This window comes from Mytilus edulis, chromosome 3 (genome assembly GCF_963676685.1).
Source record: "Mytilus edulis chromosome 3, xbMytEdul2.2, whole genome shotgun sequence".
NCBI classification, from domain to species: Eukaryota; Metazoa; Mollusca; class Bivalvia; order Mytilida; family Mytilidae; genus Mytilus; species Mytilus edulis.
This window is the reverse complement of record NC_092346.1, coordinates 38,539,092-38,611,180: the sequence shown is the minus strand read 5'-3', so window position 1 is coordinate 38,611,180 and position 72,089 is coordinate 38,539,092. Positions and strand designations below refer to the sequence as shown.

At 32.7% G+C, this 72,089-nt stretch overlaps 2 protein-coding genes and 2 long non-coding RNA genes across 11 annotated transcripts in view; 1 reads left to right on the top strand and 3 right to left on the bottom strand.

Moving 5' to 3' along the window:
- The first annotated feature begins 6,234 nt into the window (after positions 1–6,234).
- Positions 6,235–16,948, top strand: LOC139516413 (uncharacterized). Of its 6 annotated transcripts, none has more exons than XR_011662961.1 (6): positions 6,235–6,269; positions 9,350–9,517; positions 10,957–11,933; positions 13,254–13,330; positions 14,415–14,490; positions 15,204–16,948. It is a non-coding gene; the product is annotated as an uncharacterized lncRNA (long non-coding RNA). The 6 variants fall into 6 exon arrangements; XR_011662960.1 differs by lacking the exon at positions 6,235–6,269 and adding an exon at positions 6,298–7,661; XR_011662963.1 differs by lacking the exon at positions 6,235–6,269 and having other exon boundaries at positions 7,669–9,517; positions 10,957–11,152; positions 11,843–11,933.
- A 10,412-nt stretch (positions 16,949–27,360) lies between these two features.
- On the bottom strand, positions 27,361–39,356 carry LOC139516411 (uncharacterized). Of its 3 annotated transcripts, XR_011662957.1 has the most exons (6): positions 39,011–39,356; positions 35,164–35,223; positions 34,436–34,580; positions 31,887–31,962; positions 28,264–28,396; positions 27,361–27,508 (listed from the first exon to the last, which is right to left on the bottom strand). It is a non-coding gene; the product is annotated as an uncharacterized lncRNA (long non-coding RNA). The 3 variants fall into 3 exon arrangements; XR_011662956.1 differs by lacking the exon at positions 28,264–28,396 and having other exon boundaries at positions 39,011–39,345; XR_011662958.1 differs by lacking the exons at positions 28,264–28,396; positions 35,164–35,223 and having other exon boundaries at positions 39,011–39,347.
- Positions 39,357–44,791: 5,435 nt separating this feature from the next.
- Positions 44,792–57,793, bottom strand: LOC139516410 (uncharacterized). Its single transcript, XM_071306487.1, has 2 exons — positions 57,738–57,793; positions 44,792–46,806 (listed from the first exon to the last, which is right to left on the bottom strand). Exon 2 carries the CDS (start codon positions 46,801–46,803, stop codon positions 45,142–45,144), a length of 1,662 nt encoding a protein of 553 aa, XP_071162588.1. The 5' UTR covers positions 46,804–46,806; positions 57,738–57,793; the 3' UTR covers positions 44,792–45,141.
- A 12,463-nt stretch (positions 57,794–70,256) lies between these two features.
- LOC139516409 (perlucin-like protein) overlaps positions 70,257–72,089 on the bottom strand; it is a 3,876-nt gene continuing 2,043 nt past the window's right edge. The window contains exons 3-5 of the mRNA XM_071306486.1: positions 71,913–72,000; positions 70,931–71,132; positions 70,257–70,498 (exon numbers count right to left, since the gene is read on the bottom strand). Of these exons, the coding sequence (XP_071162587.1) occupies positions 70,399–70,498; positions 70,931–71,132; positions 71,913–72,000 (390 nt within the window). The 3' untranslated portion in view covers positions 70,257–70,398. The remainder of the gene's footprint in view (positions 70,499–70,930; positions 71,133–71,912; positions 72,001–72,089) is intronic.

Genomic DNA, 72,089 nt, shown 5'->3' with positions numbered 1-72,089 from the left:
TTCAAGAAAAGAGCAATAAAACTGCTAACATATCAGCATCCACTATGAAGAAGTTTTTATAACCATTTGGTTGCTCTTTGTAGAGTCTGTGCAAGTCTATCATACTGCCCAAACAGTGGTAATCGTGTTAGCCACTGCCTCATCTAGATTTCACGGCGCCCGTTGCTGTCTATACCTTCTTGTTCGTCTTCTATGCTCTCGTCAAGCTGCGTCACAGCTATTCATCCTCTCTCTGAGCTCTAACCATCTTGCCTACAATCCGACTGCTTTATTTCTATGTTGATATTTTAAATGTATCATTTTACTCAAACTTTCTACTGAATTTAACCAAATGAACAGAGAATGTGGTCATGGGACTCGGATAATGCCCCAGCTGGTATAAAACATTATAAAGGGTCATTACTCAAGAACAGCTACCCAAATTCGCACTTGAACTGTGTTTTATGGTAATAAGCATTGTGAATAAACATTTCATAAAATTTGGTTGTGGCAAAATATAATAAGGGAACGGAAACTAAAATAGTACGAACGCACGTACTAACGGACGGACGAGGGTAACACTTAATGCCTTCTCCGAAGCGGCGGGGAATAAACAGTTCGGACGATTTTATACTGAAATTTAGCATACCCGACCAACCCTCGACTATCCCTAAGACCCATATACAATCAGGTCTATATGGTCTGGTCAAGATCAGGCTGAGGTCGAGATTAGTTGGGGCAATATGCGTAATTGTTTCTCCATAGGCGGTAATGGTAACGTTTTCTTCTGTAGATCAGCCCATATCGTAAACTTGTAAATGTATGATGGCTTGTTTCGAAGCTGAGACATTTTCACATAATGTGGTTAAATTTTCGGGGTACGAAGTGTGATTCATTTTCCCGTAAATTAGCATACCCCGAAAATCCTTTCGTAATGCGGATCTTCATGGTAAAAGTCCCTTTTTTCACTAAATAATTTCTTTGAACATTTAATGCTTTGAATACATATAATAACTCCATAGTTTTAACACATTTATTCTAAGGTCATATACTTTCCAGATCAACACAAAAGGTTCAGCTCAGTCACGTTTCCCGTTGATTTGGTCTAGCTAGTAGAGTAAAGATCGTGTAGAGATCGTGAATTGATCGGAATTATCGAATAAGTATTCCTTTTGTTGTTGGGATGGAGTCGTGATGGAGTCTTTAAGGAGTCGTGAATGGTCGAGTTAAAGTCGTGTACAGTCGGATAACAGTCGGGTAGAAGTCGTAAACAGGCCAAACCATGAATTTGGTTGAGCTTGGTCGTGGAAATTTTGACAATCGGGATCATCTAGTTGATCTGATCGGCAATGTGGACCTTGCTTTAAATAGAATCTGCTTACCCTTCCAGCGCACTGAGACAATCATACTGATCTATTGAGTTAACTGTTTTTTTTTCTTCATTTTTTAACTTATTTTGTAATGTTACACTACAGTCCGAGGTTTGGTTAGGGTTAAGCACTTACATACATGTTAAACTCCGCCACGTGCACTGTATTTATGTGTCCCAATTCGAGAGCCTGTTGTTCAATGGTTGTTGTTGTTTCGTGGATGTCATATTTGTTTTTCCTAGATTGTTTATTTATGAATTAGACCATTAGTTTTCTTGTTTGAATTGTTTGAAGTGTTTCACATTTTCACGTGGTGACCTTTTGTAGCTGACCATACGATGCCTTGAAGACTGTACGGTTGCCTATAATTGCTTATATCCACTGGATTCAAACTCTGGTGGTTAGCTGTCTCATTGGCAATCACACCACATATAACTTTATTTCAATTTCTATGTGTTTTGTATACTATAACGTTTATGTTTTGAGCGCATACCCCTGAGCTCTGTCGGAATTCCGAGCAAAAGCCCATGACCCGCGATAGTAAATTAAAAGATGAACGCATCAGGGGCAGATCTAGCCATTTTCAAAAGGGAGGTTCTTACCAATAAGAAAGGGGGGTCCCAAAATCGTAATCTAACTGCCGATCAGATCAACTCGATGATCCCGCTTGTCCAAATTTCCACGACCAAGCATGACTAAAGATTTAATCGGGTCTGTTAACGACTTCAACCCGATTGCTATCAGACTACACGAACTTAACTCGACCATTCACGACTCCTTAATGACTCCATCACAACCCCAACTCGAGCACTAATTGAATACTTTTTCGATAATTCCGACCAATTCACGATCTCTATCCGATCTTTACTTGACTAGCTAGACCAAATCAACTATACTCGATCTTTGCCTGATTCTCGGCCAGACCAGATGGGTCCTACTAAAAAATCACCATGCAGTTGCGAAAATATTATAGTACAGCGGCGAAATCTGAAAAGACGCTTAGTTAAGGAGTTAATGCACCCAAAGAACACACACCTGGATTTTTTTTAAATGAAAGAATACATGTTAAACTTACATTTTAAACATGCCGTAAGAAAATCGTATGGTCGAATTTCTGTAAAAATGACTTTTTAGGGCGTAATTTAGTGTATAAGACAAAACTGACTGATACACTCAAATGTTATTGTTATTACGAATTACAATATTACGGCTATTTTTTAAGATGCAAATGTAAGAATATAATACTGACGATAAAAGTAGACAATAATTATTTTTAAAATATTTACCTTCAACATTTTTAAAACCGTTTTACTTTAGATTTTCACCGGTTTCCTTTAATAACAGGATAATAATAAAACCCTTCAGTTGTGTTTATTTGGCAAAAATATACACTTTGATATTTACTTTATACAAAACAACTTTCATTTGTAACATTTCTGATTCGATTTACAAGAAATTTTGAGTTAAGATAGGACACATCAATCCGTTACACCATTTATGTAATTCCGGAATTGCGGTCCGAGCCGTTTATTTCTATTTATTTCTCATTCGGATCAGTTCAATAACTGTGCAAGCCATTTGAATAGTTTAATTTTATTTCACATTAACATGTTTAAGTGTTAATATCTATCTTTACATTATTTTATAAGTGCTCTGATGTTAATTTCATTGTTTTTCTGGTATTTTGAACATCTAGAGAGGATATAAACTATAGGTGGCACGGTAGTATTTGCATTCCAGAATTTAGGTTGCTCTTTTGTGTACCCTACTTAGGTAAATGTATCTGAACAGTGTGATTGGACAAAAAATACAGTATCAACTGAACATACTTTCCCAAACTGAGGGATGAATCAGGTGTAGAAAAATATGAAATAATTTTATATACAGATGAAAATGAATTTTTGAGAATTTTTTTTAATTTTGTATTCACTGCACCATAAAATACCTAAAAGTACTAGTGGCCTTAGGTTTTTAAAAATAGCAAAAAAAGTAAACGGTCATGATACATATTCAAATTCATTTCTGAATAGTAAAATGAAAGTACTTCAGTTAAGTGTGAATGTAGATTTTTTTGCAGTGTTAGAAAGTGGTGAAAATTCTAAAAAGGCTATCATTATCCCTTATGGGCCAGGAAATACTACCGTGCCACCTGTAATGAATTTGAATATGTATCATGACCGTTTACTTTTTTTGCTATTTTTAGAAACCTAAGGCCACTAGTAATTTTAGGTCTTTTATGGTGCAGTGAATACAAAATTTTAAAAAATTCTCAAAAATTCATTTTCATCTGTATGTAAAATTATTTCATATTTTTCTACACCTGATTCATCCCTCAGTTTGGGAAAGTATGTTCAGTTGATACTGTATTTTTTGTCCAATCACACTGTTTAGATACATTTACCTAAGTAGGGTACACAAAAGAGCAACCTAAATTCTGGAATGCAAATACTACCGTGCCACCTATATTTTTTGTCATTGTTAACATTGTGTTAAAATAATCATGTAAAAATATTCCGGATCTGTTGTGAAACATTTCCGTAAAATGTCACAGTTAGGTAGTCCTTAAAAACTTGACCCAACAAGTGCCAATAGAGGGCAATCTTCCTTAGATTGGGGTAAATGTATTACTTGTCAGGCTATAAGCATGAAAAATGTTCAGGTAAAATACCGTAGATCTTGTTGTAAATCCTACACAAGCTAACAAAATCTTACTTGTTATAAACAAAAATTTATGGAAACGGTCGAGAAAATCGATAGCACTTGCATAATTTCACGTGCTACAAGCACATCTAGAATTACAACTTGATCAGATTGATATTCCTGCATTCTTTGCAAGACTGCACACAATGTGAAATTAATAAACTCATCATAAATACAAGGAATGAAATTTTGTAGTTGTGCAAGATGCGCGTTTCGTCTACAAAAGACTCATTAGTGACGCTCGAATACAACAAAAGTTAAAAGAGTCAAAATAAAGATCGAAGTTGAATAGCATTGAGGACCAAAAATTCCTAAAAGTTTTGCCGAATATTGCTAAGGTAATCTATTCATGAAGTAGAAAAGCCTTACTCTTTTAAGAAAAGTTTTGTAAACAGTTGATTTATAATTATGACCATATCAATGATAATCATGTCAGCACATAAGTCCTGTCGGGGAATCAAAACGACACCAGCAATGGCATCGGCCCGGGTCAGTGGTTGTTAATAACTCAACATAGATACCAGGAATGAAATTTTGTATTTGCACCAAACGCGTTATTCGTCTACAAATGACTCATCAGTGACGCTCGAATAAAAGTTAAAAAATAGAATTAAAAATATACAAAACGGGAAGTCCCAAATAAAATGGCAAAATCAAAAGCTCATATACACCAAACGAATGGATAACAACAGTCATACACCTTCTTAGTGTTCTCTTCTGTTGTCAATTCAATCAATGCCTCCCGACCTGACCAAATTTATTTGTTGGTTGATTAATGAAAAATCTTGACTTGCCGTTTCAAACCAAAACCAAACGACCGTTGAAAAAAAATGCTAGGATGCATGTCGCTTACAGGAAGGATTGTATTAATAAGTACTGATTTAATAACTTCATTTCGGCTTGCGTTACAATTATATCACGAATTAGGATCAAAACTATCAGTTAATACAGTACATGCCCACGAGTCCACTATAAATAAATATGTTTAAACTGATAGAGAACCGGTGAATGGCAAGGATACTTTTCATTCTATTGCTAGGGCTGTATTTTAACTGCAGACATTTATGACAGATTCAAGCTCTGTTGGACAGATAAAAGTTATACCAGGGCAGGAAAGACCAGTCGACGAGCGAAACATTTCTTTGGTGAACTGTGTACCATTTAATAATCCAAACAAGCGCCCTAAGTCTAGCCGTCGAAAGAAAGCCAATCGTGATATGCTATCCTGTTCCGAAATTTGTAAAGCTCCGTCATACTCAGTCTGGGTTTTGTTGTGACTTCTGTACAGAGAAGTTGTTAAATTTCCACTGGATGTTTTGGTATATGCAAAACATCAATGCAAAACGCAAGGAAAGAAACTTGTGAACAGTTCAATGACTTGTCCTACGTTTCTCTATTAGATATAAATGATTCGATAGACCTCATAACAAAGCTGTGTGGTCCGAAAGAAAAGCCCAAACGCTGCCATAACAATCTGAACAAGTTCCAGGTTGAATAAGCCACTTGTACAGATTCCAGCTAGGTCCGACTCCTTCCTTGTGAAGCATAGTTTAAACATCACATCTTTCGGTCTTCATTCCAATCCAAAGTCTTGATGAATACATATCGCCAAGTCGGCAATCGGATCGACTCTACAGTTTGTTCGGAAAGATAGAACATATGGTCTTGAACCGGTATTGTCTGAAAGCCAAATTGCATCAGACTTCTGTCAAAACTTAGTGTGCACGTGCAAAGGAAAATCATTTTGCAGAAAGGGTTGAATGTGCTTATCCTGTACTTAGCTTTGTCAATGTCAAGCATCTGACTTCTTACCTTATAAAACTTATTTTACCTTCAGTTATTATCCACTTTTTCTGTTATTCATATGTTTTTGTAAGTTTGCACCCCATCCTTTACTTTTTATCTTTTAATATAAGAAATGTATTAGGTTTTTTAGCCTTCTTATATAACTAACAAAGTAAGACCGTGAGACCGTGCGGTCTAACAAATTTCTGATAATATCGTTAACAAAAACTGAACAGTGCGATCAACCAATCACTATAACGTTAACATATAATACCATAGTGCTTTGAATTCTAGCAAGTACGGTCTAACAAAATCTTTTAGTACTGATAACAATTTTTTTTTAAATAAACCAATCGCTGATATTGATCCTCCTGACATCATTGCTATCTTCGCCATTCAGTTTGTTACAGAAGTTATTTTCAAAGATCTTATTTAGTAAGTTTATTTTTATAAGTCCATGAAACAAAACAGACATATCCAGATCATGATGACATTCAGATTGGTCATAGTAATCTACTGGTAATGATATTGAGGGTAATGAAATCCTTTTTATAAAATGTTAAACAACACAAGTTTTCCCGATGTACTCGGTTTTACATTAGTGTTGTTTGCAACGCCGTATCCTTCAATTTCATTAAAGACATCAAGTTGAACATAAATTTGAACGGTGTATGATGTGCTTGCAAACGTGATAAAACAACCGTACATAAACGCCAACGTGTATAGAGATTTTCACGGACTCCGGAAGGATTCCGATTTTGATTTGATTTTATATTTTTATTTGAGCTCTCTACGTTTGAGGTAGCAAAGGTATATATATGAATACGAAAACAATCAAAAAGTTTCTTTTTTTCTCTCTTTTGAAATAGTGTTATTATATACGCTGTTAAAATAAACAGGCAGATATTTAGTACCTTTTGCAAGATTGTCATATTTTTAAGAATTCTTGCATAAAAGTGTAAGCAGATTCAGTTCTAGAATTAATAAATTAAAGTATGCTACCGGGACTGCGGTTTGTCAAACTAAAATCACCATGGACCTGCTAGAGCACTATATTTTTCATTACTGTACAGAAGACGTTTAAGAGCTGTATCTTTTCTCTATAGAGCTAAGTATTTAGTGGCAATCTATTTCCGTCTTTGATTATGTATCTGGTTCACAGGCACTTGTTTCTATCCATGGGAAGACCTGTCAACGTATATTTATTCCGCCTAACAGAAGTTCCTCTAGAAACTTTATTATAAACAATGTCATAATACCTATTCCTGTTGGAACAAATATTCTATACTATTTATTCCGTTAGGAACATATACTGTAATACTAATATATATTCCTGTGGAAATAATCTTCCAGAATATTTATTCCTTTTGGAACTTATTTTATGATGAAGGAACTTACAATGTATATTCCGTGACATCTTCGCTAGCCAAGGGTTACGATCCACTCCCGCTCTCTTCTCTTCTAACCCTTGGCTATAGCGAAGATGATTCCGTTACAGACCCACTATCAACATAAATTTACGTAAATATACGTTGATTGTGGGTCTTCTCATGGATAGAAACAAGTGTCTGTGATCTGGTCTATAAAAAAATATTTTGCCACAGTTTTGTATTTAGTAACAATCTTTTCATGCATTAGATAATGTGTCTGTTTTTTTTAAATCACCAATCAAATAATATAAATAGATAGAGTTTGAAATAAATAACCAAAGACAGAATGAATAGATAAATATAATTATAATTTTTTTTATGCACCACAGGAACATATGTTCTTTGGCGGGACTAGACACAACCTAATTGTAGCTGATTTTATTGTCGTGCTATACATGTAGGTAATAAAGATACAATACAGTACCAGACATACATGTGTTAAAAAAAGTACTAACTTTTATCCTAATAATTTCCGATAATATCAATCAAATGTCATTCAAACTATAGTGATGCCAGGGTATCAAACTTATATTCTGTCACTTTAAATTCGTTATAACCACATTCATTTTATCACAGAATGCAAACAGGGTAATTAAAAAACAGCGCCGATTGCAGTCCAAATTCAAAAACATTATAAAACACTTTTATAAATCACACTTATTTTTGACATCCCTTTTATATGACAAAATATATTTACTTTATGATAAAACTTTAGAATTATGTGGTCAATGCATAGCCTCAGCAGTTTCAACGTTTTTTTCTGTAAGACGACACTAAAATCCATTAATCTCTCAAAGTCTCGCAGAGGTCAAAGATTTTGTTCAATTTTATACTGAAGAGCCTATCAGATTCATTTCCTGTTAACATGGTTAAAATATACTGTTTCAAGACCACTGCTTGTAGAAGTGGTCATTAACTTTTACTGTTGTCACATAACAAAATGCATAAACATGCAATTTTTTCACACAATTTTAAGTTTTTGAAGTTTTTTTACCATAAATTATTCTTCCATATACTTGTGCTATATAACTTCATTTTTTCTGTGTTAAAATCTACTTTTTTTATAGATTCAAAGTTCACTAATGGGTTATATAATTTGAATTGTGTACAGAAACACAAATATCAAAGCATTAAAAGCTTTCAGATAGAAAGTCAGCATGCCTCTTATGCATAAACATGGAAACTGCTTTAAAATGCTTATTTAGCCGCAAAATGACAAAATTTCTATCAAACAAAGATTTAAATTCTTTACTTTTATTGAGTTTGACAAATTGAAACCAGCAAACTATTCAGGGAAGTTGCCAAAGTACAGAATCTACATTTACTGATTTCATCTCTTAGGCCTGAGAACTGTTATTTCGTAGTGCATTTCTTTTAGACAATAGATTCAAATTAAAAAAATCTCACCAGTTCAATCTCAAAACGATTTTTACAGTGTAGTGTACTACTATTGGGACAAATAATAGCAAAATTTTAGAAACTTCTACCAGCTCTAACTCAAAATATTGACAATTCTGTGTTTAGGGGGTCTAAAATTCAGTTTGACAGCTTCAGACATACCAATTTTAGACCTTTTGTAACTGGACCAAATCACTACTTAACATAAAAACTCAACACCCAAATTTTTTTATCATGTAATTTCATCCCCTTTCTCGATATTACATGCATAAAATGTCAAAAAATGTCAAGAAATAAATTAGGAAAGGGTATGAAAAAAATTGGCAAGTAATACACTGTTCACACTAGGGAATATATATGTGGACAACCAAAATGGAAGAACGATAACTGTGTCCTCAGACCAATTGCTAAACCTCTTTTCTAGTTTCTAACTTTAATTTGTCTCAACAAATGTTATAAAACTTATACACTGCTTATACATGTAACAACAAAACACAGATTATGTTCAAATTTGACTGTCACTGTTACTGTTCTTGAGTTACATGCATTTATGCTTCATTATTATAAAATGGAAAAATTTTCTAATCTACATGTATGGTGGATCGGACAAACTTTTTTATACGGATTATATTTATTTAGATATGATTTAAAAACTTCAGAAAAGGTTGAGAAGCATTTTAATTTTAGGAGATTCCAACCTGAAGCAAGTTGTACCAATGGAAATGATGGAAGACCCAGTTAGAATACTGTGCATACCTGGGGCTACAATTAAAATCAAAGATGACCTATGCTGAAGTGGTGAGACTTCCTATGCATGTAACAGGAGACCAAACTTAGACCACCTTTGATATAAAGGTATGAAAATGATGTCTATTATTATAAGAATGAATGGAATATATTCCGGTTGAATGTCACTTTTTGTTTTTATATCCCCTAGTCCCTACAAACAAAGTTTTGGGATATACATAGAAATCCCTATATCATCCATCTGTATGTCCATAATTTTTGCAAGTGCAACCCCTCAGAACTGCTGAAATTGATGACATTACACAGCAAAAAACATTGGGTTTCTTATCAGCGAGGTGTATAGGCGAGTTAGGATAGTCGAGTTATTAAGGGCAAGTTATGACAGACGAGTAGCAAGAAACAAAAATATTATGTTTCTCTAATTTCTTATTAGAATTATATATACAGCAAGTCTTAAAACAGTTGTGGCGTCTGATTTTTTAAACAGAATTTGTAGATTTACTTTACATTTAATAAACAAAGTATAGATCTACCCAAGCTTAGTTATACATTACACAAGGAAGGGTCCCGGTATTTTGATTGCAGGATTTGAAAAAGTTATGTGATAATTATTTATAAGAGGCTATATGTTAGAAAGTAATGCACCCATAAAATTCTTTAATGAGAGTGACATTGTTCATTTTCTAAAACAAAACGGTATAAACTGTAGATACAAGACAAAATGTATACTTAAATCAAGCATAAGAAAATTAATCATGTAGACAAATAAAATATACTTGCAAATTGCCAGAACAAATATTGCCTCTACAGCTGCCCCAAAAAGCCCACTCTTAACGAAATTTGCAGCAGAAGAGATCTTTTACATATATATGTGCTATAGTTTTAGTTACTATCTCTCTTTACGTTTGAAATGACACTGACAGTGTTGTCTTATCCGGGCCTTTTATAGCTGACTATGCGGTATGGGCTTTGCTCATTGTTGAAGGCCGTACGGTGACCTATAGTTGTTAATGTCTCTGTCATTTTGGTCTTTTGTGGGTAGTTGTCTCATTGGCAATCATACCACATCGTCTTTTTTATATTGGCTATGAATTTAATGATAATGATGATAATTAAACTACAAGCCATCCGCAGTATTTCAAAAGGCTATCTGTTTCTGCAGAAAATAAACATACTTTGTGTAGAGATTACATTTTTATTACACGAATCAACAATACTGTATACAATTCTATAAGCAATCATCATTCAAAAATGTTTAAGAGATACACAAAAAAAATATGAAAATAGTTTTCCCCATTTTCAAGCATTTTGACTTTCGTAACTCGAAATAAAGATTTTTAATAAATATAAAAATAATAGTGCTGGATGAGGGATTTGTGTGAGTTGACTTGCAGTTCTAGTTTATTCAGGTTACACACGTTTCTTATTTGTAAATGCAGTTTTTATGTGAAGTGTAGATATCACATGAATGAATACTAATATCGTAATATATATCATATTTTTGTTATTGGTTAATAAAGTTCATTTTATTGGAATTTTGTTTCCAGTGTATAGAAATGAAGAAACCAACAGGAGCCCCTGCCATAAAGAGGAGTGTGTCTTCAGTTGAGATTGGTAGAAAAAAAGAAAAAAAAACAGTTTACCTACATAATTTTGCCATTAAACCTTAAAATGTGTATTTCTGAACCCCTTTATACTTTTTACTGGAAAATCCCTTACAACAATGCATGCTGTTATTGTTTTGTAAGTCTAGAAACATGGCCCTATTACAGAAGATGCATCTATTTTTCAAGAGGAATTATATGATATTGAAATTAGACAGATATGCAAGTTACATGTAAAAAGTAAAGTAACAAAAATATGGAACTCTGAGGAAAATTAAAAATGTAATAGCGAAATTAAAAGCTGAAATACATCAAGCAAAAAGAAAACAACTGTCATATTCCTGACTAAGTGCAGTCATTTCTTAGATTTAATCTGGTTTTATAGCTCGTTTTAGTAAACCAGTATTTAAAAATGATAAGATTGTAAGAAACAAAGCAATTGACCCAAATCATCATGCATGGTATCATTTTCAGATTTTTTACAAAGTTTATAATATTTATATGAAAAAAACAATAAACTGGTTAATTATATAGGATAAAATTGCATTATCTTTTGAAAGGAGATGTGTGTTAAATAACTGATAGCTTGTACAAAAACTCCTGTTCATAAATTACTTTTGGACACAACATATATATTTTACATCACATGATAATACATTGATATAATTTTGAAGTGGACTCACTTACACATGAGCCGGAAAAAAATAACTACCAACAAAATTACTTAATAATTGTACAACTACTGTAATCCCTTCTCTTTTAGTTCAAGACTGTTGAATGTTTTAGTACTTTCATCTCATATTTAATATATTGCATTTTTTTTTTATAGATATAGGGTATAGACGAGTGATCTAGTGTTTGAGTTCACCGTGGATGTGACTGTCATCCTAACAAACAAAGGTTTACATAGTATTTATCAGGTATTGTTGTATATATTTAATAACTTGTGCCGATGTATATAAATATATATATTGAACTGCATAAATATTAGATCTCTGCATTTCCATCCATTAATAGTGTTGCTTTCAAAATCATATAAAGAATATATTTAGACTCCATTACAATGTATCTTGAATGCATTTATTTAAATATATATGCAGTGTAATGCAAGAAATATTTCTTAATGTGAGAAATAGACAACAGGCTACTAACATGAAAAAATAGATTTGATTTTCTAAGGCTTGTCACATTTATTGAATGACTGACTTACAATAAAGAATGGAAAGGGGTAATGTGTCAAAGAGACAACAACTCGACCAAAGAGAAGAAAACAGCCCAAGGCCACCAATGGCTCTTCAATGTGCACTATTTTTTATTCTTATAAGCAAAAAATAAATAAGAATTTATGTTCTTATGCCTTCATTTATTTTTGTAAGCAACATTCAAACAGACAGAGATTCTACATTTGAGGTTAGTTATATACATTCAGAATTCATCGTGCACCATTTGAAAATATGGTAAATTACTTTAAGGATGTTTGCTACTCAGCTTTTCATAAAACTGGTAAATATTGATAGGTGATTAATAAAGGACAAAAGAGCAAAAAAACAATTAAAGGACTGTCTTGTTTGTGTTTTTGTTTTGTTTGAGATATATCATGAGATATAGGCTATTGAAAATTTGTTGGAAAAACTCTCTCTTGAATTTCGATATCTTAATCTGATATTGACAAGTCTTACTTTGCAAACACTATTACAAAATGCTAGGAAGCTAAAATTTTTACAAATGACTTCTTTCCGAATGTAAGATTTTGAAAAGAAAAATGAATGTTACATTTTTGTCTTCAAATGGATAGAACTATAGAGGAATTAAGAAATCTGGCAAAATTTAAAAACTTGACTAGCAAACATCTTTCATTAATATGGATTTAATTCTGCTGTATGGTGTTATTTATATTTGAACTTAAGGAAAATTGATATACACTAGAATACAGAGGTTCAAATTAAGGTTGGTTCTAGGTCCATCATGACCTTCCATTTGTGGGTTAAAAAAATCCCACCGGTAGTTTGTTATACCCAATGTACTTGTCTATATTTGCAGTTTAAGAAAAATACAAAAACGTTTGAACAAAAGTACGAAAATTTGGACCTTTATTTGCCTGACGTGAATTTGAACCTGTGGAAAAAAGGACATACAGTTTTCAACAAGCATTTAATTCTTTTGTTTTCAATACATTATATAAAAGTATTATGTAGAGTGGGTGGTTAGTTTCAATATGATTTGCTTTTTCTTTTTATTAGATACCGATTTAAGAAAATCCTGTTGAGGAAGAGGGGAGTTTCTGTGATGAGAATGATACACATACATAGAGCATTTGGTAGTGTATAATAATAAGTTAAAAAAAAATTTAATTGGATACAATAAATAACATGACTCCCAAAACGGTCATATATTCCTGACAAATGAAATTTGTCCAGACATTGTTCGTCTGGGATAAGTATGATACGGTCATCTACTTTTTAGCTTTCTTAAGAGACGGTCATTTTAAAATAATTCACCAAAAAATTTGGAAGTTCCTACATTTCAGCGGTTTATATCTAATTTCTTTTTTCAAAAAGATGAAAGTTATTCGAAATGTGTTAACAAATGTTTTATAAATATGATTTGAGGAAGATTTTTAAAAGGTCGTCAAAACCATGTTGTTTGATTTAGTGAGCATGTGCGCAGGTGGGAAATTTAATAATCTATCCATGCTCAGGCAGATATCAGTACACTGATGTTGCTCACTTCAAATGATGAACTGTCAGTTTAACACTTTACGTTAGAACATTGAATTTATTTCAAAGTAAAGTTTAATATCGTTTTTTTTTTAAATTGTCAATCATTGGTTTTATGATGGCCAACTGATTACCATGGTTGTCTTTTGTTACTAAGTCTTAAAATCCGTATATATGGTTATAAGACTCAAAATTTCCTGCTGGCTCAAAGATTTTTTGGAAGCCCTGATAAATAACAATATTTTCTAATACAAAATGTCACCATTTTCAATCTGACAACAGACTTTTATTTTAAATTAAGTTTGATGCATTATTTACATTTGAACATAAAAATTATGTTGATAGTTTGTTTTCTTTCAAGAAAAATGCTATTTCTGCATATACTGCCTCTTTGAAAGTCTTAATTTTGAGTATAATTTATCTATAAATTTATAAAAAAAATCTCAAACATGGTGATTGATGTTTGTAAAAAGTTCTTGTTATTGCAGTTCATCATTCACTTTTTATGTACTTTTAACTTGTTAAAGCAAACTTTAGTTTTGAAAAAAAGAATTTTACTGTTTTTTTCATTTATCTGAGTATGTCAATCAAGTTAAAGAGTGTGTATATATTGCAAATTAAAACTCTTTTTCTCTGTTCTGTATCTAATGATATAAAGATATATCTATGTGTATATTGTTTCAGAGTGTATTGAAGTTGTGAGTAGTATTTTAACCAAAAGAACATCTACCCTAACAACAGTGAAGATTAAAGCGATCAGGTACTGCTGTATGGTGATGTTGAAAGAAATTTAGGATTATTTGATCTGAAAAAAACACCTTTTAATATGAGACATATACATATTACAACTTCATTAAAATCCATTTAATTAAGGCATAGTTTCAATTCATCTTTTTAACATTTTTTCATGGAGATTTTATGTTTTATTGGCCAATGGAAAATCTGCTTAGTACTCTAGTGAAGTAAGGCAGACTGGACATGCTGCTCCAAACAGTTGCCATGATATAATCGTATCCTTATCCAACTTATTGAGTTTTTGGGGTGAATATAGGACTCACCCTGTCAGTCTGTCTGTCCATTAGAACAAAACACAAATTGTCCTATCAAATCAATGTAATTATCTGCCCTTGATTATAAAAGTGTTTTATTTTCTAATTAAATTTAAATACGTTTGATTACACTTAATGTTTTGAAAGTTGGATCTACCTTGCAAGCTAGAGATTTTCCAGTCCAGAATGAATTATACTTGGTAGAATATTTTTAAGCCAAAAAAAGTTTTTTTTGGCGACATGTCCAAACCAGAAGATTAGGAAAAGACACCATACCAACTTGAGTTTAATATATCATTTGGAAAGCCAGTCATCTTGTGGAAATGTAATAATAATAGTTTAAACTTTTTTTTTCTTTCATAATGTTTATTTCAATAATTAAACCAGATTTTGTGAATTTTACATGAAGGTAATTTTATTTTAGGTTTATCAAGACTTCTTAGTGCTTGCCATACAAGTGTCAAAGAGTGAAGGGCAAGAAAAATTTTAAAGAACAGAGAAGACTTGTTTTATTGCACTTAGTTTTGAGTTTTTGTTTTATTTTTTACCACTATGATAGAGTAATGTAAAATTCAGGAATTGTTTTTTTCTGATATATCTGTTTTGTAATTACTCCTTTTTAGATACATTTTAGACAGGTTTTTTTTTTATACCTTTTCCTACTGGAGTAGCATTGACAACTATTTGAAGTTTTTAGTAAGGTTACTTTCTTTGGGTTTTGTATTTCATAATATTTCATTATATTAAGGTGTCATACTTGAATACCTTGTAGTTATGAACTTCTTGCTTCTTTGATATGTGTAGTATTATTCTCCCCCCCCCCAAAAAAAAAATATATTTAGTTTTGTAAAAAAAAAAAATCCATAAGGTTGGTCAACAATGAATGGCTCTCTAAATAAAGATTAAATACGAATTTCAAAAGAAAAAAATATGTATGAAAACTCCATTCAAAAATACTTTGGAAAGTATCACACCAGTGATTCTTCTGGTATAATTCAGGTAAACTCTAAATCTCAGTTTTCATTGGGGACTTTCTTCATTGCATAGAGGATGCTTTATCATCTGATGTATTATATTCACAATATAATTGTTAAGGGCATACGATACAGTTACAGGGGAGGTAATGACATTGCTAACGTTAAATGTTATTTTCGCGACGTCAAACTGTGACATATCGGGAAAAGATGCATTTTTTCGACTGATTTTTATCACTCAAACTGATTTAATTTGAAAACCAGTGCATGGACCCCTATTTTTTAAAACAACATACTGTTTCATTTTGCAGGGAGATTATGTGAACCAAATTTTATATACAAAACTGTAAATAATGCAATTTTTTTAATGTTGATAAATATGCAGCAAAAAAATTACTTTTTTTCTCAATTCATGACCATTTGATAAATATGAGTTATTTCTGAATAAAAAATGCACAATTTTTTAGGATTCTTATAAAATACAGAAATTACAAATTATTTAACAAAAAACAATTTGTGTTTATCTTTTAAAACAAAAAAGTTATGGCTTTCTCTCGAAAGGGAAAATACGACCACAAATCCTAATTTTGGGCAAATATACAAAATTTCGACCTCATTTAACTCAAAAAATAGCACATGAAGGTATATTTTTTATTACATATTTGATTTAATTAGGCGAAAAATAGCCTACAGTATATTGAAATTTTCATCAAACTGTAAATACGGGATCAAAACTGTATTGTATGCCCTTAAATGTTGTGAATACAGAAAGCAAACATAATGATTATGATATGCTTAAACTTCATTATAACAAATAATTTAACTTTAAATATAATGAATATTTAAACTGGAATTGACTGTTCACATGTTATGCTCGTTGATTGTTGACATTATGTGTTGAAAACAGTAATAAGTCAAAGGACTAAGAGTTACAAGACAGAAAGTCCAAAAGTCACAATTAAATTTGATTGGTCTATAATAGAATAGAATGTTTATAAAAATGTCAATTGAATAAGTCTTTCTATTAAAAAAAATCTCTTGAAACCACATTGTGACCTCTTGTTATATATGTTTTAATTGGTTACATTTTTGTCTATTTTGTACCATAATGCTATGCATGAAAAATATATTAACGATATGCAAATTTGGAAAAATTAAAAGTTTTATGATAATAAAAAGAACAAAATTAGTTAAATTTGTTTTGATTGATTTGATTTTATCCAATATGTATATTAAAAGGAAAGCTAGTTTAAACATATTTTATTGTTCAAAAATTACAAATGGATTAGACACAAGTTTTTCAACTTAGTAATGTCTTCTCCAAAAAGGAAAGCTGTTCCAATAATAGATATGGCTTTTAAATATAACTTGCATCTTAAAGAAAATAAAGGAGGAAAAGAAAGAAAACAAGAGAGACAATTGCTTCAACAGGATTGTACTGTCATAATCAAAGTCACATTTCCTGTTTACACAAAGAATTGAGTGTAATATAACGCCTGAATTGGACTTGGTATTGTATCTTAGCATATGTGAAAGGATTTTTTTATTAAATGATAACTTTACTATTTTAACCAAGTAAAACTAGATCAGGATACTTTCTGTGTGAATTATATGGGTTTCTAAGAAATGGTCTACACGTATACATGTATGTATTGTCTGTGATTCTTAGATATATTCAGTATGTTATGTCTGGTTCCAAGATCTAGTCTAAATGTTTTTTCCAATATTCAAACAAACGGTGTGTATGCTGTTTCTGTGGTTATTAGATACAGTCCATGCAATATGTAATGGTTTTAAATTATGATAAATGACCATAAGTTTATCATGTTGCAGGATATTTTTTTCTGAAATGTAAAGTTTATATTTCAAAGGTTAGACGACCTGGATGCTACGATTTTTTTCTTCTGTCAAATGTCCATGTCCTCAACCTCATTTTAATGGTTCAGCATCTGCTTAAAGAAAAAATAAATGTTTGTCATTTAAATTTATTATATACTATGAGTAATAGGATAACTATATTTGGTATATTGGTTCCTGGCAATGTATACATTTCAGTTAGACAGGGTTCTTCTGACCTTCACCTCATTTTATGTTAAAAGTTATGTGATTAGATCCATTTCTAAAATACTGGAAGTAGTAGGTCAACAATATGTTGTATATGTAATGATTGAAAGGGGTATATATCAGTCTGGCAGGTTTTATTCAACCTTGATCTGATTTCCATGATTCATGAGTGTCCGACAGAATTTATCTGAAATGTGAATTGTCTGTGATACTTGTAGTGAAACCTTAATCTATAAAACTCATAAAATCAATGGTCAGTAAAAGAGGGACGAAAGATACCAAAGGGACAGTCAAACTCATAAATCGAAAAATAATGCAGGTGAGACATTTCAGTGTGTTCACTCTTGTGTGTTTTTAGAAGTCAAATATGATTTTTCTGCCTATGAAATGTACTTTTACGTTATCTATACAAGCACATAATAAAAGGTGTTAGTCTAATTTAGTTTAATATAGATTATGAAAGATGTAAGGCAAATGTACATGAGACCATTAGTAAAATATATATAATGAAATATATAAGGCATGTATATGAGACAATGAGTTAACTATAGATGGTAAAATATATAAGGCAAATGAGGTTCCAAGAAACAGTCTATAAGTATTGTATATGGTTCCTAGATGCAGTCTGTAAGTATTGTCTGTGGTTCTTATATGTAGTCTGTGGTTCTTAGATATAGTCTTTAAGTATTGTCTGTGGTTCTTAGATGTAGTCTGTAAGTATTGTCTGGTTCTTAGATTTAGTCTCTAAGTATTGTCTGTGGTTCTTAGATACAGTCTGTAAGTATTGTCTGTGGTTCTTAGATATAGTCTGTAAGTATTATCTGGTTCTTAGATGTTGTCTGTAAGTATTGTCCGTGGTTTTTAGATACAGTCTGTAAGTATTGTCTGTGGTTCTTAGATATAGTCTGTAAATATTGTCTGTGGTTCTTATATGTAGTCTGTAAGTATTGTCTGTGGTTCTTAGATACAGAGGCTGTAAGTATTGTCTGTGGTTCTTAGATACAGTCTGTAAGTATTGTCTGGTTCTTAGATTTAGTCTCTAAGTATTGTCTGTGGTTCTTAGATACAGTCTGCCTTATATATTTTAACATCTATTGTCTGTGGTTCTTAGATACAGTCTGTAAGTATTGTCTGTGGTTCTTAGATGTAGTCTGTAAGTATTGTCTGTGGTTCTTAGATATAGTCTGTAAGTATTGTCTGTGATTCTTAGATACAGTCTGTAAGTATTGTCTGTGGTTCTTAGATGTAGTCTGTAAGTATTGTCTGTGGTTCTTATATGTAGTCTGTAGATATTGTCTGTGGTTCTTAGATACAGTCTGTAAGTATTGTCTGTGGTTCTTAGATACCGTCTGTATTTATTGTCTGTAGTTCTTAGATGTAGTTTGTAAGTATTGTCTGTGGTTCTTAGATACAGTATGTGGGTCTTAGATAGTCTATAAGTATTGTCTGTTGTTCTTAGATGTAATGTGTAAGTATTGTGTATGGTTCTTAGATACAGTCTGTAAGTATAGGCTGTGGGTCTGAAAGTATAGTCTGTTGTTCTTAGATAGTCTGTAAGTATTGTCTGTGGCTCTTATATACAGTCGAAATATTATCTGGTTCTTAGATGTTGTCTGTAAGTATTGTCCGTGGTTCTTAGATACAGTCTGTAAGTATTGTCTGTGGTTCTTAGATGTAGTCTGTAAATATTGTCTGTGGTTCTTATATGTAGTCTGTAAGTATTGTCTGTGGTTCTTAGATACAGAGGCTGTAAATATTGTCTGGTTCTTAGATACAGTCTGTAAGTATTGTCTGTGGTTCTTATATGAGGTCTGTAAGTGTTGTCTGTGGTTCTTTGGTTCTTAGATACAGTCTGTAAGTATTGTCTGTGGTTCTTAGATACAGAGGCTGTAAGTATTATCCGTGGTTCTTAGATACAGTCTGTATGTATTGTCTGTGGTTCTTAGATGTAGTCTGTAAGTATTGTCTGTGATTTTCAGATGTAGTCTGTAAGTATTGTCTGTGATTCTTAGAAATAGCCTGTATGTATTGTCTGTGGTTCTTAGATACAGAGGCTATAAGTATTGTCTGTGGTTCTAAGATACAGTCTGTAAGTATTGTCTGTGGTTCTTAGATGTAGTATGTAAGTTTTGTCTGTGGTTCTTAGATACAGTATGTAAGTATTGTCTGTGGTTCTTAGATATAGTCTGTAAGTATTGTCTGTGATTCTTAGATACAGTCTGTAAGAATGGTCTGTGGTTCTTAGATGTAGTCTGTAAGTATTGTCTGTGGTTCTTATATGTAGTCTGTAGATATTGTCTGTGGTTCTTAGATACAGTCTGTAAGTATTGTCTGTGGTTCTTAGATACCGTCTGTATTTATTGTCTGTAGTTCTTAGATGTAGTTTGTAAGTATTGTCTGTGGTTCTTAGATACAGTATGTGGGTCTTAGATAGTCTATAAGTATTGTCTGTTGTTCTTAGATGTAATGTGTAAGTATTGTGTATGGTTCTTAGATACAGTCTGTAAGTATAGGCTGTGGGTCTGAAAGTATAGTCTGTTGTTCTTAGATAGTCTGTAAGTATTGTCTGTGGCTCTTATATACAGTCGAAATATTATCTGGTTCTTAGATGTTGTCTGTAAGTATTGTCCGTGGTTCTTAGATACAGTCTGTAAGTATTGTCTGTGGTTCTTAGATGTAGTCTGTAAATATTGTCTGTGGTTCTTATATGTAGGCTGTAAGTATTGTCTGTGGTTCTTAGATACAGAGGCTGTAAATATTGTCTGGTTCTTAGATACAGTCTGTAAGTATTGTCTGTGGTTCTTATATGAGGTCTGTAAGTGTTGTCTGTGGTTCTTTGGTTCTTAGATACAGTCTGTAAGTATTGTCTGTGGTTCTTAGATACAGAGGCTGTAAGTATTATCCGTGGTTCTTAGATACAGTATGTATGTTTGTCTGTGGTTCTTAGATGTAGTCTGTAAGTATTGTCTGTGATTCTCAGATGTAGTCTGTAAGTATTGTCTGTGATTCTTAGATACAGAGGCTATAAGTATTGTCTGTGGTTCTAAGATACAGTCTGTAAGTATTGTCTGTGGTTCTTAGATGTAGTATGTAAGTTTTGTCTGTGGTTCTTAGATACAGTCTGTAAGTATTGTCTGTGGTTCTTAGATATAGTCTATAAATATTGTCTGTGGTTCTTAGATGTAGTCTGTAAGTATTGTCTGGTTCTTAGATTTAGTCTCTAAGTATTGTCTGTGGTTCTTAGATACAGTCTGTAAGTATTGTCTGTGGTTCTTAGATACAGTCTGTAAGTATTGTCTGTGGTTCTTAGATAGTCTATAAGTATTGTCTGTGGTTCTTAGATGTAGTCTGTAAGTATTGTGTATGGTTCTTAGATACAGTCTGTAAGTATAGGCTGTGGGTCTTAAAGTATAGTCTGTTGTTCTTAGATAGTCTGTAAATATTGTCTGTGGCTCTTATATACAGTCGAAGTATTATCTGGTTCTTAGATGTTGTCTGTAAGTATTGTCCGTGGTTCTTAGATACAGTCTGTAAGTATTGTCTGTGGTATTAAGATATAGTCTTGAAGTATAGCCTGTTGTTTTTACGTACAGTATGTAAGTATAGTTTGTTCTAACGTACAGTCTGTAAGTATTGTCTGGTTCTTATATATACAGCCTGTAAATTTTATCTGCGGTTCATAGGTGTATACATAATGGTTCTTAAACACAACTCATATGCATGAATGAAATATTTGCCACTGGATTTAAATCGTTTATTGAACGGACAGAGACTAGAGGTAGAATAACCTGACTATTGTAATCATCGATAATATGATTCGTCCTGAACATGAATGAAATATTTGTCACTGGACGTAAAACAAACATCAATCAATCAATCTAGCCTTAACTAGAAGACGAATGCTCTATATAACGTTCATACACCTATGAGACAGAGTTATTCGATGGATATAGACCCTATACAACGAGACAGAGTTAATCGATGGATATGAACCCTATATAACATTTATACACTAATGAGACAGAGTTATTCGATGGGTATGGACCCTATATAACGTTCATACACTGATGAGACAAAGTTATTCGATGGGTGTAGACCCTATATAACGTCCATACACTAATGAGACAGCATTGTTCGATGGGTATGAACCCTATATAAAGTTCATACACTAATGAGACAAGAGTTTTTCGATGGGTATGGACCCTATATAACGTTCATGCACTAATGAGACGGAGTTTTTCGATGAGTGTGGACCCTATATAACATGCATACACTAATGAGACAGAGTTGTTCGATGAGTGTAGACCCTATATAACGTTCATACACTAATGAGACAGAGCTGTTTGATGGGTATGGACCCTATATAAAGTTCATACACTAATGAGACAGAGTTATTCGATTGGTATGAACCCTTTATAAAGTTCATACACTAATGAGACAGAGTTATTCGATGGGTATGAACCCTATATAACGTTCATGCACTAATGAGATAGAGTTTTTCGATGGGTATGAACCCTATATAACGTTCATACACTGATGAGAAAAAGTTATTCGATGGTATGAACCCTATATAACGTTCGTACACTAATGAGATAGAGTTTTTCGATGGGTATGGACCCTATATAACGTTCATACACTAACGAGACAGAGTTTTTCGATGGGTATGAACCCTATATAACGTTCATACACTAATGAGATAGAGTTTTTCGATGGGTATGGACCCTATATAACGTGCATACACTAATGAGACAGAGTTGTTCGATGGGTGTGAACCCTATATAACGTTCATACACTAATGAAACAGAGTTGTTCGATGGGTATGAACCCTATATAACGTGCATGCACTAACAAGACAGAGTTTTTCGATGGGTATAGACCCTATATAACGTCCATACACTTATGAGACAGAGTTGTTCGATGGGTGTGGACCCTATATAACGTTCATACACTAATGAGATAGAGTTTTTCGATGGGTATGGACCCTATATAACGTTCATACACTAATGAGACAGAGATATTCGATAGGTATCAACCCTATATTACGTTCATACACTAATAAGACAGAGTTTTTCGATGGGTGTGGACCCTATATAACGTGCATACACTCATGAGACAGAGTTGTTCGATGGTTGTGGACCCTATATAACTTTCATACACTAATGAAACAGAGTTGTTCGATGGGTATGAACCCTATATAACGCGCATGCACTAATAAGACAGAGTTTTTCGATGGGTATGAACCCTATATAACGTTCGTACACTAACGAGACAGAGTTATTCGGTGGGTATGAACCCTATATAACGTTCGTATACTAATGAGATAGAGTTTTTCGATGGGTATGAACCCTATATAACGTTCATACACCATTGAGACAAAGTTTTTCGATGGGTTTGGACCCTATATTACGTTCATACACTAATAAGACAGAGTTTTTCGATGGGTGTGGACCCTATATAACGTGCATACACTAATGAGACAGAGTTGTTCGATGGGTGTGAACCCTATATAACGTTCATACACTAATGAAACAGAGTTGTTCGATGGGTATGAACCCTATATAACGTGCATGCACTAACAAGACAGAGTTTTTCGATCGGTATGGACCCTATATAACGTTCATACACTTATGAGACAGAGTTATTCGATGGGTATGGACCGTATGCAACGTCGATTCACAATTGAGACAGAGTTATTCGATGGGTCTAAAAATTGTACATCATTCGTACACCAATGAGACAACGTTATTCGATGGGTATATAGCCTATAGCCTACACAATAGTCACACACCAATGAAACAGAATTATTTGATGGATATATACCTTATACAACGTGCATACACAAATTAAACAAACATTTAATGATCATACACCTATGAGACAAAGTTATTCGATGGGTTTAGACCCTATTCGACGTTGATACCCAATTGAGACAAAATTATTTGATGAGTCTAAAATTTATACAACGTTCATATACCAATGATACAAAGTTATTCGATGGGTATAAACCCTATACAACGTGCATACACCAAGTTATTCGATGGGTATAGACCCTATGCAACGTGCATACACTAATGAGACACAGCCAGGTATTCGATGGGTATATACCCTATGTAACGATCATACACCAATTAGACAAAGGTATATGCCATTTTACGATGATACACCAATGAGACAGTTATTCGATGGGTATAAACACAATACAACTTTGATTACCCGTTGAGACAAAGTTATTCGATGGGTATTAACCCTACTTAACGTTCATATACCAATGAGACAGAGTTACTCAATGGGTATATACCTATACAACGTTCATACACCAACGAGCCATTATAATCCTGGTATTTTTAATAACTTTTATACAAAGTTGATACACAATTGAGACAAAGTTATTCGACGAGTCTTAAACTTATAAAAAGTTCATATACTAATGATTATTCAATGGGTATATACCTATACATAGTTCTTACACCAACGAGCCAGACGTAGTTATTTGATGGGTGCAAATCCTTTTAACGTGCATATGCCAATGCAACACTAGTAGATATACCCTAAATAACGTGCATATACAAATGTGACAGTTATTCAATGGGTATATACCCTATAAAAAGGTCATACACCAATGGAGAGTTGTCTTATTGTAACGATTGTTCATTGTTGAAGGTCAGATTACCCATAATTTCTTAAATCCATGACCTCTGTTGGAGTTTTCTTATTGTAACGATTGTTTATTGTTGAAGATCAAATTACCCATAATAGCTTAAATCCATGATCACTGTTGGAGAGTTGTCTTATGTAACAATTGTTCATTGTTGAAGGTCAGATTACCCATAATTTCTTAAATCCATGATCTCTGTTAGAGTTTTCTTATTGTAACGATTGTTTATTGTTGAAGGTCAGATTACCATTAGTTGCTTAAATCCATGACCACTGTTGGATCAAGGTCATATAACACAAACAATAGTTCCACACATCAGATCTGATAGTTGATAAAACATCTGAGAAACTGAATTACCGGCAAGTATGAAAATTAATCATTGACCAATAAAACCATAAAAAAGAGGTCAATGACAGTTAAACCATAATGTACAGCCTGCAATCGAATAATCATTCCATACATCCATACATCAAATACTGTTGTCTTACTGCTTACAGCGTCCAAGAAAAATGTGGTCAAGTTCATGTAGCTTTCAGACTGACTTGTAATCATTTGATACACCAACTTAATATGATAGACAGACAAACGGTGTGCAAACCTATAGTCCCCTTTTGACTGCCTAACTAAGAGCCTAATAACTTGCATATAATTCTGGGTTCAAAGTAGTTATAACATTTTTTGGTACAAACTTTATTTCATTCAATGTCATTTCAGTCAACATGAGCCACAAACATTACAATTAATAAATCATTCAGTTAATGTTCTTATTGCATCTATGCTAATAAGCAAAAAAAGTTTGTGAGGGCTATTCCATTTAATTGTATGTGGGAGGGTAGGTAGGGACTTTCAAAATATCCCTACAACCAAGAACAATTTTTAGATAATTCTTCATAATGCTAATAGACGCATACTGAATAACGACCCATGACCCAAGTTCAATAATTAAACTTCCCTCCCTGATACATTTTAATGGGATAACCCTCACAAAGAACATACAACCTTAAAAAAAAAGAAATCATTTTATACGTGTGATATTGTTATGAAGACATACAATTAAAATGTTTTACTAATATATTTCAATTTTTTTTCAACATTTGATGTATTTGTGACATCATTAATGTAGGTGGATTTTGTGAAAACATTATTTTTTTCATAATTTGGCTAAAGAGCTAGGGCCATTTTCCCTAGAGTTCTTTTCATTGGATAAGATAGGTAAATCATGTTTTAAATAACCAGATAGATGCTAATCATAGTACTTGAAAATAGGTCACATCATCTATTTTCATACCTTGAACAGGTATTCCTACAAAAAACAAGGCCAAGACTATTGATTTTTTTTATATTGATTTTGTTTAATTGTTAACACCCTTTATGCGCATATGGTACCATACCACATTACTTGTCAAGAAGCCAAATAATATAGAACAAATTCAAATGGGATGCTGTTTTTCTCATTCTGAATATCTGTAATTGTCCTGCTCTTTAAGGTTTTATCGGCTATAAGATAAGATATCTGGACAACATCTTACTTAAATACATTAGTTGGCCATTGAACACCTTGTGTTACAAACTCATGTAATATGGCCTTGTCTGGCATTTTAACAAGTGGGCTCTTCGTTGTATTACAGATGCAACAGCTTCTTGATGTTTTACCTACAATTACGATTTGTAGTGTAATTGATTTGTTCTGTGGTGTTGTTTTATTTTCTGATGACTTAGGTACCAATGCAGGAACAGTGGTAAAAGCATCTACACAGTTGGTAAATTGGCAACAAAATTGCTGTTAACTGCATTTGTCACATATACAAATGTAATACCATGTTTAAAAAAGGTTTCGAAAAATTGTTTGCATTATTTTCAAACTTGTTTTAAAACAAGTCCAGTCAAACTAAGATTTAGCCCCAAACTAATTGCAACAGAAAATGTTTTAGTTCCAATCTATAGCATTATGCCCTTAATATACACAGAAAAAAGTCCCGTAAAATCTAACTTGAGGAAAACTCAAAATCAGCATTAAAATTTGGAAGGGGGAGATAACTCCGCAAAAATGTCTTTTTTTTTGTCAGTTTTTGGTTGATTTTCTTGAAATTTTTGTAAAGTATGAAACTTTGATGGGTTATAAGTTGGTTTTTTGACTAAATCATATAATCTTCTGCTCATGAAATGTACAAAACCAAAGTGTTGTGGGTAGTTTTATTTTTTGTGTGCATTTTTCATTGAAGAAATTGCAAATTAGAAGCTTTGTGACCATTTTGAAAAAAATAATGTAAAAATTTGATATTATTTATATCTGTATATTATATTTTTTCAGCATTTTACTTGTCTAAAGAAACTTTAAACCACTAAAAGAAGAATACATGCTTACTATTTTCATTAAATTTGAGATTCTTTTCCTTGACATGTTGAAAAATTTAATAAATGGTCAACTAATGAATTACGAAATCTAGATTATAGCTTGATAAAGATATGAAAACACCTTTAGAATTGTTTGTTATACTCTAAAGACTGCTAAAAAAAACAAGATTCAATACATTCTGATGAATATAAGCGGCAAAGTTATTATTATTATTTTGTGTCAATTTTTATTGATATTTCTGCCATTTTTGCAAGAGTTATATCCCTTTTCAATGCAAATCTCCATAGGAATTTTATATGGTGATTTTTTTAGTCTTCCTCCAGTAAGATTTTATGGGACTTTTTTCTTTGTATATTTGGGGTATAATGCTAAAGATTAAACCTTAAAAATCTTCTGTTGCAATTACTTTCAGGTTAGGGTCAAATTTATGCTAGATTGACTGGACTAAATAAGCCTTTTTTTTTAGTTATGTGTATATGCACCCCCTAATGTGGTTAGATATTTGTTATTTAAACTTCCTCTAATGAATAAATTTTACAAGATATATTTGTTTATATGGCAGAGATAATAATGACAGCCAAAATTTGGTGGTCATATACAAAAGAAATATTAAGTGCATTTCAAATATTAAATTCTTGCATATCTGTATCTTTCCTCTATCAATTTTCTTCTTAAATGACCTGAAAATAAAATCATTGTTTCATGGCTATTATAACATTTTTAATAAATAAAATGCAAAACAACCTGTTAGTGCTAAAATTGAGTTTTTCAATTTGAATTATCAATCTATTTTAAGGTCAAGGAACAGTAAATGGGCTATAACACCACTGTCCCAGATTAGGGGAGGGATTGGATCCCGCTAACATGTTTAACCCCTCCACATTCTCTATGTATGTGCCTGTCCCAAGTCAGGAACCTGTAATTCAGTGGTTTTCATTTGTTTGTGTGTTACATATTTGTTTTTTGTTCATTTTTTGTACATAAATTAGGCCGTTAGTTTTCTCGTTTGAATTGTTTTACATTGTCATTTTTGGGCCTTTAATAGCTGATTATGTGGTATGTGCTTTTCTCATTGTTGAAGGCCATACACTGACCTGTAGTTGTTAATTTCTGTGTCATTTTGGTCTCTTGTGGAGAGTTGTTTCATTGGCAATCATTATAACCACATCTTCTTTTTTATATGTTGCAGATTTTGATTGTACAAACGAAGTCGGTGACCTTGTATTTATTTTGCAACATCAAAACAGAAATTTATGTATCAACGACATATAGTTTAAAAAAAAAATCTATGGAGAAGAATCAGAGATTTGATGAATTTTAAGCCAGATTTTGGAAGGTTTTTGCCAATTTTAAGGGCTTTCTATACAAATGTTCACTCATTTTGAAAGATTTCAATCAGTAATATTTCAAATGATAAATGAGATAAATGCATTACTTGTTAGCTTTTCACAAGTTCATATAGCCACAGTTGTATATATGCAAAATTTGACTGAAATCTGTGACATAGCCCATTTACTGTAACTTGACCTTAATAAAGATTACATCTCCCCTCTGACTCTGGAATCCACCTGCAATAGATAGTTAAATTTGCAAAAACTTATCTATGAAGAGTATATAAAAACAATGTTAGCTACAGATAGTAAAATGTAAAAATCAGAATGAAAATGGGGATTTTTTTTAAAGAGACAACAACCCGACCAAAGAGCAGAAAGCAGCCAAAGGCCACCAATGGGTCTTCAATACAACAAGAAAATCCCGCGCCCTGAAGCGTGCTTTTAATAGCTGGTCCCTAAACAAAAATATGTACTAGTTCAGTGATGATGGACGTCATACTAAACTCTACATTTGTTTTCATTTCAATAATGAAATTTCATGTCATATCCAGAATGAGCAGGTAGGCATTTCAATGTGTGGTTTATCATTAACATCTACATCATTAGGTCTCTGGTGGAAAATTGTCTCATTGGCAAACTTAACACCACATCTTTTCTTTTTTATACGTTTGTATGTAACATACACATAGAACAAGGGTAAAACCTGGATTGGAGTAATATAGACTATATCACAGGATTTTTTTGTGTTTATCAACTTGAAATAGATATTTTTTTATATTAAAACATTATGGGCTCAGGGGTTAAAAAATCCACTAGCCCGACGCCCGGGACTAGATCATTCACGCCTCGGGCAATTAAAATGTGTAATCCGATATGCCCGACGGACTAGTAACAAAAAATTCTTGACGTTTCCAAAATGGAAAGTGAAAAATCCCTTTATCACTATTCTATGTTAGCCATTTCGATTCAATTAAGTCATCCGGGATTCCAAGAATTTGAACTGGTTTGTACAGGTCCTGTTGTACATATTTTAAAAATAGAACAAATAACTCTGGCATGTCTGGGTGGCCTGGTATCATGTGTTGATTGCAATTCTCGTACTTTAAATATCGATTTCTCATACCATGGCTTGGGTTATTGTACATTGCTTATCGTGCCGAGATTTCCAATTAACGGTATTTGAAGGTATGATGTATTAATTGTTATTGACCTATCTTGTTGCACAGCTATTGAGCACGAAACCATGCAACAAAATATTTCTTAATATTTTAGTACGGGAACCCCAGGAACTTCGTCAGTTTCAACGAAAAACGGTAGATGAAGGGAGTAACGAGGCTGAAATTCATCCCCCAAAAATGCTAAATACGAAAGGAAAAGCCGCGAAAAAAAATAATAGTGTCCATGACAGCAGGGCTGTCAAGTCTTTAGCGTGAGACTCACACATGTTCATGCTTATTTGGCGGCATTTTCCTTTGATCTATTGTTTTTTCTCTTTACAATTTAGCAAAAAAATCAAGCATTCACTTCCTGAAAAGTTGGCAGAACTGGGACACAATGATTCCCCTGGCAAGGTTGGGTGTTGCTGATGAAAAAAAAAAACCAGACAATGCTCTGTGAATATTGCCGTTAGTTGCCCCAAGAACGCCAATAAAAAGTCTGCTTTGAATGTGGGAACAACTAAGTTAGGTTAAGCACCAAAAGAATACATAACAGATCAACAAAAATATCAAATACAGTGTATAATGTCTCCTTCAAAACAAAGGACACCCACTTTGTATTATGCAGCAAACTCTTGATTTTTAAGTCATACTAGGGCTAGCAGGTCAGTTTTGATGGACTAGCAGTTCTTCCAACAGGGCTAGTAAAGTCCTGCTGCCAATAAGTCCTGGGCTAGTTAGCTGTAACAAAAATTTTTAACCCCTGGGGCTGCTCCAGAAAATACTTTATCCCCCAAGAAAACATTAAGGGCAGTTCCAGAAAATACTATGTTCCCCCAGGGAAGGTAATTAATTTTGTTTTTATGTGGGTGGTTGTATTATGCATTAATTTTATACTTTCATATATTAAAATAAAAACTTTAATATGTATGAGATATCATTGCATTCTAGATTAAATTACAATTTCAAAATATATGTGATAATTAAAATTTTATGCTTTAACAAAATTAAAAACAAAGGTTAAATGTTAAAAATAGTGTTGTCTCGTACCAGTAGTAATCTAAAAAATCTGTAAAATTTCACAAATATTTTTTGATTGCTGTAGTTAATTTAGTATAATACGAAAAAATATTTTGTTTTATTTTGTGAACAAGAATATTGTCAACGTAAGAAAACTTTCTTTTAAAAGGGATAACAGATATTATATGCGATGCAACAAAAACACACCAGACCACAAGATATTTTTTACTTTGATTGATATTTAAATTCATGGTTTCCCTATACCTATGAAATCAACAAAGAAACTAAAAAAATGTGAGGTTGTCAGGTGTAGGGCCTGTCTTGCATAAATTAGTGATTCACATAAACACATACCTAATTCTGTCCTAAACATAGAGAAACATTTAATAGTTTCAGGTTTCATAAATTTTGACACCAGAAACTAGACCAGTTTTTATATTTAAATTTTCTCTACATCTATATAGGTGTCATATGTGAAGCAGGATCTGCCTACCCTTCTAGATCACCTCCAGTTTGTAATAGGGTCCGTCTTTAGTGTAACATGTTTTATACACTATTGGTTGTCTGTTGGTCTTTTAAAATTTTTCTTTGGTACCTTTCGCTTCTCTTCTATTATAGCTTTTGTTATAATAAGGGGGCTAGCGGGTCTAAATCATTTTTTTTAAAATATAGGATTTCGCTTTTCTTTTCTATAAATAAACTTTATCCTATTCTAAAAAGAAAAATTAAACAAAAATATGGGGTCACCGTTCATTTAAGCTCACAATCTTCATTTGAAAGAAGAACGTATTTCTGTTAAAGTACTTTTTTTCTGTTGAACTAATAGGAGAAAAAAAGGTAAAATAAAAATAAAAAAAGAACTAAATTACAGAAATTGCTTAAATTTTTCAATAGTTTAGTTTAAGTACAGTTCATTTGAAAACAATAATAAAAAAATATAGGTCACCGGTGGATGAGTTTAAAAAGTTATTTCAATTTTTATGCAAAAAATGGCATTTTTTTCACCAAAGGATGATAAGTTGGAGCATTTTCAATGATATAAACATTTTAAAAAGTCTTCTGGGGCCAAAACGAATTGTTTTTTTTGTTGATTTTTGAACCATATCATAAAGTAACACTAATAGTGTAATAAATAAAAACAAATGGTTAAAATCTATATTTAAGTTCAATATCTCCTAAATACTTCTGCAATTTCCATAATTTCTCTATCTATAGCATTATTAAGACAATAAAAAAAACTTGAATTTGCCCTTCTGTACTATTTACAACCATGCATGGCAATTATGATGGTTGGCATGTCAGGTCCTGGGACTAGATACCCTAATGATGGTTGTGGACAAGCTTGCTTATATTTGGCTCAGTAGTTTCAGATAAGATTTTTGTAAAAGTTAACAGACAATTACGACGGACTTCAAGTGATGAGAAATACTCACTTGACCCTTTGGGTCAGATGAGCTAAAAATGGCACGAATTGATACATCTATCAGCCAACACAAATAGCCAATGAAAACATTTGTATGAATTAAACACGTTACTATAGATATTACCATTTGAAGAAAATCCAAGCAACACTGTCAGTCTTTAATGCATGCTTTGCTTGTCTAAATTACTATAACCATTCACCTAAAAATAACAAAGAAACAATAACATGATAGCAAATTAATTAAAGTTGATAAAGAAAGAGAAAAATAAAAAGCAATAAATGTGTATTTTTTTAATTAATTCAGTCAGTTTCAAATGGGAAAATCTATGCAAGAATGAAAGCCAAAGGGGAGATTTTTTGTTACATATTGTTAATATTTCTTGGTTAAGTGCTCACAAGTTATCTCAAATTAAAATATTTAATATGTGCCTGTCCCAAATCTGGAACCAGGAGCCTGAAATTGAGTGGTTGGTTTCCATTAAAATTGTTTTCAATTTATTTGGTCCTAAATCTAGCCATTATTTTTTCCTGATTTGGTCTTTTATACTCATGGTTGAAGGCATTACTTATTGTCCCTTCTACCCAAATCAATTGTGACTAGTTGTCACATTGGTAATCATACCACATCTCCATCTTTTCAAACCTCTTTAGAAGCTCCTGTACATGTATGAAGTCTGCCTCATATGAAAAAAAGAACAAATATGAGTACAAATGTATATGTTGATCATATGTTGTTTTCCGAGCACAGAAATTTAGAAACGATCCAGGTAAAATTATTGATCCTTTAAATAAACTTATTTGAAACGGTTACCAAATCAACACTGTAATTAGGTCTTTAAATTTTGTATTTATTGGTATAATATTGATTTGTTATTATTTAATTAAAATCGAACTTAATATTATAGTTATATACATATGCACATTTATGGATCTTACAATCTGTCAATACCTGTATCTTGGCATTGCACAAGTTCATGTTTTTTCTCTGAATTACTTTATGACACCTGTTTACTAAATCCAGTAGATGGTGCATGTGTATTGATTGACAAATCAGTCTTAGATGCATGATTCTTTTTATAAGTTGTTATTGGCTTTGAACTAGCTGTCAGTAACTGTGAATATTTGTTTTTCGTTCATTTTTTTGTACATTAATTAGGCTGTTTTTTTTCTATTTTTATGTTGGGATGTACCAGTACCCATCCATGTCAATTTTCTGTTTTTTTGTTAGATGTATTTCTATTTGTATCCTTGAGCTGAGTTGAAAAAAAAATTCAACTGATTTTCATACTTTGTTATTATGTTGTATTGTTACACCACTTTTCCAGGTTAGGGAAAGGGTTAGTGCCTTCAAACTTGTTTAACCCTTCACAATCGTATGTGCCTGTCACAAGTCAGGAACCTGTAGTGGATTTTTGTTGCTGTGACTGTGTTACATATCATTTTTTACATAAATTAAGCCATTATTTTTCTCGTTTGTTTTACATTTTTTGTTTTGAGGCTTTTTATAGCTGACTATGTGGTGTTGGTTTTGTTCTTTGTTGAAGGCTTACAGTGACATATAGTGGTTAATTCTGTGTCATTTAAAGCCCAACGATATTTTAAAAATTTTGCTTAATATTTTTTTCAAATTATTTAAATAATTTCTGTACAGTTGTAAGACATAATAGTGTCCATGTGGACAATTTTTCATAGAATTTTGGTATTTAATAATGTCCATTGCCATGAAATATTGTCCCTCAACTGGACAGAATTTTACTGCAAAAGTTATGAAAAAGTGTTCACCTACAGGACAAGTTGTCATAGTAGTCACTATTAAATTGTGTCCTCCAAGGGAAGTAATACAAAGGCCATTAAAAAGTTTTATTACACTTGAATATTAATAAAAATCTGAAGGATTGATTATAAATTGATTAATATACATATGTAAACAAAAAATTAAGGATGGAAGTAAATAGAGAGAAATTAAAGTTTTAAGAAATACCCAGCTAATGATAAGAACAAAAAGGAAGAAGAGTGTAAAGTATAAAATCAAATGTGAAGAACTATACTATATTTATTATGTGAAGAAGGCAATAGAAAATATAGAATTTTGGTATTAAACACTGTCCATTGCCATGGAATGTTGTCCCCTACGTATACAGCATTTTACAGCAACAGTTATGAAATATGGTCCACCTACAGGACAATTTTTTGTAGTAATTGTTATTTAATTGTGTCCTTCAAGGAAAATAATACTGAACAGCATCTGTCACTTTTTTATTTCAATTTAAACCATCACACATGTATATATATATTAAAAGTATAAATAGGAAGATAAGGAAGATATGAGTGTCAATGAGACAACTCTCTGTCACGGTAACACTGTATTAAAGTTAAAATATGTCCAGTAATAACAAGGCAATGGACATCATTTAATATTTTGATCATATCAAAAAAATGTCCTGATGGATATAATGTCCTGAAAAAAAGTGTCCACCTGTACAGAATTATAGTATTAAATAATGTTCATGTTCATAGACACTTTTTCATACCCAAGGACATATTTTCATAGGAAATTGTGTCCAGGACACATCTAAATAAGTAAATATTGTCCATGTATTTACTATGAAATAATGTCCTCTGGACATCATTTCATAGGGGACATTATTAAATCCTACACAGTATGTGGTTTACCCTAAAACATCTTCTCATATGTGAACTGTTGGTGTCCTATTGTTATTCTTTGTCAAATTAATCATACAGTGTCATGAAGGTATCACTGCCGGATGGGATAGTATCTTGCTCTTTACTTCATCAAAAACTTTAAGGGCATCTGTACCTAAAAAATAAACATTCATTCATGTATGTGAATAGTTATCTAACTTTCAATAGTTAAGAGGGACTTTTTTCCCAAACCATTACAATATTATCTTTGAAAAAAGCAGTACTAGTACACAATGTACTACTGGAATTTATTCAAGAAATAAATAAGAAACATTCAGAAACAATCTGTCAACATCTTATTGTGTTTATACATATATCTCAACTTGTTCGATTTGCTCCTGTATGTATTGTAACAAAATATTTGATTTTAATGAAAAAAAAATTAATCTCTGAATTATTGAAAATTATTACAAAGTTCTTGATATCACAAACAAGTCAAAACATTTACAAAATGTTATCATAGTACAAGAACATCATTCGTAATTAAAGATCAACATGTAGACATCTTATACTTTCAGGTATTTCACATCCAATATTTTATGGCAATATTCTATACAAAGCACTGAACTTGAACAAGGAGGATCTGAATTTAGGTCATTTCCTGAAAATTTGGAAGCAAGCTAGAGTCCAGATGTAGGTTTTGTTTCCTGTTTGATTTTTTTTTATGACCTGAACACCTTTCTTTAATTTCCTTTTACCTCTTTCATATGTAACATGGGCATAAGGTCTGCCTCTTTTCCTAAACAAAGGCATTTTATCTAAAAAAAAAAAAGGAAAGACATAAATTCATCATGCTTTATAGACAGTCCTCAGTAGGGAAAAAAGCTATTGAAAATGACATGTAGCAATATTTTTTTTGCAATTCTGGGTCTTGATAATTTATGCATAGCACACAGTGAATTAATTGGACCACAGTGACACAGTCACATCGAACGTTTATAAAGATAAAACATGGTCCATTGAATTGGAAATGTGCAAATTAAAAGCGGATGCTTATAAAACACTAATAAAATGACAGATTCTAATGAATATATAATACATACATTGTAATTAATGAACAAGAGGCTCTCAACTGTAATTTTTTGCTTAAATCTTCATCAATTATTATTTTTGCTTTTCAAATTAAAAATGCATTTTACCCCTTAGTTTCCTTTTAGCCATAGGGCTGTTTTTTATATGCTAGGAAATAGAATACAAAATTTATACTAGATACTCTAAAGCTCATTCAGCCTAAGTTTGGCGGATTTTAATTCAGCAATTTCAAAGGAGAAGATTTTTTAATATTTAAGAGAACAAATTGTAAATAATAAAATTGAGAATTGAATTTAAAAGGCAATTACTCCTTAAGGGTAAATTGAACATTTAGTTCAGAAGACTTATTTGCAGATCTTACTTTGCTTAACATTTTTGCTGTTTACAGTTTAATATCTTTATCTATAATAATATTCAAGATAATAATTGAAAACTGCAAATTTTCCTTAAATGATCAATTCAGGGGCAATAACCTAAACATCTGTTACCCCAGGGGTCACCACACTTCAAAATTATAGGGAGAAGTCACTTCTCCCTGGCAGCCAAACAGGGAGAAGTGAAGACCCAACAGGGAGACTTCAGGGAGAAGTGAAGGCACAACAGGGAGATCTGTACTTATGGTCTTTTTGTTGTTGGGATGTATAAGTGCCCAGCCACTTTCACTATGTTTTTGTTAGGTATATTTCTATTTGTATCCATCTGATGAGTTAAGCCTTTTTCAACTGATTTTTATTGTTCGTTTCAATGTTGTACTATTACACCACTGTCCTATGTTAGGGAGGGTTGGGATCTCGCTAACATGTTTAACCCTGTCACATCATGTATGTATGTGCCTGTCCCAAGTCAGGAGCCTGCAATTCAGTGGTTCTTGTCTGTTGCTGTGTTACATATTTGTTTTTCGTTCATTTACTTGTAAATTAATAAGGCCGTTAGTTTTCTCCTTTTAATTGTTTTACATTTGACATTTCTGGGCCTTTTAAAGCTGACTATGTAGTATGGGGTTTGCTCATTGTTGAAGGCTTTATGGTGACCTATAGTTGTTTATTTCTGTGTCATTTGATCTTTTGTGAAGAGTTGTCACATTGGAAATTACACCACATCTTTAATTTTATATGATGAACAAATTGTGCAAAATTGTCTTTAAAGGGCAATAACTCCTTAAGTGGTCAATTGACAATTTTGTTCTTTTAACTTTGCTAAACATTTTTGCTGTTTACAGTCTTTATCTATAATAATATTCAAGAAAATAACCAAAAACAGCAATTTATCCAAAATTTACTATATACATGTAGTGGCAGCAACACAACAATTGGTTGTTCCATTCATCTGAAAATTTCAGGGTTGATAAATCTTGACCTAATGAACAATTGAATTTTGATAACATATTTGCTCCAAACGCTTCAGTTTTTGAAACATAAGACAAAAACTGCATTTTTATGCCCCACCTACGATAGTAGAGGGGCATTATGTTTTCTGGTCTGTGCGTCCGTTCGTTCGTTCGTCCGTCCGTCCGTCCGTCCGTCCGTTCGTTCGTCTGTCTGTCCCGCTTCAGGTTAAAGTTTTTGGTCGAGGTAGTTTTTGATGAAGTTGAAGTCCAATCGACTTCAAACTTGGTACACGTGTTCCCTATGATATGATCTTTCTAATTTTAATGCCAAATTAGAGATTTTACCCCAATTTCACGGTCCACTGAACATAGAAAATGATAGTGCGAGTGGGGCATTCGTGTACTAAGGACACATTCTTGTTACCTATGTTCTACAGTGGTGGATCCAGCCATTTTAAAAAGGGGGGTTCCAAACCCAGGATAAAAGGGGGGTTCCAGCTATATGTCCCCATTCAAATGCATTGATCAGCCAAAAGAAAAGGGGGTTTCAACCCCTGGAACCCCCCCCCCCCCCCTGGATCCGCTAATGTTCTATTTTATTTTTAGCCATGGTGGCCATTTTTTTTTTTTACAAAACACAAAATTAAACACTTAGGATCATTTAGAATAAGTTTGCCTGCAACTTGTTCAGTAGTTTCAGAGAAGATTTTTGAAAGCTAACAAACATAATGAACAAACTGTGTAAAATGGCTTTTAGTTTTCTCGTTTGAATTGTTTTATATTGTCTTATCGGGGCCTTTTATAGCTGACTATGCGGTATGGGCTTTGCTCATTGTTGAAGGCCGTACGGTGACCTATAGTTGTTAATGTTTGTGTCATTTTGGTCTTTTGTGGATAGTTGTCTCATTGGCAATCATACCACATCTTCTTTTTTATATTTAAAGGCCAATAACTCCTTAAGGGATAAATTCACAATTTTGGTCATATTGACTTATTTGTAGATCTTACTTTGCTGAACATTTTTGCTGTGAACAGTTAATCGTTATCTATAATAATATTCAAGAAAATAACCAAAAACTGCAAATGTTCCCTAAAATTACTAATATAGTGGCAGCAACCCAACAATCAGTTGACAGGTTTGTCTGAAAATTTCAGGGCTGATTAGTGATAGATGTACAGCTAATAAACATTTTTACGCCATGTCAGATTTGCTCTAAATGCTTTAATTTTCAGATATAATCCCAAAACTACATTTTACCCCTATGTTCTATACATGTATTTAGCTTTGGCACCCATGTTTTTTTTAGGAAAGATGAGCTTAAAACTGAGAGAGACTATTTAGTAACTGACTGTTTTATGGTAATATTTTAAACCCATGATTCATAAGTAGCAAAACAAGATTTTGGAGGGCCACCTACATCATGTAAATTGTACAATGATTTCCACTGTGAATAGGCTGGGACAATGTGACCTAATTGCCTGCGGACTATATATAACACAGCTTGCAGACTCCTCTAGTAATGGAGTTCTGGTATTATATACTCAGTTGTGTAGCCTACATTTTGTAAATTACCCTTATTAACAATACAATTTTAAAAGATATCATGAATATACATATATACCAGTGGCAGTGGTGGATCCAGAGGGAGGGTTCAGGAGGTTGGAACTCCCCCTTTTTTTGAAGATCAATGCATTTGAATTGGGGAAGTATATTTGTACAATGCTTAAAATTGGTTAATTAATAATCCTAAACTTCCTTCAACAACATGCATGACAGCTGACAGATCCAATGCCATACAATAAAACATAATCCAGTGGCGGATCCAGAACTTTTCCTAAGGGGGGGCCCGCTGACTGACCTAAGGGGGGCCCGCTCCAGTCATGCTTCAATGATTCCCTATATAATCAACCAATTTTTCCCACGAAAGGGGGGGGCCGGCCCCCCCCCCCCCCGGCCCCCCAGCCCCCCCCCCCCCCCCCCTGGATCCGCCTATGTAATCATGTCTCTCTACAATCTTAAGTTTAAGAGTACACCATTTGTAAAGTCAGTAACGAGAATCATTACAAATTTCCGAAGGGCAGCGGGCTCTCTCTTATTAGACTATTGGTCCACAAAAAAATACACAGAACGGAATAAAAAAATTCTTGCACGTTGCTCTTTTTACCGATTTCACGAAACTATTTACCCACTATGCAGACTAAACAATCTCGATCATCAAGGTGTTATTTTCGACTGAATTCTAATTTATAGTATAATTTACAACTATATTCACTATTTATCTGTTTCTCCCTGTCAATATACTGCCATTATTGGTCTTCGTGATAATGGCGACAGCTTGCTCATATAAAACCATATAAAAGTTAAAACGGATGCGGTAACGTCTTACAGTTATGCTGGTGAAGTACGGATTATGATACTTATTATTGCTTCTATAAGACATTTGTTAGACCGTATGGTCCCACGGTCTTAATTTGTTAGTTATATAAGAAGGCTAAAAAACCTAATACATTTCTTATATTATAAGCTAAAAGGTATAGGATTGGGTGGTTTGACAACAAAATCTATTTCTGTTTCTTGTGATAAGACGGTTTTGACATTTCGAACGTCAAATAACGTTACAAACGTTGATATGAGGCTTATATATTTAATAAACCTGATGATGATGATGATGATGATGATGATGATGATGATGATGATGATGATGATGATGATGATGATGATGATGATGATGATGATGATGATGATGATGATGATGATGATGATGATGATGATGATGATGATGATGATGATGATGATGATGATGATGATGATGATGATGATGATGATGATGATGATGATGATGATGATGATGATGATGATGATGATGATGATGATGATGATGATGATGATGATGATGATGATGATGATGATGATGATGATGATGATGATGATGATGATGATGATGATGATGATGATGATGATGATGATGATGATGATGATGATGATGATGATGATGATGATGATGATGATGAAAGTAACAAGTCGTGTGTCAGCGTCATGTTTATGAGAAAAAAATAGTACCAAAGTTCAAGGCCATCGTTGTATGGAAACAAAATGAAGTCATATATGAACAAAATGTCTTCTATAAGAAACAACGTCAATTTAACGTTAACAAATAACGTTGTTTTTATAAAAACTGGTATTTTATACAGGCTACATATATACTGAATGAAAAAATGTCCTCTGCTTCATAAATATACTTTTCATTTCTGAATATAACCCAAAATTAACCGTTATTTGAAAATATATAATTGTTGACCTTTGACCTCAATTATGTAAAATTCCGACCATTTCTCATGATTACATCATCATTAATCTGAAAGTTTACAATTTTTTCTTTTCAGTGATATATAATTCAGCCGTGTGTTTGGTGGGTGCATTAAATAATTTTTTTTTTTGATTCTACCGCTGGTCTATTAGACTTCAGGCATCATATCCACATTTATATTAAGGACAAAACAAGCAATGATTATTTTTTTTTTAAGGAAAAATTTATTGTTATAAAATATTATTATTATATTCTCCCGGGCGCTTTTTCCTTTCCCCGGGCGCTTTTTCTTTTCCCGGGCGCTCTCTGGCGCTTCCGGGCGCTTTTTAGTAGGACCGGACCAGATCGACTCGATCGTATAGGGGTCGTAGGGATAGTCGGGAATTGGTCGGGTATGTACAATTTCAGTATAAAAACGGCTGATTTTTTTTATATCAACCGCTGCTGTGGAGGAGGCAGTAAGTGTTACCCTTACCGTCCGTAAGTACGTATTAATACGTCCCAACAATTAGTTTCCGTTCTCTAATTTTATTTTGCCTCAACCAAATTTGATGAAACGTATACACAATGCTTAATACCATATTAAAACACAGATCAAGGGCGAATTTGGACGGCGTCACTTTAACTGTACCCAGGGTAATCATGACTATTGATAACGTTATATGCAAGCTTGGGTATTATCTGTGTCCCATGGATCATACATTTTCCGTTCATTTGGTTAGATTCAGTAGTTCATAGAAGGTCTGAGCAAAATTATATATTTTAAATATCTACTTCGAAATAAAGCAGTTGGGTTATTTGGCAAGGTCAGATAGTTTTGCGCCGAGTACAATAAAAAATGATATTTTTCTGACATTGACCTAATATTGTTTTTATACTGCAACTTAAATAAATACAGTCAGGATCCTACTTCGTCAAAATTATCCCCCCATTACGCCAGTTCATTTTCACAATCGTAGAAATGGAAGCCATTGTAGGGATGACGCGCTACCAATTTTGCTCTTGGAAACATTACAGTACACATTTATCGCCTTCTCTAACAAAGAGCTTCGATTCTTTTGTTCTATTTCAACCGGGTTTCCGACTGAAATAAATTCATAGCTATTTAAATTGAAAGACACATTTCAAACTTATTTTCATCCCTTAATGAACCCCTTACTGTTAGAAAAGTGTTCCATGATGAAATTGACATTGCACAAAATGTAGCTGTTACTATATTCAGGAAATGAACACAACTAGTTGCAGTATAAATACTGAACTCCGAGGAAAATTCAAAACGGAAAGTCCCTAATCAAATGGCAAAATCAAAAGTATGAGAGACTTGCAGGAGCTGAACAAAAAGGACCACAATAGTTATAAAAACCTCATGAAAGAAAAGTAGGGCGCTAATTTGTTATGGGAGTTTTACTGCTCTTTTCTTCAAAATGAAATTTGTCACTGGATTAGTACTGATGTTAGATAGCAATATACTTAAATTTTACAAACCTTTTTTCTTGCTTTCTTACAAATTAAGCATACTGTTTGTGTCATAAATAAAAATCATTTGTCTTTCGTCTATTTGGTTTATAAAATTTCGTCAAAAATGAAAAACTAGAGGCTCTCAAGGGTCTATGTGCATATTAATTAATTAATCAATTCATAACAAAATTGTGTTTTGATGATGGTGATGTGTTTATAGATCTTACTTTACCGAACATTCTTGTTACTACAATTATCTCTATCTATAATGAACTTGGCCTAGTAATTACAGTGGAAAATATTTTCTAAAAATCTACAAAAATTTATGAAAAATGTAAAAAATTTACTATAAAGAGCAATAACTCCTAAAGGGGTCAACTAACCATATCGGTCGTGTTGACTTATTTGTAAATCTTACTTTGCTGAACATTATTGCTGTTCACTGTTTATCTCTATCTATAATATTATTCAAGATTATAACCAAAAAAAATGTTCATAATTCAGAGGCAGCAACCCAACAACTGGTTGTTCGATTCATCTCAAATTTTCAGGGCAAATAGATCTTGACCCGATAAACAATTGAACCCCATTTCAGATTTTCTCTAAATGCTTTAATTTTTTAGTTATAAGTCAAAAACTGCAATTTACCCCTATGATCTATTTCTAGCCATGGTGGCCATCTTGGTTGGTTGAGCGGGTCACCGGACACAATTTTTAAACTAAATACCCCAATGATGATTGTGGCCAAGTTTGGTTTAATTTGGCCCAGTAGTTTCAGAAGAGAAGATTTTTGTAAAAGATTACTAAGATTTACGAAAAATGGTTAAAAATTGACTATAAAGGGCAATAACTCCTACAGGGGTCAACTGACAATTTCAATCGTGTTGACTTATTTGTAAATCTTACTTTGCTGAACATAATGACTGTTCATTGTTTATCTCTATCTATAATATTATTCAAGATAATAACCAAAAACAGCAAAATTTCCTTAAAATTACCAATTCAGGGGCAGCAACCCAACAATGGGTTGACCGATTCATCTGAAATTTTCAGGGCAGATAGATCTTGACCTGACAAACAATTTAACCCCCATGTCAGATTTGCTTTAAATGCTTTTGTTTCTGAGTTATAAGCCAAATACTGCATTTTACCCCTATGTTCTATTTTTAGCCATGGCGGCCATCTTGGTTGGTTGACCGGGTCACCGGACACAATTTTTAAACTAGATACCCCAATGATGATTGTGGCCAAGTTTGGTTTAATTTTGCCTAGTAGTTTCAGAGGAGAAGATTTTTGTAAAAGTTAACGACGGACGACGACGACGGACGACGGACGCCGGACGCCAAGTGATGAGAAAAGCTCACTTGGCCCTTTGGGTGACATATCGTTGTTAGTTTCTGTGATATTTGGTGTCCTGTGGAGAGTTGTCTCACTTGAAATTAAACAATATCTTCTTATTTTTGTACTACAAAAAAATCTGGACATACGTAAAATACGAACAGTCAAACATAAATAACCCATTAAGGTGGTATTGGAGTCTAAAATAAAAATGATAGAATTTGTTCATACTTTGCCAAAACGTAGTTTCTATTGGTTTATGATCAGAAATGTAATAAAAATGATAGGTCACCGCGCATTTTCTCAAGCTACAGGTTGTGACAAAATGACACATTTTGTATGGATTATACAGGAAAAAACACCATTTTGTGATTAGAAACTAAACAAAATGATAGAATTGTAAAATAAATTAGGAAAAGATAGCTTTCAGACAATGCTTTACGAATATCAAAAGAAAACATACTAGTAGGGTCACCGTACGTTTTTTCCGGCTAAAATAAAAAAATAGGATAATTCCATGTAGAATCCTTCAGAAAATGCACTGTTTTAGAGTCATCTCCCCTTAAAATTCCAATTTAAAAAACATTTAAAAACAACCAAAAATAATCAACACTTGTGAAAATATTATTATTTATAATTTATATTCCAATAAATTGGTTCTTTTAAATTAAAATTCACATTGAATATCTATTTTCCTGAATAAAATTTTGCTAACTTGATAGAAAATCTTGACCTTAGGTTTTCTGGTTTTTACAATCCAAGATGGCGGAAGACACCCATACCACCTTAAACAGGTAAAAGATAATATTGAAAAATCCTCAGGGTTCAAAATGTAGAATCTACTTCCCTTTCGAAACACCTTCGTCCAATCTTAATTCATAAAACGGGAGCGATGAGAGATTGGTTTTCAATTAGATAGACCTTCATCCGAGGTTTTATTGGGTTTCGTGTTGCTAAATTTTTAGTTTTCTAAGTTGTGTTATGTAGACTAATGTCTGTCTTTTCGTCGGCTTCCGATTTTCGCTATGGTTGTATCGGTTTGTTTTCGACCATTGGGTTTCATTGTTCCTTTGGTATCTTTTGTTTATCTTTTAAAATGTTACACCTCCTTGCAAACGTACAGACGCGTACTGTACATGGATGAATTTGTGTACAGTAAAAGATAAGAATAGTGGTGACAATATATTTTTGCAGAAACAAAGTTATGAGAGTTAATCAGAGCTGCAAACATTTTTAGAGAATCGTGTAGCAGTCATGTATACTCGTGTATGGCCGAGTAGAGATCGAAAAGTGATCGAATGTGGTCGCGTAGACATCGGGTATTAGTCGAGTTGGTCTGGGATGAAAAAAATATAGAAGTCGCATTGATCATGAAGCGATCGGGCATTGGTCGAGTTAATCTGGATCAAATATCGAACAGGTTGGCGTTGATCGGAAATGGTCAAATATTAGTCGAGCAAAGATCGAAATGATCGAGTACTGATCGGTAAACTATTTGTATTCCGACCGAATTCGATCTCTACACGATCCTTTCCCGATCAATTCGACCGCTACTCGGCGAATTCTCGATATCTTCTCGAGTGACTGGCTTCTCGATCCTTACTCAAATGTGTTTGACATGTCATGAGTTCCACATAAGACAGCTGTGGCGTTCCATAAGAAAACCACGTTCGTCACGACGTTATTGTGAATTCATACCTCACGCACTGCCAAACGGTCGATTTATTTCAACAGAGGTTTACTGCTTAAACTAAACGGGAGATGTCGAGGGGATCATATAACTAACTATACATCACGCAAAGAATAAAGAGCGTTTCAAAGAAACCACAGAAAGTAAAGTACAGAACAGAAATACACAACCACACTTATTTAAGATAAAATAACAGAATGTTAACACAGAGCCACATTACATAAACAATAAAACTTCATAACTAAATGGCAGAATGAAAGAACGCAAATATGATTTTACAAAACTTTAATGTTAAACTACAAAATTCAAAGTATGTATACGACGTCTCAACATTGTCGATCCAGAAAAATGAATGTTCGTATTATTTATCTCTGTCGAAAGTCATGGGAGGGAAGAGCTAGGCGATAATCTAATAATGTTTAGGCTGCAACTCTCTCCAGAAGCCTGAATTTTAAGCAGTATTAAAAGTTTATTTTCATTTTTTGACTGAAAACAAACAGGAAGTTTTGATCTGTCATCATTCTCAATGAATTGTACTGCAGCAGTTATATATGGCAACACCGTATGTCACATCAGACAGAAAGAGCTTTGAAGAAGAATTGTCAAAACACATAAAACAAGGTTTCGATATTTCTACTTCCGGAATAACAGTTAGCATATCTGGAAATTCGTCTTTCAAGTCTAATTGGTAAAGTCCTTTGGAATTTTCGAGAAAAAAATAAATAATACCATATTTGTCTAATGTGAAACTATGACGAAGAAATTGATCGCATATATATATCAACTTGATAACTTCTTCTTTGTTCATACAGTACAACGAACTGCCAGTAATATAATATATGTCTTCATTGCTACCAAATTTGACAAATGTCGGGGAAGTACCCTTACCATCAACGCTTCGAACGACAAGACCTTCATCATCGATGTATTTGACTTCATCCCCTGATCCAACTATTATATCATTATTCTTGGCATCGATTCCGTATACCGGATATGTCACTTGTATTAAATGTTCGGTTTTCATCGTTTTTGTATTTATTTTCTGCAATGCGTATTTCTTTTTGTTTTGGAGAGTAACAATTGCTAGGTCACTTGCTGGTAAAATAGCAATATCTTGCGGATCGCCCTTTAATTTAATGTTCCCAAGATATTTTCCATCGAATGAATACAAGAGTGCCTTATTCGCTTCTATATAATTATGTTGGTAACAAATAACTTTTTTGTCATCAGTGACTGCAATGCCATTTATTTCATTGCCTTTGATATCAAACTTATTTCTGAATTGAAATGAATCAATGCGATATTGAGCTGTTGCGGTTACTGGAGCTTGGCAGTCTTTATAAGCATCAAAACTACATATTGCAGGACTGTCCTCAATACTAATAGTTCCAAAAGACTCAGTTGACGACAACAATGCAGGAAACTCATCGAATGAAATTGAAAAGTGATTCATTCGGGCCGAAAGGTTCGGTATTTGCTCATTTGACTGTTGGGTATAATGTGAAAAAGTATTGCAGAGAAGAAATATTTGCTTATCGGTTCCATGTTTTTTCATGAAATCAATTTCACTTAAATAATCTTGGGCCTCTTTTGCTCCAGCACAAATTGAATCTTTTTCGATATCTAACTTTTCAAAAATTTCGTGTGCAGTGCTTACGATACAAGATAGTGTAGCTGTCTCCAATCGGGTAACCTTTCCTATCAAATCTAATTTCATAGTTTTAACTTTTTCTTTAATATCTGTAACCTTAACTTTGACTTCATTTTCGTTTTCTCTATTCCTTTGCAATATTTCTAAATAGCTTTCATGAATATGGTGAATTTCTTCTTCGCACTTTAAGAAAGCCTCAGACTGTTTCACATTTTTGGCCGCGGCATCAATTGTCATAACTTTCTCGCAAGTCCAATGAGCTTCTGTCAAACATTCTCTGCAACACAGACCAGCATGTTCGCTACAGAAATATTGATATTCTTGCGAGGGATGGATTTCGCAATGATCTTTAATTAGAATAGAAGTTGGTTTCTCCAAAGAAACATCCAGTAACTGGTGACTTTTAGTTGCCTTGAGCGATCGATGATGGTTTGAACATTCTAAACATAGGTTTTCGTTGCATTCAATACATATGTTTACTGCCTCGACATCTTTATCAGACACTCCACAAGGATTACAACGCTTTGACGCCATGTCCTATAAAAGAAGATTTATATAAAACATTCATGTAATATAATCTATGATGTAAATAAAGTATGAACATTGTAAAGATTTACATAAAAGAGGGACGAAAGATATCAGAGGGACAGTCAAACTCACAAATCGAAAATAAAACTGACAACGCCATGGCTGAGAATGAAAAAGACAACAAACAGTAGTACACATGAAACAACATATAAAACTAAAGAATAAGCAACACGAACCCACCAAAAACTAGGTTATGTATTTACTGAATTGTGTAGTAATTACGTGTAATTCCTAATTTCACCTACATGTATTTACTGAAAATTATATAAAACCTATTTACTGCAACATATATAAAACCTATTTACTGTAACATATATAAAACCTATTTATTGTAACATAATTATATAAAACCTATTTACTGTAACATATATAAAACCTATTTGACAGTTTTATTCCAAATGATGTTTTTTTTTGACAAAAAGGAAACAAGAACAATGGCGATCGATTCTTTTTGTTACATCGGCATAACACTAACTTCAAAATAAAAGATATTTCAAAATACATGCATAGAAAAATTAAGACCGCATTTTATCATTAATAAATATGTTTCAATAATTTTTAAAAGGTTTACTCCAATGTTTAGTTCTAAAAAAGATTTGAAATACTTTAAGCTGGTCAACAGAGTAGTAATAAGTCTAAGCTAGTAAACAGCGTTTGCTAATAGCAATCATAGAATCGATTCCGGTTTTAATGATTCCTTAGAGGCAGAACAAGTTCCATGTCCAGCTTCAGCTTCAGCTTCAGCAAGGGACAATCAAATGAACAAATTATAACATTTTTGGAATTGGCTATGCATTTATATTAGTACTTCCTTTTTTCAAAGTCTACACGAATACAGTATATAATAGCAATGCTCATGTCATTCTCATTGTGGAATAAAATTTCTTAAAATAAAGAAAAATCAGAACTTTCCCTTACCCTTTAGTAAGCACTGACAGTAGAGCTCTTTATAGAAACAGTTAAATTCACAGAAAAATTGAAATCGAAGAGATCAATTATGTCAAACATGTTCATACTAAACTGACTTTGACATACTACTAATCAATTTAGTAATTACGTGTATTTACTGATGGTTTCAGTGATAACTGGTATTTACTGATTTTGTTTGTCATTTTTACAGTACTAACTTGATATTTTGTATTAAATTTGAGACATAATTCAAGGTAGCAAATAATAAAGTAACGGGGTAGGGATTATAGGGATTACTCAAATGTAAAGGAATCAAAGAATGTATGTTCTATAGTTTTTTTTGTGAATTGAAACAGGAAAATGGTTGTTTTATAATTTTTGAAACGTGCTAAAAACATTTTAAACATGCAAGACAATGATATAACCCAAATTTGAGATATGCATTTGTGAGAACTTTTCAGGCAACTTCGCCTGTTCTTTTTGATGATAGACATTTTATTATGCAAAATTTTGTTAAAATTTTCTTGATTATTCATAAGGAAAAATTAAAATCTCTATTAGGCATACTGTGCATATCAATCAGACGAACTTGACATATGCAGTGATTAAATTCATCTGACAAATTATGTTTAACTACGACTTCTTTTGTCAGACTTTGCAATAAAGCTGACATTCTTCATAAATAAAATTATACAAGATGATGGCGTTAAGTGTCTTTTTTAGATGACTTTCTAAAGACCTCAAAACTTAATAGGTATAGGAAGATGTGGTATGAGTGCCAATGAGACAATCCTCCATCCAAATAACAATTTATAAAAGTAAACAATTATAGGTCAAGGTACGCCCTTCAACACTATATACCAAAATTGCATTGTACATATAATCATAAAGCAGTTACCCCACCTTTTTTGTAGCAAATATGAATACCCATTTAGAATTTTACATGCTTACTCGATGTTTAGCGGCTATTGACATATTGATAGTGTCGCATAAGAAGACGAGACCACCTATCCTTACAGAGCATCTAGTCCTGATTTGCAAACAGACAGACACAGATGGACATTATTATTTCTTGGTAGGTTTGGTGGATTTTACAATGTGTTCAATGCTGTATTTTTTTTACATCATTAATCACATATACATTATGGGGTGGGAAAATGGGGGGGGGGGGGGGGTATTCGGCAAACCTAGTTTACCCAAGCACATAACGCAGATGTCTGTTCCAAGTCTAAACTCATAGATCGAAAATAAACTGACAACCCCATGGCTAAAAAAAAATGGTGAAGACTAACAGACATATAATAATACACACGACATAACATAACTAAAGACTAAGCAACACAAACGTTTAACCCCACCTAAAACTGGGGTTGATTTAAGGTGCTCCGGAAGGATAAACAGATACGGCTCCATATACGTACCCGTCGTAATACTCATGTTATTACAGGGCCGGTAAATAGTCTAATTCGATTGTCTCAGTTTTGTAAAAAGGGAACGGGATTGTAGCTACGACAATATATCCAATATCATATGTGAAACGGATATTCCATAACGGTCAGCCAACTCGTGATGGCGTCCGTAAAATTTACGAAGTGACGATTTCAACTTCACCATTTGGAAAAAAGAAAAGGTCACAATTGGGATGTTGAAATTTTTATTTTCAACCGACCCTCATAGTCAATTTCTATCTATAAATCCTAATCAAATAGCACAATCAAAAACTCAAATACATCAAACGAATGTCATATTTACCTTTATATGAATGATCTCATTGTTGATCAAACCAGTAAACCAAATGGTACATCCCTTTTGTTTTACTTTCAATGTTGAAATTCTATCCTTTTTAATAGCTGAATACATATGTAACCCATCTCCAGCGAAACGGTTACATTGGGGTCGAATTATTTGTTTGCAAGTAATAATGTTTCTAAGCTTATTTTGAAAAAATGAACCAAATTTATCTGCAAATTAGGGAAATATAATTTGATTCAACAACAAAGAACAATCATATTTATTTTTTTGTATTACATAGCTAACACCCTTTTATAATACAAGTACACACCTGTGATATCGCGGGTCCGTGACTGAATTAAAGTATATAACTATGCCTAAGCCTTATTTTAGTAATTGGTATTGTCATCTGATAAAGTCATGTCGATTATAAGATACACAGTTTTCTCTGCTTTCAAATCTTTCTGTTTGAACCCGTCGACCTGGAACTTATCAATAATTATTATTGGAAATATTAATTATTTGGAAAACAAAAGGTCTATCCAGGAATGGGGTATTTTTTAATCAACAGCATTGTCCTATATTAGTTATCTTAGAAAGTCTTGCTGATTGCTGAATAAAGCTACAATAGGGAACAATTTGACAATGATTGAATTTAGTAGTGTCAGCCCTTTGATTATGACCCGTGTATATAGCAAAATCCTAAATACACCGTTTGGTGGTGCGCCGGTCAAATGCGGAACGTACAGATAAGGTAATAGCTAACAGGTGAATATACTATTGGTATCTGTATCGGATTAGACCCGGAACTTGTTAATTATTGGCAATATTAATTATGTGGAAAACAAAGGGGTCTGGAGTGGTGTAATTTTTAATCTACACCATTGTCCTATATTAGTTATATATAGAGTTGAATTCTTTGATTTGTCGTTTTTACCCGATGACGGCTGACAAATTGGACCTCGTAATTTTAGTATTATAGATAGCAAAACGGTACATTTTAGAGTTATCACTTTTTGATAATATTCACTGATTTACCCTAATTTTTCATCAGCTGACCATATTACAACATTGTTTTATCAGTTAATAATTACATAAGATGTATGATTCAGTTTACTACTTTATTATGGTTTTCTAACTGCACATCACGTGTTATTCCTTAAGCAATTGCATTACTCAATAAAACTTATCATTCATGATAACACGTGGTCCCACAATAAAGTGCACATGTGAATTTAATAAAACAATCATAAAATTCGTGTTTTCATGATCATAGCTAAAAAAAGTAATTATAAGTATTGAATGCTTCTTTTTGCAACTTCATAGGGTTGTAATAGCGTTGACCGTGCGCACATTTTTAGAAGAGGTCTTAGAATGAAACGCGACAAAATGTACTTCGGTCAACGCTTTTACACCCCAAGAAGTTAAAAAAGAAGCATTCAATTCTTAAGTAAATAGCTGTAAAAAATCATTCAAAACTTAGTTATTACTGGTAATAACTGGGTAGATTCAGGAATTACTTTTATTTACTAAGTGCATCGGGAATTACAGATTATTCCTAAATTTTAGTAATTACATGTAATTCCTAATTTCACTTATTTACTGTAACATATACACTACTAGAACACATCCAATACATCGAGGGCCCGTGATGGAATTGAAGTTTCTATGCCTTATCTTTACCTATATTTTTAGTATTCGTTTTGCCATTTGATTAAGTCATGTTGCTTATAAGGCGAACAGTTTTACTTTCTAACTCTTTCTGTTTGTACCCGTCCAGTTGGGTTTCTCACTACAGTATAGTAGTAGTAATCCATATTGAAGAAGGAGGAATAAAGAAGAACTACAACTGGAAACTACATGTGACGTATTTTATTGGTATCGGTATCGGATTCGACCCGGAACTTGAATTGTTTATTGTTGGAAATGTTAATAATGTGGAAAAAATGGTCTTGAGTGGTGCAATTTTTATTCAACATCATTTAAGAAATAGTTGATGCAAGCTATACTTTATTGTAGTTTTAACATGGGTAGGCAATATATTCGTGATTATTTTTTCCCGAGCGATAGTGAGGGCTAAAATAACACGAATATAATGCCTACCCATGTTAAAACTACAATAAAGTATAGCTTGCATCACTTATTTCGATTCTAATAGGACAATTAAGGTAAATTATATGTCCGATGTGTATTTAGTGTAGAGCAATTGTGTAGGTTCTTCCATGAAACTCCTTTTTTTGTTTGTAAACAAGCAAACGACTGGCAATGTGATTTTTCAGAGGGAGGAGTTTGAACAGCCAGCATGGAAGGTTGTCGTATCTAGGTCAAATATGTCAATTTCGAATTGCAACAAATTACAGTCATAATAAATAAATTAGTAACAACATGTGCATCATTTAAGAGTTTGGAAGTGTTTTCTCGGAACAAGAAAATCTTCATCAAACATAGCTGTGAGAACAGAGCTAGGGAGATACCAACTAGAGATGCATATAAAAACTCAAAGTATACTTTACTTATCAAGATTACTAAATTCTGAAATTAATCCATTATTATACGAATCCTTTTTACTTTCTAAAAGTTTAGATAATTCAGGTTGCTATACCTGGTTTACATATGTTAAAAATATTTTGAAAGAGGTAAATATGGACGCATCCATTCTTGAGGGAAACAAAAGAGAAAATTACTCAAAGTTGTTAAAAAAAACCCTTAAAACATCAATTTTTAAATTTCTACACAAATATATTTGAACAAAAATTTGAAAAAATAGATAAAAAAAGTAAATTGTATTTATATAAAAGTTTACAAAATTTAGAAATGGAAAACTACTTAAACTGTAAATCTTTTGAAAAGAGAAGGAACATAACAAAAATGAGAATTAGCGATCATAATTTAATGATAGAAAAAGGAAGACATTTAAAAATACCTAGAGAAAAAAGACTATGCACATCCTGTAATACAATGGAGGATGAAGCCCATTTTATTTTATACTGCAAAAAAATTGCTAAACTAAGAGATAACTTTATAGGAAATGTAATTAAACATATGCCAGATTTTATGTCCTGGCAAGAAAATGAAAAAATTAAATATCTTCTTTGTCCATCAACCTCAAAAGAAGTAGAAAGCTTAGGGTCCTATTTTAAACAGGCATTAGAACTGAGGACAGGGGACTCTTGATTTATTTATAAAATATATTTATATATCATTTAGATAGATTGTTTTGCTTTTTTGCTTTTTTTTATGTTTTCATGGTTTTGTTTGTTAAATGTATTTTGTGTATGTTTATATTATTTGTCACAAACTTATTGTTCAGAGTTTATATGACAATAAATATTTGAATTGAATTGAATTGAATTTAAATTAATAAAATATATTAAATGCATGCCAATTTGATAAAACTCATTGTTCTGCAGTAGTCAATATACGCAAGTCCAAACAAATTTTATTGGATTTAGAGCATGGTTTTATTAACAAAGCGAAAGAAGCACGTCATATTAGAATATTCACTATTAGTCATTTATGAATTTGAATTCTTTGATTAGACGTTTTACCGTCATTCGAATTTGAAATCGTTATCTAAAGCCCAAGTCCCACTAGACCACGATCGCACCCCGCTCACCGCGATCTAAAATAAATTTAGATCGTGGTGAGGTCGCGGTATGCGGCATGAAAATGTTAATTTTCGTTGCTTTCACGATGCTACTACGTCCTAATTACGCTTTTACAACGATCCCGCTACGATTAAACCACGTTCTCACCGCGCTTATTCTGCGACCTCACTACGCTTATAAAGATCTTTCTACGCTCTTTACGTTCTCACTACGACCATACCACGAGTTATCCGATTGCAACACGATCTTACTGCGATTCTAGCACGTTCTTACCACCATTATACTACGTTCATACCGCGATCTTACTACGTTCTCAGCAATACCGTCAATATCGTGTTTCATATCAATATAGTTCCATTCCTTCTATTTCTGATTAAAACGGAGATTTTTCGGACACAATACAGTGAGTGAGTCATTCCACCAAAATCTAGTAGAACACGTGGGCGTGATGGTAGGGGTTGATGTAGAGGCAGAGGAAGCAAAGTATGAACGCCATACTAAACTCCAAATAGTACACAAGAAACTAAAATTAACAAGAACTATCTTTAAAAAAGATATCCGACGTATTTAAATTTGCGTATATGTTTAAAACTATCATTTCGATAACCTCCAGGAGCACAAAGATACCATTTAAATAACGTTTTCTCTGTTTGTGTTCAGTATTCTCGGTCCTCGTATCTTTCTGTTTACATTCACCAAAACCCCGCGGAAATCTCACATGCGTAGGTGCGTTTTAAAAGTCATGTACGTTCGTATAACAAAGTTTACATTAAAACTTATATAATTGTCCCGAATAAACAGCTGTCACGGATGCAAAGAGCTATTGGAGAAACAATCATTTTAATAAAAATATAAATCTTTGTAAGATCTAGTTCAAATATTTATAGTTTTTCACTTGCTTTCCATCACGATATAATTAACGAGACGTTGTTTTCAAACACAACCACATTACCCACCATGACAGCATTTTGTCCAATCACAGAAAGGATTTTCGAGCATGCGTATTCTGTTGCCATAGTTTAGCGTCTTTAAGTTCAAAGGGCACAAACCGAAACTATACCGACTACGTCGGAAAAATAGGGTGCAAGACTAACAAAGGTCAGAGGCTCCTGACTTGGGACAGGCGCAAAAATAGTGGGGTTAAACATGTTTGTGAGATCTCAACCCTCCCCTATACCTCTAGCCAATGAAGAAAAGTAAACGCATAACAATACGCACATTAAAATTCAGTTCAAGAGAAGTCCGAGTCTGATGTCAGAAGATGTGACTAAAGAAAATAAACAAAATGACAATAATACATAAATAACAACAGACTACTAGCAGTTAACTGACATGCCAGCTCCAGACTTTAATTTAACTGATAATATACACATAAGTAGTATAATACTTGCCATCAAGAGATGTCGGAACGACCAATCAAACCTAAATTACAACCTATTGCTGGTCCATAAAGCTCAAATGACGATATTTTAGTGAACGATAGCAGAGATGACACAGATGTGTCAATATATATAGGAAGATGTGGTATGAGTGCCATTGAGACAACTCTCCATCAACGGAAAAATCTATAAAAGTAAACCAGTATAGGCCAAGGTACGGCCTTCAATACGGAGCCTTGGTTCACACCGAACAGCACGCTATAACGGGCCCCAAAAAATACTAATGTTAAACCATTTAAACGGGAAAAACCAACGGTCTAATCTATATAAAAACGAGAAGCATGGTTGAGCCGTTAGAGCAAATGGATAAATACATTCAGACAAACAAAATCTAGGGATTTTTTTTATATATTTTGTGTGAAAATGACAATAAAAATGATGGTCGTAGTGTGAACGTAGTAATGTCGTGAAAAGAGCGTGATGAGGACGGCAAGGGCGTGCTAGAATCGTACTATGGTCGTGAACAGCGTGGTAAAGTCGTAGTGGAAATGTAGTTGGGTCGCGGTGAGAACGTGATGGTCGTAGTAAGGTCGTGATAACGTCGCTGTGAGATCGTAACGCAATCTCTCCGAATAAATAAATAAAGAATAAATAAATAAATAATCTTTATTTCAAGAGGATGATCCCATTAGTTAAAACTAATCTTCCTGAGAGTCCTCAAAATAATAACAACATATTTATAAGTACATAGAGTATTATAAAGTTATATTATACACAATATACAATTGTATTTAAATAATAATGAAAACGCATATTAATTTGCACAATTGATGAAAAATTTGTAACATTTTGTTTTAAAAGATACAAGTGTTTTACTCATTTTTATTTCATTTGGTAAACTGTTCCATATTTGAGAACCTGAATATGTAAGTGTTTTCTTTAAAAAATTTGTTTTTGGTTTTGGAAGATTTAATAGTTTTTCATCAGCTGAACGTAAGTTATAATTTTGATTATCAGTAAAATGAAAATTTTCTTGTAAATAGTTAGGAACCATACCATTTTTAAATGATTTAAATACATGTCAAGTATTGCCTTTTGGTATTGAATGCGTTTTTCCACATTTAACCAGTGCAAACTATTAAACAATAAACTGGATGATGTCATTATGTCAGCTTCTACTATAACCCTAGCAGATTTCTTTAATAACTTATTAATTTTATTTATTCCACTTTCACAACAGCTTCCCCATATATTGCAACAATAATCAAATAATGGCAAAATATAAGCATTAAAATAGATAATACGTATATGCATAGGTAAATATTTTCTTATCTTTTGTAATAAATTGATTCTGTTTGATATAGTACATGACATTTTATCTACCTGCTGATTCCAATTTAGGTTTTTGTCAATATATAAACCAAGAAGTTTTTCACAATCTACATTTTCTATTTGTTCATTTGAAATATTGATATCTAAACTGTATCCAGTTGAACAAAGCCTTTGTTTTGAAACAATAATCATAGAATAGAATCACGCTTTCGCTACGCTCTCGCTACGATTGTACAGCGACCTTTGCGATCTTACTACGATCTTAGTGCGCTCTCACTACGCTTCTACTACGACCTAATTTCGCCACGACCGCACCACGATTGTTTTGAACATATTCAAAGTTGGCCACGCTCTTCACGATCTTGAAGACCTCACCACGACCGTGGTACGACCTTACTGCGACCTACACGATCGTACCACGATCTTCAAAATTTGCATTTTTTTCACAGATCGTAGTGCGATCGTGGCCTAGTGGGACTGGGGTATAATATTATAGATAATACGATAATTTTTCGAGTCTACCTTGTTTGGTGAAATCGTGACTTTAGATATCTAAACTTAAACTGGGTCAATAACTGCAGTATATGTATAAAGTTATTGGGTAAACACAATAAATTTGATTTTGTATTTACATAGTCTCATGGATAAAATTTATTCATTCAGTGTATATTCACAAGTGTAAATGGGTCTTTTGATATTTTATAGTTTATCTTTCTACGTTGTGATGTTACACTGGGTTTTTTTTTCGGGTACCGTGGTGAAGGTTGGTACTTACAAAACGTTTACATCCGCTGCATTTATTTGCACATGTCCTAAGTCAGGAATCTGATGTTCAGTAGTTGTTTTTTGTTGATGTGGTTCATAAGAGTTTCTTGTGTCTCGTTTTGTATATAGATTAGACCGTTGGTTTTCCCATTTGAATGGTTTTACACTACACATTTTTGGGAATCATTATAGCTTACTGTTTGGTTTGAGCCAAGGCTCCGTGTTGAAGACCGTACTTTGATCTTTAAATGTTTTTTCTTTTACAAATTTTGACTTGGATGGAGAATTTTCTCTTTGGCACTCATGCCACATCTTCTATATCTATATACAATAGTTCTTCAGATAAACATTTACATAATATAGATTTTGAGGATAGGAATATCAATTGGAGTATAAGTTTTAATATCCTATTTCTTGGTTATAAGTTTAATGAATTATTGTCACAATATTTTTTAGGAAAATCTTTCAAAAGACCGCGTCTATCATGGTATCTGTCTTAGCTCTATTGTCAAATAATTGAAATGAAAGGTAGTTTATCATATATCTTTATACAGCCAAATGCTATCTGCTTGGAAAATTTCAATTACAAAACTTTGTAAATGCCAATCCTGTCACATAGATCTGTTAGAATTATTGAAAAAAAATTCAAAGGAGAATATATAAACATTTCTAAATGCGCCAAACGCACATCAGGTCATCTGTTACAAAGTTATGATCTAAAATTAAAAATCTGTCAGATAGGATTGATTTTTTTTTTAAAGTTTTAAAATCGATTTTTGACTGTAATGTTCTATTCTACTTATTATATGATGATCGATCGTCGTCTCTGTCTCTTTAGTATATATTCCTTATTCTGGTGTTACAATTTTGCCATTGCTTGGATTTCAACTGTGTTTGTTAGAGTACCATTTAGGAGTCTTAGTCAACGAAACGCGTGTTAGTGTTCCTAATTTTAATTGTTTTGTTTATGAGGATTTTGCTATGGATGTCATCATACAAAAGATAATCACACGAACTGCCAAAACTAAACAGCCTTTTAGGTAAAAAGAAATCACTCTAAATGAATCTAAACCTGAATTAATAGGTTGAACTTTTTTTTGCTTTATGACCAATTGATAAATTCAACATATCGTCTTATGAGACAGCAAATACGTACCTTAACAATGGCAATCACTTCCTTGTAGTTAGCAATCCGGGTACCTCACCGTCGATAACACACACGAATGACGTATGAAGTTCAATAAATAACGATTAAAAAGCTTACAATAGTTTAGCTAAGATAAGCTCAGTCAGGATTCTACTTCGTCAAAATTATCTCCCCATTACCAGTGTATATAAAGTGCGAATCCAGTCAGTTCATTTTCACTGTTGTATACGAGTATGTTCATTGTAGAATAAAGTATCACGGGAAAACTTTATTTGTTTACGTTTTGAAAATACCAAAATAATTGATTTGAAACTAAATTTTAACATATTTTCATTATGATGTGTCTTTTTAATGTAAAATAACAGTTGATACGGTGCTTTTTGTCCGCGATTTGCTTTTTGTCCGCTTTTGCTTTTTGTCCGATTATTTTGCTTTTTGTCCGATACTTTTGCTTTTTGTCCGTTGCTTTTGACCTAATTTCGCCACGACCGCACCACGATTGTTTTGAACATATTCAAAGTTGGCCACGCTCTTCACGATCTTGAAGACCTCACCACGACCGTGGTACGACCTTACTGCGACCTACACGATCGTACCACGATCTTCAAAATTTGCATTTTTTTCACAGATCGTAGTGCGATCGTGGCCTAGTGGGACTGGGGTATAATATTATTGATAATACGATAATTTTTCGAGTCTACCTTGTTTGGTGAAATCGTGACTTTAGATATCTAAACTTAAACTGGGTCAATAACTGCAGTATATGTATAAAGTTATTATGTAAACACAATAAATTTGATTTTGTATTTACATAGTCTCATGGATAAAATTTATTCATTCAGTGTATATTCACAAGTGTAAATGGGTCTTTTTATATTTTATAGTTTATCTTTCTACGTTGTGATGTTACACTGGTTTTTTTTCGGGTACCGTGGTGAAGGTTGGTACTTACAAAACGTTTACATCCGCTGCATTTATTTGCACATGTCCTAAGTCAGGAATCTGATGTTCAGTAGTTGTTTTTTTGTTGATGTGGTTCATAAGAGTTTCTTGTGTCTCGTTTTGTATATAGATTAGACCGTTGGTTTTCCCATTTGAATGGTTTTACACTACACATTTTTGGGAATCATTATAGCTTACTGTTTGGTTTGAGCCAAGGCTCCGTGTTGAAGACCGTACTTTGATCTTTAAATGTTTTTTCTTTTACAAATTTTGACTTGGATGGAGAATTTTCTCTTTGACACTCATGCCACATCTTCTATATCTATATACAATAGTTCTTCAGATAAACATTTACATAATATAGATTTTGAGGATAGGAATATCAATTGGAGTATAAGTTTTAATATCCTATTTCTTGGTTATAAGTTTAATGAATTATTGTCACAATATTTTTTAGGAAAATCTTTCAAATGACCGCGTCTATCATGGTATCTGTCTTAGCTCTATTGTCAAATAATTGAAATGAAAGGTAGTTTATCATATATCTTTATACAGCCAAATGCTATCTGCTTGGATATTTTCAATTACAAAACTTTGTAAATGTCAACCCTGTCACATAGATCTGTTAGAATTATTGAAAAAAATTCAAAGGAGAATATATAAACCCCCGTCTGAAAACATTTCTTAATGCGCCAAAAGCACATCAGGTCATCTGTTATAAAGTTATGATCTAAAATTAAAAATCGGTCAGATAGGATTGATTTTTTTTTTAAAGTTTTAAAATCGATTTTTGATTGTAATGTTCTATTCTACTTATTATATGATGATCGATCGTCGTCTCTGTCTCTTTAGTATATATTCCTTATTCTGGTGTTACAATTTTGCCATTGCTTGGATTTCAACTGTGTTTATTAGAGTACGATTTAGGAGTCTTAGTCAACGAAACGCGTGTTAGTGTTCCTAATTTTAATTGTTTTGTTTATGAGGATTTTGCTATGAATGTCATCATACAATTATCAAAAGATAATCACACGAACTGCCAAAACTAAACAGCCTTTTAGGTAAAAAGAAATCACTCTAAATGAATCTAAACCTGAATTAATAGGTTGAACTTTTTTTTGCTTTATGACCAATTGATAAATTCAACATATCGTCTTATGAGACAGCAAATACGTACCTTAAACAATGGCAATCACTTCCTTGTAGTTAGCAATCCGGGCAACTCACCGTCGATAACACACACGAATGACGTATGAAGTTCAATAAATAACGATTAAAAAGCTTACAATAGTTTAGCTAATATAAGCTCAGTCGGGATTCTACTTCGTCAAAATTATCTCCCCATTACGCCAGTTCATCTTCACAATCGTAAAAATGGAAGCCACTGTATAGGGATGACGCGCTGCCAATTTTGCTCTTGAAAATCGATAAATTTATCCACATAGCGCTAGCACCATTATGATCATTAAATGTCAGTTGTATTTTAAAAGACAAATGTATCTACTAGCTAATGAGCATCAGTTAATTATATTGTCTGCATTGGGTCAACTTAAAACTATTGTCGGATTGGTTGTCAGGTGGAATTTAAAAACATTCTAATTAATCATTTCGTGGAAGGCAGACTTGATTTTTTTAGTGGTTGAAGACCATAAACAGGGTAGGTGTAGTGTCCAGCTAGGATCGTGGCTTTTCGAGTGATTTGATCGGGGTTTTTCGAGTGTGACCACTTTTTTTTCGAGTGAATATGAACAAAAATGTAAACAAACAGACTTCATCTCTAACAAGACGTGATATAGAAGCTTGACATGTGTTTAAAATACAAAGTTATAGTATGTATGCTAGTATTTGACATAGGCAAATATTACTAACCCGACATTATTTTTCGTTAAAAATGGTTGAAATAAGCTTTAAAATGCTTTAATTCCAAATTACATAATAAAGCCATTTTTATTAATATAACACTGATAATGTTGAAGGAAATGCATACATGAAATCTACATATCCGTAGAAGTACAGACACTTTACAAAAATGCTTGTTTTTGCATTGAAAACGACATCTTGAGACAAAATTCATTTGTTTATGTTCGGGTTTTTTCGAGAGCAGTCCGGGCTTCTTCGAGTGTGTCCAATTTTTTTGACTGATTATACAAATTGCCTATAGTTAAAAATGCTATTTGTCCGTGTATTTACGATGAAAAATAATAAACAATGTTTCAAATTTAGTACTTTCCCAGGCATAAACCAATGCATTCGTCAGTTTGATAATGGTGTTCTAACACTTATATATTATAATCATTCGTTCATTTGTATATATTTTGCTGTTAGTCCGATATTTTATAACTTTCATGTACAGTACATATTCGGGATGTCAACAATATAATGTACGCATAAATAATTTGGATTGAGACGTACATATATATACAGATATTTGTAATCCTGACGAGCTATTCATTTCATGGTTTATTGTGTATAAAATTTAATTCAAATATTTTTGTCAATTGGAATAAAAATCGAGTGGATTAATTGTATCTGTGCTGGTTTTTTTTTTTCATTCATGTTTTTTTTTGTGTTGGGGCGGGGGTCAGGCCTCCATTGGTATAATGTGTTTTATTACTGTTGTGCCAAAGCTATTAAACTTAATTTACTTTCGTGATAGCAGTTATTACGTTATTTATGTTCTTTTTCACGGGTTCAACCGAACATAAAGCATTTCTTTTCTCTACAAGGCTTAATAACACAAAACACAAATATACTATGGGATGTAGGTTTGCAGCATCCAGTCTTTTAATAATACATTCGGAACATAATAACATGTGGAAATTAAATTAGAATGGCAGGTGTTACGCCAAAAAACGAATTTTACGAAAAACTAAGGATTTTCTTATCCCAGGCATAGATTACCTTAGCCGTATTTGGCACAACTTTTTGGGGAATTTTGTATCCTCAATGCTCTTCAACTTTGTTCTTGTTTGGCTTTATAAATATTTTGATCTGAGCGTCACTGATGAGTCTTATGTAGACGAAACTCGCGTCTGGCGTACTAAATTATAATCCTGGTACCTTTGATAACTATTTAAGCATTTTCCCTCAGAATTACAATTTTTTTTAAATATCCGCCAAAGGAAGTTTTTAAAGATACATTAGTTTTAGATACATGACGGACATATATAAAATAAATTATATTTTCAATCTTAAGCTAATGGAAGTAATTTTATCAAAAGGGACAAAGTCACCTGGTGCAAATCATTCAAATAAAGTATCTTTGATTTTGCCATATGATGAACCATTGCGTTGACTGATTTGATGCACAAACAATATTTCTTATACAGATAAAAAACAATGATTAAACCTATAACATGAAATCAAACAGAGCTAGAAAAGTCCAATTGCAAAAGTCGCAATATATTTATAATGTTCTGTGTGAGCAAAAGCTCCATGTTGAAGGCCGTACCTTGACCTATAATGGATTACTTTTATAAATTGTTATTTGGACTCATTGGCACTCATACCACATCTTCCCTTATATTTATAATAGTAAGTTTATATTTATATCTGGTTATTTGATTATTAAGTTACAAACAAAAACTGACGGAATTGCATAAACTCCAAAATAAGCGAGACCGAGTGTGTTGACAGAATAAGTATCTGTTGCTAAGCATATATTACCCCACATGCAAATCTACACACAAAGTAAAACAAATATCGTGAGCATCCGGCGATTTGACATATGACATGAAAGCCCTTACTTTCTGAATTTCACATTCCGGAATATGTCAAAAAAGGTAGACAAATATAAATTACTAGTTATAACATGTATATGTTGTGTAAAAGATTTAAGTTTGTACAAATTGTAATTTGTACAGGGTTTTTGCACAAATTATGATTTTACACATACCTTCTTGCATCAGGTGATACAGCTTTATCTACTTAATGTACTTTTTTAATGTTATAATTTCAAATTTATATACTTCAAACTAACATTTAGTGTTGTTCCCTTGTCCTCAAACTGCAAATAAGGATACCTGAATGGTTTAAATTATAATTTTATTTTTCTTCTTATACCATATTTATATCCATGAGAAGTTTTTTGTGGTCTTATTTTGTACCAATGCTCAGTATTAGACTGTATCATGTAGTTTTAAAAATATGACAGAAATTTGCGAAACAAAAGACTGTGCGCTTCCATCATCCATTTCCGTTAAGCAATTAAAAAACCACTGATAACTTGTACAAAAAAATCTGTAAAAATTATAGTTTGTACAACAATTACAACTTGTACACAAAATAAACACTGATGATTTTTATAATCGAATAAACAATGAAATTTGTATTTACTCAACTTTTGATATATTCAGCTAGCAAAACAAAATAGTTTCCACGACTGAAGCATGTAATAAATATAATATTGGTTCCTCTCTAAAGTAAAAACTAATTACAATCACCCACACGTTTTAGATTTTAAAACATTGTCATTATAAGATATATAGTTGCAAGCTGCAATTTTATATTTTTATTTCAACAATCAATGTTATTTGGTGTCGTATCAAACCTAGAATTTGGTGATTACAAATATTTGCCATATAATTACATTAGATGTATAATTACATTTTTTTTAGCTAGAATCATGAAAACACAATTTTTATCAAGTTTTCATTTAATTTACCTGTGCACTTTATTGTGGGACCTCGTGTCATCATGAATGATAAATGTTATTGTCTAATACAATTGTTTCAGGAATAGCACGAGATGTGCAGTTGGCCAATCAGAATAACGTATTCTAATGAATAAAATTGAGAAAGGAAATGGTGAATATGTCAAAGCGACAACCACCCGACCATAGAGCAAACAACAGCCGAAGGCAACCAATGGGTCTTCAATGTAGCGAGAATTCCCGCACCCGTAGGTGTCCTTCAGCTGGCCCCTAAAATATGCATAATAGTACAGTGATAATGGACGTCATACTAAACTCCGAATTATACACAAGAAACTAAAATTTAAAATCATACAAGACTAACAAAGGCCAGAGGCTCCTGACTTGGGACAGGCGCAAAATTGCGGCGGGGTTAAACATGTTTATGAGATCTCAACCCTCCCCCTATACCTCGATATTTTATGATAGTATGATACTAAACCCCTAACGGGAGGGATTGTACCTGATATTCATATGATGAAGACATAATCTTTCAATCAGTTTAATTGAGGTCTGGAGCTGGCATGTCAGTTAACTGCTAGTAGTCTGTTGTTATTTATGTATTATTGTCATTTTATTTATTTTCTTTTGTTACATCTTTTGACATCAGACTCGGACTTCTCTTGAACTGAATTTTAATGTGCGTATTGTTATTCTTTTACTTTTCTACATTGGCTAGAGGTATAGGGGGAGGGTTGAGATCTCATAAACATGTTTAACCCCGCCGCAATTTTGCGCCTGTCCCAAGTCAGGAGCCTCTGGCCTTTGTTAGTCTTGTATGATTTTAAATTTTAGTTTCTTGTGTATAATTCGGAGTTTAGTATGACGTCCATTATCACTGTACTATTATGCATATTTTAGGGGCCAGCTGAAGGACACCTACGGGTGCGGGAATTCTCGCTACATTGAAGACCCATTGGTTGCCTTCGGCTGTTGTTTGCTCTATGGTCGGGTGGTTGTCGCTTTGACATATTCACCATTTCCTTTCTCAATTTTATTCATTAGAATACGTTATTCTGATTGGCCAACTGCACATCTCGTGCTATTCCTGAAACAATTGTATTAGACAATAACATTTATCATTCATGATGACACGAGGTCCCACAATAAAGTGCACAGGTAAATTAAATGAAAACTTGATAAAAATTGTGTTTTCATGATTCTAGCTAAAAAAAATGTAATTATAAATATTCAATGCTTCTTTTTGTAACTATATAGGGTTGTAAAAGCGTTGACCGTGCGCACATTTTTAGTATGAAGCGCTTCCGCGCTTCATACAAAATGTACTTCGGTCAACGCTTTTACACCCCAATAAATTTACAAAAAGCAGCATTCAATTCTTAAATGAATTATGTATAAGATCACTTTTGACATATGAAATAAAAGGCCTTCATTTTTAATTTCGGATACTGACATTTGTTCAAGTGTTTGAATTTTGTTATGAAAAACACCTTTTATATCAGATTTGTAAATTGAAACGGACTTACACATACAGATAAATATAGTTTCAACTGAACTTTTACTAATACGTAGGAAGATAATCGTTATGGGGAAACATTATTACTTTCATAATCATTTGAAATATGTATTGATATTTTATCTTATGAATCAATATAGTAATTATTGGCCATAAAACATAGCCAGATTTATCTACAATCATGTTTCCTACGTTTATAATAGAGTAACATTTGACAAATTTTCCTGTTATCTATTTTTGAGGAATTTGTCGCCTAGTTTCATTGTATCCCTTATCTTCCTTTGTCCTTTACGAGATTTGAACATCATTATTTACTGTCGGATTAATTTGTGATACAATCTTAGTTTTTTCCCCAATATGAAAATAACTTGTACTGAATCCTTGTCAATTTACCTATAAATCATTTTCATGATGTTCTAATTTGAAATTATTACCAATTTTATTTCAACTGATTGGGCGGAGCTTACGTTTTAATTTGCATAAGGACAGTCTATTTGAAGATGTGTGTGATAAGGAGGATTGCCGTTATAATTATAACTGATTTCTAATCACATATCAGTTTCATCAAAAGAATTTACAAAAGAATGACTGGACACTTCATTGATGAGTTTATTCTAAAACACCTATCTATAGATGGACTGGTTTATTATGAGCGAACCGGTTAAACTCCGCCCAGTCAAGTGAAATAAACTGAGTAATACATTATGAAAACAAACGTTGCTTCATTGATAACATTGCTGTCTAAATTTCCTAGTTTTCACTAATTAATTTTTCTAAAGAAAAAACCCAATGAGATGAGGTTTTACCAAAATCATCATTCACAACTATTAACTTGGTCGATTTTTAGTACTAGAATATCATCAAACATGATGACATCATGAAAATGTACAAATTCAAGTAGTTTATGTTGCGATTTTATTGATGTTTAAGTCTTTCGTGTATGGACCATATAAGCCACCAGCCTCCGATTCAAAGTATTGTTTTCCAGAAAGAAAGTAAAATACAATTAAAAACCAATTGTTCAGAGAACAATTGAAAGTCTTTCCACATCAAAGAAATTTGGATAAGAAGATAGTTTCTTCATACTGATGTATATTTTTGAGTGATATAAGGGAGATAATATAATGCTTCCGGTGAAATTAATGTCACTTCCGGTCTCATATGATAGCTTCTCTCACACTGATTCCAAAAATATATAGTTTCTTTATACTTTTGTATATAGAATGGGAGATAATTGGCCACTTCCGGTTTGTTGGAAGTCATTTTTAGTCTTCAGTTATCAGTTCATGTATCTATATGACAAAATATATGGATTCTGAGTACTTTTATATGAAAAAATTGCAAAAAAGACTACTTCCGGTTTTCTCAAGGTCACTTCCGGTAGTCATTTTTCAAGGTCATTTGTCACCTAACCTTTTGTACAAGGTCAAATGCCTTTATAATGAACTTAGTTGAAGTTATAATCAAATAACCTCATACCAAGACATTTCAGGGGCACCAACTCCTATAAGATGACATTAAATTGTATCAGACTAAATGTAGCATATCTTCATTACAATCAGGCGGACATTTTGTACTTGTTCTTTTATATGTATCTTTCAAAGTGTCAGAGAAAATGCAAAAACAAGCAAAAGTCACAATTGAGAACTTGACCTTGACCTTTGACCTTGACCTCATTTTCTAAGTTAGGACCTAGGGGCCTCAAATAAAATATTTCCAGGGTTATACGGTTAACTGTTTATGAGTTAAAAAAACAAACCGACAAATTTATTTTGTAAAGGTAGATAACTCCTATAAAATGTTATCGAATCGCTTCGATCCTAATAAGCCAAAAATTCCTGAGGATATAACGAACAATTTGTAAAAGGAATTTTGTCGCTATCTTTTTTTGTTACAAAGGAGATGCACACAGATGATAAACAGTGAATAGGGAGACAACTCTTACAAAGAAAATGGTTCGGCTTAGCAGGGTGAAATTTAAAAGCGCATAAATTATACGATACCATATGAGAAATATCTAAGCGACATATTGCGAAACAAACATTTATCGCAAGAACAAAATTTGGCGGAAAAAAAAAGTAATAATAATCAGAAGAAAAACAATAAGTCTTTCCACAGAAAAGTGGAAAGACTTAATAATTATAATATTTTGCTTTAAACAGAAATAAACGTCGTGTTATCTAGTGACTAGTTAAATATTATAAAGTCATTCCTTGAATCATATTCATGTATATTATGTATTGTTTATATTGTATAAAATTAACAGATTGTACTGGAATCTATGTATTGCCACTTAGGTATGACTTATATGGTAACAAAAACCCCAAATTTCATTCTCCGAAAAGTCTCTTTTATCCAATTAAAAGGACGAAAAGGATTCAAAGTGTAAGTGAAAGCATTAGTCTTAGATACATTTTTGTATTTAAAGAATGACTGTTATATTTTTCGGTCTATGAAGAAATAACATAAAAAATGTGGTGCACATAACCCGCGTTGATATCCTTTCAAATAGACAGAAAAAATATTACAGTCATTCCTTATGATTGTTTTAGTAACTTTTTTTGTGGTTAGGGGCAAAAATATAAACCCTGCCACGTTCTGTCTATTTTTCTTTGTATAGATTTGGTGATTTTGAGCATGCAGCCCACAAACATGTTTTATGTACACCACATATTTACTCGTCTGTCCTAAGTCAGGAGCCAGTTGTTAAGTAGTTATCGTTGGTTCATTTCTTTAAAATTTTAATCGATTAATTGGTTTGTAATAAATAAAGCTGTTTGTTTTGTCAATTGAATTGTTTCATATTTTCATCTCAATTTTAGCGGGGAGTTGTCTCATAGGCAATCATAACACATCTCCTTTTTTATATTGCAAAATACATAGGATCTGAAGTAAAAAAAAATGGGCTAACATTATACATGGGAATAATAATGAAGGAACCGATATTTCTAATGATCACTGGGATCATATTCTAAAGGGAAAGAGAAATTTTCCAATAACTCCATTCACACTAATACAGAAAGACACTTATTATTATTGTAAACAAAAGAACTTCCTAAGATTCAGAATTTTAGAATGGAAATGATTATGATAGATTTGATATCATATTTTTCATTTAAACGCTCAGTTCTAATACTAATACCAAACAAAATGTCCTTCAGCGAACGTGTCAGACATAAAGAGTTTTTTTAATAAGGGCCAACGACTCAGTTGTGTCTCGTGTACTTTTATATGTCCGTTTGTCTTTTTCTTTTTTAGTTATGACGTTGTCGGTTTATTTTCGATCTATAAGTTTAATGTCCCTCTCGCACATCATTTACTAGTTTTCCCAGTGTATAAACACCGTAAATGATGATCTTATCAATAGTAATCAAAGGTACCAGGATTATATTTTAATACACCAGACGCGCGTTTCGTCTACATAAGACTCATCAGTGACGCTCAGATCAAAATAGTTATTATGCCAAACAAGTACAAAGTTAAAGAGCATTAAGGACCCAAAATTGCAAAAGGTTGTACAGCTTAGATAATCTATTCCTGGGATAAGAAAATCCTGAGTTTTCGAAAAAATCAAAGTTTTTTCAACAGGAAATTATTAAAAAGAAAATGACCATATAGTTGATTTTCATGTCAACACCTAGGTGCTGGCTACTGGGCTGGTGATACTCTCGAAGACGAAACGTCCACCAGCAGTGGCATCCACCCAGTGGTGTAAATAGTTATCAAATGTACCAGGATTATAATTTAGTACGCCAGACGCGCATTTCGTCTACATAAGACTCATCAGTGAGTGACAGTGACGCTCAGATCAAAAAAGTTTTAAAGCCAAACAAGTGGAATATCGTCCTTTAAGGGCAATACCTACTCATATAAATCAAATTATGATTTTAATCGGATAGACTATTTTGTATGTAAAATTGTGTTGACCACTGTGCCCTATACAATTGCTCTCTTTCTATGATAATAGTTTCTGATAAAATGAGTATTTTGTACCGTGTTTCAAGAGCTATGACTTCTATTGGGGGTCTGTTGACAATATCTGTCATGCATACTGATTTGGAAACAGTTGGCCATTTTCAATTGTTTCGTTGTCCGATGGCTTTTGCTTTTGACAGTTTATGGCCTTTCCCTTTTTTAATTTGTCTTGTAGTTAAGTATTTATTATATTCCTCTTCATTAAATTTAAACATCCGACACCCTGATTACGCATAATTTTTTGTACTAACGTATCCGTTAACAATGCACCTGTTATCACTACGTTAACATAAACGTTTTAAACATTAGCGTTAAATTCTAACGACATATTCATTAACGTTTCCGTTAAGTAAATGAATCCATTAGGTAAAGAATGCTTTGTGAAGAGTAGAATCACAAAAATACTGAACTTTGAGGAAAATTTACAACGGAAAGTCCCTCATCAAATAGCAAAATCCAAAGCTCAAACAATCAAACGAATGGACAACAACTGTGATTTCCTGACTTGGTATAGGTATTTTATAATATAGAAAATGGCGAATTAAACCTGGTTTTATAGCTAAATAAACCTCTCACTTGTATCACAGTCGTATCAAACTCCATTACCGGCATTAAGAAGTCACAAGCTCTAAATGTTTGTAATTATATACTACGTATCATGGTCACTGAAATAGGTTCCGTAAAATTATATTCTAAACCAGGCAAAATAAACTTAAAGATGAATGTATTATAAGTATTAGGTAAAAACTCATGAAATATAACAAATTTATAAGTTTGTGAGTGATTTTGTCTGCATAAGACTCACCAGTGAAACTTGATATCATAAGAAGTAAACGGCCATATCAAATATGAGGTGCGAGAATATTAAAAACTGACAGATCACAAAAACTGCATAATAACTCTAAGGCACATGTAATGTTAGTTCATGTAAACAAAAAAGGCTGCCTACTAAGCTGATGATAACATCGGTAACGACACGTCCATCAGCAGTGTCATTCACAAAGTGGTTGTTAAAATTCATAAAAGATATCAGGCTTATAATTTTGATCACCATATGCGGAAACATCATAACTGTGCGTGTTGTATGTGTCGTACTCGCAAATATAAATATATGTCCCCAGTTTACTGGAGTTATGAGCGTTCAAAAAAAATTTATACACCGTCAAACTCTTCTGTTTAAAACTGAAAACCTGTAACCCAGTGGTTGTCGCAGGTTGGTGTATGTCATATAGTTAAGTGTTTCCTTTCATTGTTATTGTAGAAATCAGCCTGTCATCTCTTTTTTGAATTATTTCAAGTTTTGCCATTTAAGGACATGTTAAAGCTTTCTATAAAGGGCTTGTTTTAGTCATTGTTTAAGGTCGTATTGTGATGTTGATGGTTGTCTCATATCTCCTTATATTCATACTCAAAACATTCATATAGTAAAAAAGAACCATATACATACATTTTGCATAAAAATGATTGCGATTTTTTTAATTTGAGGTGATTGAAATGAGGGAACAGTTCATTTAGAATCATTTTTTAAATATAATGTAAACAAACAAATATTTTTTTTGTCGGTTTTTTGTTGTTATTCAAATTATTCATTTCCATAGAAAATCATACTGTTCTGTCGTCGTTGTAGCATCTGCCGATGTAGGATTTCCCGACGTAGTATCAACAGTTCCAGAGTCGGATGCTTCCCTGCAACATAGTGACATATCATAATAATTATTATATTGATAAAGTGTATTATCTAATATCAAAATTACTCCAAGCGACTTACACAAGAAAAATGATCATATCAATGAGAAACTAAAACATGGTACAAAAGGGGAGATAGCACTTGGATAAAAAAAAATCAACGTAGGAAGATACTGTACAGTTATCTATATGAAATAAGGGTTTTCATTTTATCTTTTAAGATAACATTAATGAAAAGTTAAGGACAACTAGTATCACGGGTCAAATATTTTGTTTGTTAAACATTAACGTTTATTAACACCAGTTATTGAAAGACAGAAATGTAGAGACTTAAAAGTGAGATGTATTTGTTACATAAATACCAACAGACGATTTTAACGTACGACTCATTCACATATTAAACCATTCAATTTATAAAACCTCTTTACTCACTTTTCACATATGTAGTACTGATTTTTATAACATGACACATCGTTCCAAAGTCCAGAATATCTCATTTCTGCACAGTCTTCCGCTCCTCTGGAATCGTTCGGTTCTCCCGGCCAGAAGTTATCATACTCCATGGCGGTTCCTGTGACCCATTTAAACGTACCTTCATCAATCGTGTCAGACAGCCCAATATGGTGCCAGTTCCCTAGAAAATGATTTCAAAAATTAAAAAAAGCACAAGATTGCAATAAATCTACATTTGAGATAACAAATACAAAGAATTTCCTGCAATAGTTTTCCCCGGGATTTATTCAAGAAATATATATTTCACTGATTGGTGATTGGATAAATGCTATAGAATTAAAAAAAACAAGGATAAAAGTTATCCATTCCTGACACAAAACCAAATTGTGCCTGAATATGGTTGAACATTTGTTATTCTATAAAACTTATGCAAAAATTGCTATTAAAAGAGGGAGGTGTGACAAGATAGGTACAATTTATTGATGGGTTTATATACTATAGACGGATACTTTTGTGCTGAAAGATCACGTGTTTTGTCACTATGGCGTGTTGATATTTATATACTTGTATTTTGATAAAAAAAAAAAATCGTATTTTAACACATATGTCTTGGACAAAATAGATTTTTACGTTAACAGATATTTAACGTAAAATTATATGGTTATAAAATAACAGAATTATCTTTTATGTAAAGCTTTTGTTCATATTTATAAGTTATGACAAGATCTGAACATGAAACTGTTTCGACAGTTTTGTGCAAAAAGTGTTGATCTTTTATGATAAAAGTGTAAGACAAAACGAAGAACTATTAATATATACTGATATATGTCATACCAATGTTTAATCTAGAAACACCTGAAGGATTGTATTTATTAACGTATAATTTTGTGCATGTCTTAAACATTGTCGTCTGTTATACCGAACATATGGAGTGAAGCTTTATCTGAATAGTATTACTTACAGTAATCGTGAAGATTTGAATGTATAAATTCGTTTTCCTCAGCGTCTACAATATCTACTAAGTGTCCTCCTCTTCTGACACAATCTGCCTAAAATATAAAACGTATCATACATTTTACATGTTTTACCATTATATAGTAGAATGTTTACGCAAATACCTTGGTCAGCCTAAACATTG

Coding starts and splice junctions, on each gene's coding strand:
- LOC139516410 (XM_071306487.1), bottom strand. CDS start 46,803: ATGGCGTCAAAGCGTTGTAATCCTTGTGGAGTGTCTGATAAAGATGTC.